This window comes from Arachis ipaensis, chromosome B9, assembly GCF_059453495.1.
Source record: "Arachis ipaensis isolate K30076 ecotype BB chromosome B9, ASM5945349v1, whole genome shotgun sequence".
In the NCBI taxonomy this organism is placed as follows: Eukaryota; Viridiplantae; Streptophyta; class Magnoliopsida; order Fabales; family Fabaceae; genus Arachis; species Arachis ipaensis.
The window spans coordinates 19,769,172-19,841,260 of NC_142444.1; the positions used below are offsets into that span (position 1 = coordinate 19,769,172).

A 72,089-nucleotide genomic window follows, 5' to 3' on the forward strand; every position below is an offset into this window, starting at 1 on the left:
AGGAAAAAAAAATTAAAGCTTATTTGTTGATTTTGTATATCTTCATTTAATTAAAACTTTGAAGCAAGACACATTCATGATTCATGGTATTTTATAACATTTTTTTTATGTTCAAGATTTTTACGATTTAGAATTTAAAAATTTTTAAGATTTAAGTTTAGTAGTTATGAAAAGTAATTTTCTCTTAATAAAAAAAAACTGTTGAATTCAGTTTTTTTTTATTAGAATGTCGAAACTTTTTGGACTTATTTAAGGGTAAAACTGGAAATTAGACTACTTTTATTTGATATATTACTATTAAAAATCACATAAATATAAAATATGAACTTAATTATAAATATTTTATTCATGAAAATAATTTTTAAAAAATAAAGTATATATATTTTTTAAATTTGTTAAAAATTTCAAAAATACTTCTAAATTTTATTTTGTTTTAATTTTGTTTTAAAAGCATTCGAATTGCATCAAATATACATGACAACTAATTTTTAAAAAATTTTTAAGACTAATTCAGCAACAATTTCACAAGAACAACCTTCAATGCAAACAAACCAGATATAATTCTCATACATTATTACTAAATTTGTCCTAGACTTTCTAAAAATTTAACAGAAGCATATTCTATATAAATCGAAAACTTTCGAAACAAAATTAAAACAAAATAAAACTTAAAAATATTTTTAAAACTTTTGACAAATTTTAAAAACAAAAAATATACTTTATCTATTTTTAAATGATAAATTGTGTAATTTTTACTCATTACCAATGAGTAATAGCTCAAATGACATAGTCTCCCCATACTCAATTAAAAGGTTGCGGGTTCGAGTCTCCTATCTTGGTATAAAAAAAAAAAATTGTGTAATTTTTCGTACCCTGCACAAAGCATATTTTGCATGGGTCATAACTACAAGTAGTCACAACCTGAAGATTCAATACGTAAATATTAGTGAAAGTCTTCCCCACATGGCATGTTTTTAATAATGCACATGGAGGCACATGGATAACAGATTACAACATAATTTTAATAAAGTTCCTCATTATTAGAAAAAAGTGAACCGTATCATTATATTATTATAGTACAAAGGAAAAAGCGTCACAGGAACTCGAAGATCTCGGGTGCAATCTAATTAATCTCGCAAGTACGTGCCAGCTGAAAATGCAACAAATCTGGAACTAAGATTCACTACAACGAATCTAAGACTTATATAGCTAATTTCACGAACAGAAGCACAACTGTAATTCTATCTTATTCAGTTATTATTCCGTCTTGTCTTCTTCTAAATCACCATTTGAAATTCCATTGTTCCCTTGCACTGATCTATCATCTGGCAAGCTTCGAACTTCTTTTGAAATTGGCGACGGTTTTATGAGCGTCAAAGTAGTCTCGTCCCTGTCAAACTCTTCACTCCCATCGTCACGGTAAGCATAACTGTCAATAACAGCAACAGTTAGAAACAAATGATGTATGCGCCAAAAACCTTAAGGAAAAGAAATGATTTTTTTACCGTGTTGAATTTTGGGATGGTGCCCAAAGAACACAGATAACACACAGGAGAGAAAATGATAGAACTTGCCAAAAGGCTGGGATAACCCACGCATTTTGCCAGTTCTCATTGTATATATCCTTTGATTTGAAATAGAGCTGAAAGAAAATGTTGAAAGATTAGTAACTAGAAATAACCGAATCTGATCAATGCATTAAAGAAAAAGAAAAAAAAAAGAAAGAAGCTAGCATATAGGTTCAGCATTTTCCTGTTCCAGGCCAAAGTTACACCTGATTTCAATTTTTCTACAACCTCTGAATCCACTGATTTCATAACCAGGCATGTAAACCTAGGTAACAGTAAAAGCAATTGAACTCAAGTTTCTTTATGTCTGTGGATTACCTCGTAGCATATCCATCCCACAGATACAATCACAGCGACTGCCAGGGCATTAGTGAACTTCCTGTAAATGTCCAGTTTTACCAACATCCTCCTGGCCTATCAAATTGCATAATTAGAGACGAGTCAATTCTAGATAATTACACGAAAAGTATGACAATTTATTGTTATTCATCACATCACGTTGTGCAGGTTCACACAAGAAAATCGAGATAATCATCCTACTTAAAAAAGCTAGAAAGCAGAATTGGATTCATAGAGTAACAAAATCCGGGCAAAATATCCAAAGCCAGTAAAGAAAATTCGCTTTGCTTACTTTTACCATCAAAAGGATTAACATAAATTGACCATCTCCTACATAGTTAATACTTTACTGAAGAAATGTTATTATAAACTGGGAATCAACAAACAAGAAAAGAATAAATAAAATAAAATAACACAAACTATTGGCCTACCATGAGAGCATTGTGTAGTACAAAACTGAATCCAAATATTGTCATGTTCTACATATTTCTATCACACCAAGTAAAGAGATAACGATACCCCTCTTGTCTGTTGCTTCCAAAAGTGATTTAACAAAAACCAACAGAATATGAATAACAACTACAACATGGCAATAGATAACTTTTCAGCTTTGTGCAGTCACATCCCATTTACAGGAAAACAGTGTATGAGACAGAACACAGAAAAAAAGGATCACGAGGTTTAATGAAATGACCAGTGAGGAAATATGCCATTGCAGTTGCAGATATATACCTGAAGCTTGTTTAAAGTTGCAGAGAGTGAAGTGAAAATCCAAAGAATGAAGAACACATCCAATACTGCAGAAGGAAGAACCAAAAACAGTCTTGCCTTTCCAGAAAGATCACTTACTGCTCCAACATTCTCTACCAATTCGAGAACTTCAGATGCGAGAAAGAAGGTTCCACCAAGCATAACCACCTTTGATGTGAGCCCACCAAGGGTTGGTCTCACAACACCATAGCCCATCGAAACCATCAAAATTACCATTCGTGCCACTGTGCGTTTAACAGTCCCAAAGGTGACTGCCCAGATGGTTGTCCCCATTGGTCTGACTCCAGTCTCATTGAATTCCGCATAGTCGAAGTACCACAGAGCCATCTCAAACATCCCCAACGTTATAACGACAGTAATACAATTCTGTAGCGGGAATACATCCTTCCAAGACCTAGCATACTGAGAGAACCAAAAGATCCCAAGGAAAACAAATGCAAAAGACATGAACTGGTAGAAAATCTTCATCGGTGCCATTCTTCCAGGCAAATAACCGGATGGATTTTTCCATACAGTTTTCCCTTCCACAACAATTTCTTTGAGCCTTGGATCACAATGGATGAAATATAAGTTATACATCCCAGTTTTTGTGATTTCTATAGATTTTAATGGCAGCGCCGCAACATCTTCATCCATTTCAAAAGAGACACCAAAGACTTTAGGCCAATCTGAATTCTCAGCAGAAGGACGGTGAATAACCTGTCCTTCAGTACATACACCAAGTTTTGCTAGATCACTGGTGCAACAGACAGCCCTTTGACCCCCATATGCTGAGCCGCCAATTGTTTCCCTATCTTCAACCTCAAAAACAACAGCTTGAATCGGCAATGAGCTAAAGTTAGTGAAGTCTTTGTTTCTGCGGAATGTTATCCTTTCAAACCTGTTTTTCAAATTATAACAGCCAATCAACAAACTAATATCAAATCAAGCATCAGTATAATTAGCAGAATAGCACAAATCCCATAAAAAAAATAACATGAAAAATCCTAGTGCTGGATGTGAGCGATATATCATGTTTTGGGAGTGTCAGTTACAAGAAAATTTAAGCGTTTATATATTGATCCCTATGGAACCTATGATGCACAGAAATGCCTATTTCCCTTCCATCCCCATTTCAGGGACGTACGGGAAACTATACTGGTACCAAAAATTCAGAAACTTCCAGTTTCCTTTCTTTCTTTTGATTAATGATTGGTTAGGCTAGCATGTCCACTAATAATACCAAACATGTTATATTTCAAATTTTTACACTACTCCTTTGATCATAAATCATCTGAAACTACTTTTCTTTTATTCTTCTCCTTCAAACTCTACTTAGCTTATATATGTATACTTGCATGAAGATGTCAAGCTGTTTAGTCAACCATGTCAAATCATCTAACCATTCTCAATTGTCACCTTCACCTGAAAGTGAGTAGTCACCTTTTAAAAAATTGTAGTCTAGTCGTAGTCGCACCGTTTCGGGAACTTGTACGCATCTTGGTGCAGCATAGCATGGAACCACCCGCATCCAGGTCCTAGTACCAAAATCCCAACTAACCCAGCACATTAACATATTAAGTCGATTGTGGACTTATTATGCTAAAGGTATTCCTTTTCTATTTCATTTTTAGAGGGGAAAAAATTTTGATTTTGTCAACAGTGAACACACAAATATAAACTTGGATTAATGTCTCTGCTTAATGCCGCTCGCCAATTCACACAAGATTACAACACACAGCTCCCAAACTTGAAAGTTACTTATTATTTATGCAATCAAGAGCGAATTCCTAAAATAGAAAGTGAAGCATAAAGAAGCAGCTGAAAAGTAAGAGATCATGCAAAATCTTAAATATCATATGATTTGAAGGTAAAAGGTGAAGGAAGGAAGGAAGGAAATGAAATGACCTAATGTAAGAGTCGCCATTTGCAGCGGAAGAAGTGTCATTGTGGTTAGGGGCAGAAGAGTAAATTCCTTCACTGCCTCCGTGTACAACAAAGGCGTTGCCTTTGTCGGCGAACTTGTCACCGCTGTAAGTGTGAACCGATGCGTCGGTGGCCACAGAAAGCAGCAGAAGAAGAAGCGCGAGAGCTGAGACCCGATGCATTGAACCGATCGAGAGAGCGCTCCGGATCTGTTCCGATGAAGAGTGAAGAGTGTGTCTTTAATTAATTTGTTTTTGGACAGAACATCGAAGAGAAGAGAGAGAAGAAAAGTCTATGAATTTGTTGAGAATTCGAGTGAGAGCTAATCCATCTTTAATTAAACTAATATTTTGACTAGAAATATCTTAAATTAGTTTCCCAAAATTTTTAATCAGACAAATTTAACAAATTATAATTATTGAATTAATCTCTAACATTTTATTTTGTAAAAATTAATTTGTCCGGGAAATAATTTTTTTTAATAGGCCTAATAATTAGATTTGTTTAAAACTAAAATGTTTTACAAAAAAATTTAGCTTGATTAAGAATATTACTCTATTTTGACCTAGATTAGACAAATATAACTCAAAAGAGTTAATAACCAAAAAAAATAGCCTATATTCTAAAAATAAGATTTTGATATTATTTTATATATATATATATATATATAAGTTATTGTTAAAATTTGATGATTTTATGGTAAATAAATATTCATAGTAACTATTTCATGCAAATGGCAAAAACATTTAAACAAAAACTGATATTGGGGTTTGGAAATTGGATTTGCGGGCCAAAATAATTTAGTCTTGTAATTTAAAATCTGTCATAAAATAGCTAAAATGTGTGAGAAAAGAGTGTTGGCTGATTAAGAAAGCTGATCAAGCTTTGGACCTTGTTAGCAACAGAATATATTAATTCTGATTTTAAGAAAGCTAATGTTATTTTTTCTCAAAATTGTTTTTGAGGTATTTAAACACCTTGAATAATAAAACATTAAAAAAAGGATAAAATTTAGAAGAGAATACATAATATTACATATTAGTTTATCCAAGATTTACTTATATCTAATCTTCAATTATACTTGAAATTCTTACTATAAAATAATATTTATAAGATATTATTTTTTCAAATATTTTTAAATTAAATTTTAATTCATATTACATTTTAAATATTTTTTATATTAGTCTTCTTGGATTAAGTACTAATTCTAAAGATTTCAATACTCTAGAGAATGAGTTTGAATTTATGACTTACTCTTTAGTTTGGTTAAATTTTAACTCTAAAAATAAATTTTTTTGTGTTTGCAATATAAATTATGTAGGAAATAATTTAATTTTGTCTCATAACGAATCAAACGAAAACAGAACAAAGAAAAAGGAAGTATACAATCATGTATCCTGCTCCAACCACCTTATACAATGTGGTCTACATTCAGTCTCTACCATAACTATGGTAGAATTTTTACTATCTTTATCGAATATAACAATCGTCAATTTCTTAGGATTATTTCTAATCTTATCCGGAACAAACCAAGGACGAGGTGGTGGCGAATGAAAGGTGGGAAACAAAGAAGCTTCCTAAGATGGTTAGAAAAAGAGGCAAAGTGGGAAGGGGATGGAAGTATGGAAGTGCAGAAGAGATATGGAGAGAGATGGCAAAAGTTATTGGAAGAACAACAAAAAAAAGTTTTGATGAATCTAGAGGGATATGACCAAGAGACAAAGAGTCCTGGTGATGGAATAAGAAAAGATAAAGACAAAAAGGAGTACTTTAAAGAGTGGTTTTTGTGCCGCAATGCAGATAATTGGAAAAAATATAAAGCGGCTAAGAAAGAGATAAAAGTGACTGTAAGTGAAGAAAGAACAAGAGCATATGAGAGTCTCTACTAGTCTTTAGGTATGAAAAAGGAGAAAAATGTATATATAGAAACGTAAAGAGCCGTGAAAAAAGAATGAAATACTTGGATCAAGTTAAGTGCATAAAGGATAAAGACGGAGAGGTTTTGGCTTAAGATGAGAAGATCAATGAAAGGTGAAAGAGCTACTTTTACGAGTTATTTAATGAAGGACAGAAGACTCTTCCAAGCCTTGGTCAGTTATGCACGAGGGGAGAAGATCAAAATTTCGACTACTATCAAAGAATTATCTTCGAGGTAAAAGAGGCTCTAAAGCGGATGAAAAATGGCAGGGTAGTAGGACCCGATAATATTCCGATTGAAGTTTGGAAGGCCTTAGACAGAAAGGTAACGTTTGATTAACCAAGCTTTTTAATGAGATTTTAAGGTAAAAAAAAAGATGCTAGATGAGTGGAAAAAGAGCACCTTAGTACCTATCTATAAGAATAAGGAGATATATAGAGTTGCGAAAATTATAGAAGGATTAAGTTCATGAGACATACCATGAAGTTATGGAAAATAGTGATAGAACGGAAGTTGAGACAAGAGACACAAGTAACAAAGAACTAATTTAGTTTTATGTCAGGAAGATCCACCACTGAAACTATATACCTGTTAAGAATGATGATAGAGAGATATCGTAGTAATAAGTAATAACATGGATCTACATATGGTGTTTATTGATTTGGAAAAAGCGTACGATAGAGTGCCAAGGGAAGGTCTTATGAAAGATTTTGGAAAGGAAGATAGTAAGGATTGTATATATTCGTACAATTAAAGATATGTATGATAGGTTGCAACTAGTGTGAATAATCAAGGTGATGTGACAGAGAAATTTTCTATTGGTATAGGTTTACACCAGAGATTATCTTTAAGTCCATACATTTTCACATTAGTCTTGGAAGTACTCGCAAAGCATATCTAAGAGCATGTGCCATGGTGCATGTTTTTTGCCAATGATATCGTCCTTATGGGAGAGTCAAGAGAAGACCTAAATAAGAAGTTTGATTTATGGAGAGAAGCTCTAGAAGTGTATGGTCTGCACATAAGGCGTAGAAAGACAGAATATATGGAATGTAAGTTCGGTCGTCGAAGGAAAAACCTTAATATAAAGGTGAAGGTTGGAGAAAACATCATACAAAAAGTTAAAAATTTTAAGTATCTTGAGTGCATCATACAGGATAATGAAGAGATTGAATATGATGTAAATCATAGGATTCAAGAAGGTTGGTCAAAATGGCGGAGTGCGTCTAGTTTTATATGTGACAAAAAAGTGCCTTTAAAATTTAAAGGTAAATTCTATCGCAGTGCTATCAGACCGCCTATGCTTTATGGTACAGAGTATTGGGCAACCAAAGAGGAGTATGAACATAAGTTAAGTATGGCAGAGATGAAGATGTTGAGATGAATGAGTGATCATATGCGATTGGATAGAATAAGGAACGAATATATAAGAAAGAGAGTTAGAATAGCACCTATTGTGAAAAAGATGGTAGAATCGTATCTAAGGTGGTTTGGACATTTGAGAAGAAAACCGATAGAGCACCCAATCAGGAGAGTGGATGAGATGGAAGATGGGCAATGGGTGAAAAGCAGAGGAAGACCTAGGAAAATCATCCATGAGGTGGTCAAACAAGATCTACATATAAATAGTCTCTCTGTAAACATGATAAAGCTCAATGGTGTCATTTGATTTATGTAGCCGACCCTATCTAGTGAGACAGGGCTTTGTTGTTGTTGTTATCCAAGACAAACCAAACTTCTAACCAAATTTGATTTAGCTAGGTTCACTTCATATTCTTTCAACACTAAGTACTCACCCAACTTAGCAAGAAAAAATTCTCAGGTTTAAGAAACAAAACAGAAAATTATTACAAAAGAGATTGATATAATTTTTTATTTTTTTCAAGCTAACTCTCTTTAATTTTTTTCTCAATGACTGTTTTCTAAATCTTCACATTTATGTCTTTTTTCATCGAATGAAATAAAGAAAGATACACTGAAGAACCAGAATATTCAATAAAAGAATCATGAAGGAGAAGAAATAAAACAGCTTGAACACTATAAGCATAACCTAATTTTAGAACTCTCAAATGTTGCCTTCCATCTTGGCGGAATGCTCCTTTTAGTGTAGGTACATTGCTTTCAAAACTTCAGACTTGAGTGGCAAAAGTACTGAGTTGATTCATATTTGTGAGTTCTCTCTTCTTACTTCAATCTTTGACTGATTACTTCCTTTTGTATGGGGTAATGCCTCCAAAGCTTTATTTTTGGCCATCAATTTAGTTATCAATGTTTAAAAGTATGAGATAAAGTATATTATTGGATTATTAGATTAAAGGAATTGAATTGATGACTAAGTAATGGTCAAAATAAAAAAATTTGATAATTTCTAATATTTTTTTAATGATGCTTATAAAAAATAATATCAAAATCTAATTTTTAAAATATTATTCAAAAATATATATTTAACGTTAAATATTCTTTTATCATATTTTAAGAATATTTTTATGATTAGTGAAAGTGAAAGAAATTTTTGTCATGATTGTGATCATTCTAGTGATTTATTGTTCCAAAGATATTAATCTCAAGTGAATAAAATTATTTTTTTAACTCATATCTTGGGAACCACCATTTATTCATATTCGCAAGTGATTGGTTTTGGATGTATAATTAGAGATTTTAATAGTTATTGGGTGATGGATTGTTTGAGTAGTATTTTTTTTTTTGTCTATTTTTAGATGTGAGTTATTCGTTATTTGAAGAAGACTTATTCTAACTTGGGAGTATGATATCAAATAAATTATCCGTAAAACTAACTATTTGAATATCTTACTTCTTTTGTATTATAGTGCTCATAGTGACATGTTTAATATCTTTGATCTAGTTGCTAAGATTAAAGAGCTCTTGGTCAGACCATGAGTCGTCCATTTTGAATGGGTTAGTTGTGAAGTGAACAAAGCTGCAGATTGAATAACGCGTTATGAAACTTTAGTTAATCAAAGTCATGTCATTTGAAATTTTTTAGTGAAGACTTTGAGCAAATTATTTACTCTAACTCAATTTAGTTAGTTTGTTTTATTTTTTTTATTTTGTTTAAACACCAAACAAAAAAAAAATTCATTCTCTCTTTCCAAGACCATCAAAAAGGTCAAAACAAAATAAATTTGTAACAAATAAAAATTTCATCTACACCATTTGTAAACTAATAAATAAAGAAAAAAGGGTAAAGTATATTTTTTTTTTCTTAAAGTTTGGCAAAAATTTTAAAAACATCTCTAAATTTTATTTTGTTTTAATTTTGTCCTAAAAGATTTCGATTTGCATCAAACATATCCTTGACAGATAAATTTTTTTAAAAAAGTAAGACTAATTCAATAATAATGCATAGAAATTATGCTTGATTTGCTTATTTTAAAGGTTGTTCTTTTGAAATTATTGTCGAATTGGTCCTAAGTTTTTTGAAAAATTAGCCTCCATGGGTATATTTGCTGAAAATCGAAAAACAAAATAAAATTTAAGAATATTCTTAAAACTTTTGTCAAACTTTAAGGATAAAAAATATATTTTACCCAAAAAAATATATATTATTATTGGTACAAAAGTTGACAGGTCAGGTAATTCGACTATGGTAAAGCAAAAAGCATCGACCGATCCATGAAAAAGTCGAAGTATGGTGCAGATCGCAATGATATGGCACAAGGGTTAATCTATATTGAAAGTTTTGACTTACTATGAAAACTCGACCATAAGGAAGTAGAATGTCAATTATAAGATGAGTTGAGTCGGAAGTCTCTAAAGTCGAAATGCGCTAATTGCACGTGACTTTATCTAGAAGTGTTATATAGAACATGAGATTTGGAGATCAAGGTAAGAGAGGACGTGAGATGTCAAACTTAGAAGTCAAGATTCTTCGTGGTCAAGACAAGATCGTAAATCACGAAAATCTTGAGAAAAAGGAAGAAGTTAGATCGTATCAAGAGAGGATCATTCTGCAATTCACTTCTTGTGGTCTATAAATAAGAAGAGTCTAGAAGAGTTTAAAGACTTCAATCGAAACACTTAATAATCACACTAAATTCTACAAACATCTAAGCCACACTAACATCAAAGAGAATCATGGAGTACCAATGTAAGTAAGTATCTGATGTCAATTTTTTTTTATTAATTTTTTTGTTCTTTTTATTTATTTCTTTTATTTTTTTTATTTTCAATTTATTTTATTGCTTTGATTTTCTTCTCAAGTATTTTTATTTCGAGTACTTTTATTTCCTTTTCATTTTAAACTCCATAAGTTATTTATTGTTTCATTTACAATTTTTTTATCCATCTATTTTCTGTTTTGTTATTTTTTTTTATAATTATTTATTTTTCGACGCATCTTATATATTTTATAATACAAAAACTAAATAATTTTCGAGTTGTGCCTACTCTTTTTTAAAAAAGTTGTATTTGCTTCTTAAACTAAGATATTAATACAAGCTTAATTCGACATTCTATCAAAATTATCAAAAATAAAGTGAAACAATTACATATAACAAAGAACACCAAATCTCACAAATTCGTGGCAACCTTAGAAAACTGTTGCGTTTCTCCCAATCTCAATAACAAATGTCCATACCCAACTCAATCAGTTAACTTCGACATGCGAAGAAAAAATATGAATTATTACACCATAACAAAGACCTTTATTATAAGGTAAAAAATCGGGTACCAAAATGAGTCTTATTTCAAAAATCAGTTGCAGCCTATGTTATTGAAATTAGACGAATGGCAGTGTAGGTGTTGTTCAATGCATACATACATATACACATGCAATCTTTACCCAAAACGAATTGACTATTTCGAAGTGTAACTATTAAAACGTGTTCAGTGACTATGGCAATATAATATAATGATAAAAAATGTTTGCTAAGAAAAAAAATCTCCTATTTAATATTTATTAATTTATTAATTTTAGTAATAATTAATAAATATTAAATAAAATAAATTTTGACTATTTTTTATTTCCCTAGTATTACTGTATATCAGGTCTATCTCGTATATACAAACATCAAGCTAAGTATTGTTTCATTCCCAAATCGTTACAACTTACAAGGACAATGATTATTTCAAAGTTTAACTAGTAAAGATGTTCAATGACTATAATTTGGCGATATAATCAGGTCTATCTTATAAATACAACAGCAAGTATTGTTCATTTCCAAATCTTGTTACAAGGACATGAGCAGCCACAAAAAAAAAAAAAAAGTGGAATAACAAATTGTGTGCCCAGTCTACAGAAGTGTAATTTAACCAGCAGCCACACCAGAAATCTATCATGATTTTCAGTAACATGAGTTGCTCCACATCAGGGAACAAAACCATGAAAAAGAAATAACGGAATGTACCGTTACCAAAAATAGAGATCGATACTACTATGTTTTGCACCCCACAATTCTTCTTGTAGATCCCAGATCATTTTTTTTTTTTTTGAAAAAAGGTGAGCTCCACTTTGTTATCAGGTATGCTTTTGTGATTTCTTTTTCTTACACTTTCTGTGTACTCATTACTTCATTAAAGTAGGATAAAATTCACCACATTCACTCCTTATAACGATGAAATGAAAATGAGTATATGATGATTACAAAAAGAAAAAAAAAATCATTTATCACTACTCTTTTTACTTTTCCCCGATCAACCCCCTCCCTTTGGTTTCCTCTCATTCTTCTTTTCTCTCATCAATGTCTTTATGTACTGTATCTTCGATTTCTTTAAATCTGCAACAAAAAAAATTGAATTCTAAGATAGATTTGATGAAATAGTAATATATTTTTTTAGCTTGTCACCATGTAAATAATTTAAAGCAGTTTAAAAAAATGTTGTCATTTTTTTATGAAAGTTTAACTTTAGTTAAAAACTCAGGTGCAGTCTACTTCATATGAAGTTAATAGTTGAGAGTCGTTAATTAATTTGAATTATTTGATTAAATTTTCATCTAATAACTCTCAATTATCAACACTTGAGTTTCCACCTTCTCTGCAATGAGATATAGCACAAGAAAGTAACTCACCTGAGCATATAATAACGTTGCAACTAAAAATAGAGCAAGATTTAAATCTCTAGAACAATATCTGCAAGAAGAAAAAAGATCTCATGAGTCCATGCCGTTTATGTCTAGGATTCTATTTTTCTACAATGATGTTGATGACTAAAATGAACTTAGCTTACATTCAGAATCTGTCTTGACCCATTTACAACCATCATCTTTCCTCTCTTCTGGTTCTTCCATATTCCTCTTCTTTGTTGCCGACTTCTTGTCCTGTATGCACTTCTTCATCACCGGCGACCGGGAAGAATTTTGGGTGCATATTTTCTTGTGAAGAATCGTCCTTAAAAGCTGTATAACAATAACAACACACCACTATTTACAATTTAGAGTCTAGAATTTAAGACAAACAAAATAATTTAAAAAAAATTAGTTCCCTAACATTATTAAATATATAAATATAGAGGCAAATTGGAATCCAAATCAAAGGTTACCTTCTCCATTCTTGACTCTTGAAGAGTATCCCTAAGACTAGGTGTTGGAGCAAATCCACTTCTACAAACAAAGATTTTCTTGAGCAGGAAAGAAAGTGATTTCTTCCCAATTGCTTTCTTGCTGTTATCTGCACAAATGTCTTTGCATTTACCGAGTATGACACTAAGTGTTTTCTCAATATCTTCCTCTTTATCACCGGAATCACTGCAAAGCGCGTTACTTATTCTCCTGTCCACCTCCAAGCTAGAAGGACAGTTCAGAAATCTATCCAGAGGAAGCTCGGAAATCTCCTTCTCCACACTCGGCTTTCGCCGCAGGAGCTTAGTTAGCTCCTTTTGTAGTTTACCGATTTCTTCTGGTGTAAAGTCTGCTATTTCCTCTGAAGAGGATGGTTCCTCTGAACATGTGTTTTGGTTTTCTTGGCTCTCTTTTATTTCGCTGTTGTTTCCGAACGTTCCGATTGCTAGTAAACCATGAGGCCAATCACTGAACTCCTCTCGAGGCTCTTGTTTTGCATGATCTGTGCATTACAAACAACAAATAATCAAGTCAGTTTTTAATTCTTGGATAGACCACCATTTTTGAACTGTATTTGTGTTTGAGAAAGTCTAAAGAGCCAGCATTTTTATAAAATATGACCAGCACTTAACTAGTAAAAAAAAAAAGTGAATAATTTCACATCATTAAATGTAATCTCATACTATTAAAAATATTAATAATAGTTAATTGATAACTATAAATTACAAAACCTGTTGACCCTTAACCCTCCTCTTTCTGTTTTTCTATTTTCTTATGTGCACTACAAGATACACAGTGACATCCACAACTTTCAACTTCTAGGATGTCAATTAGATTATTAGGAACGAAAATTGATTATGATTCAATACTAGGATACAAATCTTAGAGAACTTTAATATAATTTAGCAGTCTCTTGTTTAGTTGGCAGCTATAACAATAACATAAAGTTAAAAATCTAAATTTAAGAAAGAGAGAGATACTGGTCAAAACATAAAATAATATATGTAAGCAGTTATGCCTTCTCTCTGTCAAGTCACTAAATGTTTTCCATTTTTGTCATCGTTCCTTAAGAGAGAAGTTAGTATGTTTTGGTAAATCACACAATTTAAACCACAAAAATACTACGTGAACACAAAAAATAACTAGCAAAACCAGTCATGTATAAATAATGTAATATTTAATTTATTTTTAATATATTTTATATTTTAATATTTTATACCAATAATTAATTTAGTGGCAAATTTTGTGTGTATAGCTAACATGCTTGTTTAAACTATAGCATCCTATTGGCGTAGCATTAGCCCAAAGAAAAAAGAAAAGAGTATATGGATGAAGACTTACATGTAGTAGTAGTTGTACATGAGTTTTGTTTTGTGCTCCCTTGATTTCCACTAAATTTATTCTGCATCCAACTGAGGAACTGCAAAAATAATTCATACAACTCTATCATATCATTTTTACAATAGAATGAATTGAACCTCCAAAAGGAACTAAAACACTAACATTAATACTAACCTTCATTGTTTATGAGAGGACCAAGGGAAGCAAGGGGGAACGAAGGATTGAATGAATGAAAGAGCTTAAAAAAGGTTCCCAACCTGAAAGTGATAGCTGGCTAGCAATAAATATATATAAGGTAAGGGACTAAGAAGAAAAGGTTGCAATCATGGTAACACTAGTGGGGGAGAGTGCCAAGTGTCAATAACATACGGGATGATAATAAAGTCATTTTTTTTATAACAAAGTTTCCTTGAGACCAGATCTTAAAAGCCAATCAGGATGAGTCTTGAGATTAGAAAAGTAAGATGAGAGTTTGATGAATTTCATGGCCAAATTGAGCTACCTCTTGGACTCATTTCTTCTTTTTCTCTTTGGTTCAAGTCCCTAAGCAAGACTTAATTCACCTATTTTCTAAACCATTCTTTTCTTCACAATCATTCTTTGATTCTGGTAATTTGTTTCTTTACATCAATAAAATTTAAAGTCTACATTCAAGGTTCCGGAATTTTGTTAAATAATTGTGCTACAGCAAAAGAACTTTTTAAGTAAAGTTGGTTCAAGAGACAATAAATTTCTTTTGAACTAATTGCTATTACCCATATATCTCTAAGAAAAAAAAATATACTTAATTAACTGGCATAAAAGACATCCTCTTTCATATATGTATATTCTTGAACAACTTATTATATTTCAAATTGAGAATTTTTTAATGACAAATACTATAAGTTCAGTGCATTTGTTATATATTTATTAAAATAAAAGTTTAAAATTCTACTAATTAACATGTAGCTCAACTCTTACTTATATTAACTACTTTGTTAGCCTTTTATCTCTTTGTACGGGTGTCATTAATATTAATTAAAGTGCTTATTATAATTCTTTATAGAAGATATACTTCAATTATCGGTCAAACCGCGTTGGATCACAATAATATATTGAAGATTATATATACCAAATTTTACCCAAACAGAATATCAATAAGTACGTAATTCAAGAGATCTTGAATATGTATCCTTTGAATAAATATATTATAAATTGACTTTTATGTATATATATATATATAGTAAATGATTTTAAATTGATATGAATTTTTTAAAAGATGATTTAGAAGAGATTTTAATTCATCCAACAATTTTAAAAAATCATATGGATAAAAAAATTATTCAATGATGTATTCTGGATGAGGTTGGTTTTGGGTGTGAGGTTGGAGGCTTGTTTCTACGATTATATTTTGGGGTTAGGGTTTTGTTCGAGTTTTCAAATGATAAAGAAGGAAAATCTGGATATGATTTGAAAAAAAATTAAGGAGAAAAATAATGTGAAAATTTTTTTTATGATTACATTTTAAAAAACAACTTAACCGTTTAAGGAATGCATGGCGATATTTCATTTATTTAATTTGGGATGTACGTGTAAGCCTTTAAATTAACATATACCACTCACTAACAATATAATTAATTGTAAAGAAAAAATTATCATAAAATTATTTAGTTTAAATATTTAAGTTGATAAATAAAAATATATACATGAATAATTATATTTTTAACACGGGTCTCTTTTATATATGCGAGAGTTTCTTTATTTTCTTTGAGTTTTATATATATATATATATATATATATATATATATATATATATATATATATATATTATATTTATTTTATAACTAATTTTTTTAAATAAATAAAATTAAATTCTAAATCTTTAATTATGTTATAAAAATTTTATTTTATTTTATGTTAATTTTTTTAAATAATAAAAATTATATTTTAGACTCTTAAATTATAAAAATATGACTAAACTGTATATATAAGTATCATTAAAGAAGGTGGAGTGAATGAATTGCTGCATTTCTAACTAAAGCTCTTTTAAGAACATCCATAATTAACTTATAAAAAAAAAACCAGCAAAAAAGCATAAGGTTAGTTTAAGTGCTGCACGCTGTAACCTAAAGATTTTAAAAAATAAAAAAATGAATAAACACTCAGTTACTTTAATATACCTCTAATCATACAGTAATTACACTATATATGGAATTCCTAATAGCGTACGTTCATTACTTACTAAAATTATACGAAGTTCCTGTTCCACAAGACTAGAATATACTAATTTTCAAAACCATCTAGCTACAAATTCGCGAGTAGTCTAGTTTCTGTCGGTTACTTGCATATCACTAATAAAAATATAAACGTATATATTAAAATTAATCATTATATACTTATATATAAATATATGTAATTTAATTTATTTTTAAATAAAAAATATTAAAAATTATTATTTTTTTAATTATTAATCTAATTTTTTTAATTTAATAATTTAACAATATATTTTAATTTATTTTTAAGAGTAATTAATTAATAATTAAAAATAATAAATTATAATAATTTTTTAATATTTTTTTAAATATATATTATTTTATATTTTAGTACACTTAATATAATTTTATTACGAATCAGGGTACTATAGCAAACCTTGGAAATTTGCGCCAAAGCCATATCTTATAGCATGTGTATAGGAACTTGGAAGTTCAATCTAGAAGAGAAATGTGTAAACTAACGAAGCTTTTTGATTTAGCTATTTGTACGTAGCTGGTAAAGGGAAAGAAACAAAAGGAAAACGATCAAATTTTGGTTGATCAGATTGAAAAAGTTTGTGGCAACCCGGGTCGTATACATGGGCATTACTAAATTTATCGATAATTTTAGAGTGTGTGGATTTCTTTTTCTGTGATCCTTTTATTTTGAGCCACATATAAGTTTTGTGGTATGTTAAATAAAAAACAAAGAATGTAGAAATAAATAAATCTGGAAACTCTAGAAGACAAGTTAGCCTAGTAGCCTACAGAACTGATATGGGAATATATGATGAATATAATCGGAGCAAGAGAAACGTGTTGCATGGAAAAAAACAAAATACAAAGAGGAGGAGGAACCAATTTTTAGATTAAGCTAAGATTGCGAGACTTAGCTTAAAAGTAAATAGTATTATCCAAAAACTATTACAAGAATAATAACTTTGCAATAATCACTTAAATAGTTATTTAAAAATAAAAAATATTTATTAATAAAAAAATTAACTAAAAACAATTAAAATTTATCTTATTTTTTATTTATTAATTATTATAATTATTATAACAATTATAACAATTAATGAATACTATATAAAATAAAATTTAATTTTATTTTGTCTTTCTAATATTATCGTTAAAAATAAATTAAATTACACATATATTTTTATAAAAATATATAATAACTAATTTAATATACAAATAATATTTTTTAAAAATTATAAGACATAAATTTTCTGTAAACATACATATATAGTAATTGTTATTTAAATGATTAAGGTGTAATTAAATTTGCGTTAAAAATATAGTATAATAAATATTCATTTCAATTGTACATATTGAAAAAACTTATACCCCGCATATATTATATATTTATTAAAAATATTATTTATATATCAAAATTAACACTAAAATCAGTTATCGTGTATTTATATATAAATAATATATATATATTATTTAATTTATTTTTTATATATATTTTATATTTTAACATATATTTTAACATATATTTTAACATATATATATTATTTAATTTATTTTAATATACACGTATAATGATTAATTTGACAAACAATACTAGAATATCATGTGCTACAAACAAGTACATGTACTTATTTACAATACATATATAATACGCTAAGTATATATAAAAGATAGTCACTAATTAGTTACTAATCAATTATAAGGATAGAAGATATATTAATATAAAATACATATCGAAGATAAATTAAACAATACAGGGATTGGATTGGCGACTAGCTTTTCATGTGCATGCATGTAATATTTTTATACGTATTATGTTGGTGTAAGTTGTTAATGTCCAAAACAGCTGCGCACATTGAGATGGAAATCTAAACTAATTACATTGTGAACGCGGAAGTATGGGCAACCAAGAAGAAGTGAATGGGGTCCGGTCATTTGCTTAGTTAGAGTTATATAAGTACGTGTATGTGCGACACTTTCAACACACAATACAAACCACACCTCTCATGCCAGTGTCTCATTCTTACCGGACCAGTGATGCATGCAATTTCACCTGCTCCAACTCTTGCTGATTCCATATAATGTAACACTATCATTGCAAACTAGCTAGCTAAGCTAGTGCTTTATTAGAATCAAGCTTGGAACCAACGTACAAGAACAATAACTCCAAAGTATATATGGCCTGGCCGGTGGCAAATGTAGAAGGTGCTATTATCTTCGTTGAAACAATAATCTCATTACATGCATATGACAACTTTTACATATTAGCTAGCTAGCTAAAATCCAAATTAGGTTACCCCATGTAGTAAAGATTCAAAACATAGATGAGTAATGAGTTTTAGTCTTTCCTCACTTTTATGAGAATTTTTTAAGTAAATAATACATAAGTACCTCAATTAAAAAAAAAAACACTATTAATTAAAATTAGAGAAAATACAGACGACTAATTTTTAGTTAATTAATATTATTAATCAACTTTAAAATTTAATTTATAATTTAAAATTTATAATTAAAATTTTACGATTTAAAATCTAGAATTTAAAATAATATTAAAAAATTAATTGATATTAACTTAAAAAAAATTAGTTATATAGTATTACGCTTAAAATTTTTTGTTTTTGGGTACACCAAACAAAATCTCACATAATACATGGGGAGCCCTACATGTAATATATATACTATGTATGTGTAACCAAAACCTCTCTTCCACGGTTCTAGTTGGTTTCTGTTCTTTTATCTTTGTCTTTTAATATTTTCACTAGGACCAAAACAAAATAAGTGGGCAAATTACAACGAAGGAGAATCATATTGATTAAAATTTAAAAGTATACTCAAAATAATTAATTTGGGTTATTCAAGTGGTCAATTTACTAGTTTGTTTAAGCAAGTGTCAAATGTTAGAATTCCGCTTCGTACATATAGTAACTATTAACTAGCGACAAACCATAGAATTCAAATTCGCAACGGAATAATGTTTAACACAACGCATTGAGAGATATCGTAAAAAAAAGTACAATCAAAATAAAAAAAAAAAACTAAAAAGCACCTAAAATTTGCATTTCATACTTATAAAAAATAAGGATTCAAATTAATCTAGGAACTAGGGATGGCAACGGGTTCTCATGGGGCGAGGACATGTCCCCCGCCTCCTGCCCCCTGCCCCGCCTCCATTATCAGTCCCCGTTCCTGTCCCATCCCCGCGACGGGTAACGGAGACCTCGCATCTGTCGGGGACTCGGGTATCTACAGATTTAAAAAAAGAAAAAAATGAAAAAAAATAAAAATTACAGAATTGAAGGTAAATTACAGAGATAGTGAGTCACACATATGAGATATAATCGCAGAAATTGCAAAAAATCACAGATATGACAGAAATCAAATTAACAAATGATTCAAGGTAAATCACATAAATTATAGAAAATCACATGAATCACAGATCTTACAGAATCACAGAAATTACAGAATTTTTAAGTTAAATGGAAACTATAGGGGACGAAGAAGAACAATGCTCACTGAATGACAAAGAAGAAGAATGACGAAGGCAGTGACGCTCACTAAACGGCAACGGCGTGACACTCACTGAACGGTGACGGCGCAACGCTCTTACTGCGACGAAGACGGTGACGGCGCACGCACCTGTAATCCTGCTGCAACGTCTCTGACGCATGAAGACAGCAGCAACAGTAACAGGATTTTGGGAGAGTGCAACTGTGAAGGGGTTTGGGGGGTGGTAGCCAACGGTGAGATTTGGAAGAAGAGAGGTGGACTTCTGGAGAATAGGGAGGTTAGGGTTTCATCCCTTTCATGTGACTGAAGAAAAAAACGAATAGAAGAGGAAAGGATTACTGGGTTTCAGAAAATAATATATATAAATATGAAAGGCATTTTGGTCTTTTCCTATAACGGGATTATACGGATCCCCACGAGGCGGGGACCTCTATCCCCGCCCTGTCCCGTTTGTTATACGGGTTTTCGTCCCCATTTTCCGCAGGGAGATTTTGCTCCCCAAATCCGTTCCTCGACGGGTAATTTCCTGCGCATACCCACCCGTTAGGAGAAATTGCCATGCCTACTAGAAACTACATGTCCTCCTCCATGTGTAACATACTTTTACATCCTCGAAATGGCCTTAAATACCCGAAGTAGACCTTCCTCTATACACCATGGTAGACCATATCTTAGGACTGCAAAGTTTAAGTTGGTTGCCTTCAGCAGCTTAGGCAACGACATATTGGAAGATTTGTTGGCTTCTAAGAAAGCTGCACCAGGTTCGAATCATGGGTTAAACTCAGGAAATGGAATATAAAATTCACAGTAATATATGTAAGTGAGTGTGTGTTGTGTAAGACCAAAAAAAATTGGATGCATTTGAGAACAATTTCCTTGGAAGTGGATGACAAGTTTGTATATTTTGATGTTGCCAAGGCAATAAAAGATGCACTAAACGACTATTGGCTCTTCCGGTGTGACATATTAGACAGCCTTATTAATAAGATGAGTTGGCGTATGAAAGATGTGAGTCTCTATGAAATTTTTGAATGTTTGAAATTTTGAAGGAGTGGATTTTTATAAGCTTCATGAACCTATCTTTAATTGTTGAATATACTATATCCCCTAACCAGCATCGTGCAAAATGTAGCCATGGAATTGGAAACCACTTCTATAACATTTGAAATATGTTCTCCTAGGAGGGAACTCAAATTTTGGAAATAATTGCAAAGGAATCCTAAACCCTAAAACTTAAACTGCACTGGCTAATTGTTCGATAAAATGTTTAGGCTTAGTTTGTGTCCAATTTATCTAAATTTCTCCTTACTCATCTCGTATGTTGAATGTGATGAACTGGCAGTGTTATTTTGATAATAGGACTTGAACAATATACACAAACAGAATGTTCGATGAAATGCCTTATTGAACATTTCACAACCAACTTGCTATAATTTGAATATAGTTCTTCACATAATACTATTCGTCCTCATTTATCATCAATTTCAAGTTTTCAACCTTATTCTCGAAATTTTACTTGTTGACGCACTCTATTTTCATGAGAATTGAAGTTGCACAATTCTTGTACTCTTTGAAGGAATGGAATCTCAAAAACAACTCAACAAAGAAAAGGGTAAGGTGGTCGCCAAGTCATTTGCTTCTTCAAAATGTGACATCAATTTTGTTAAGAAATCAATCAATTCGCTCATTGAACCAATCAATTGAAGCCAATTGATTCGCTGACTCATCCAATTGATTCTCTAGTTTAAAATTTTCATATCAAATAAAACAGTTGGACAATTGTATATCTTCAATCAATTCTCTTACTCTGTTTTGACATTTTTTATGTTTCAAAAATCCTTAACTAATGTTTTTTGAACTCTTTGATTTTCAAGTGTTTTCTTACAAGTATTTATAAATGCTTTTGTAAAAAATATTTGAGTAATACCCCAAATAGGTCCCCAAGGATTTCATGATCGGACAGACTTGTCCCAACAAAATTTAACTAAGATTTTGACCCTGACGTTTTTAGTTATACACTATATACGTCCCCATGGCAGTTTGACCCAGTTAGGACTAACGGTGACATTCTACGTGGAGGTTAACGGGCTGACGTGCCAGGTTAACTGCGACGTGTCACCTCCAAGACAATTTGGTCCCCATCCAAGCTGGACAAAATGACGTCGTATTAGATCATGAGGCGAACGACGTCGTTTCGTGGAAGACAGATTCATCCCCACCATGGAAGGAAGAATTGTGAAACGGCGCCGTTTTAAATGGAGACCTATTTGCCTAATTATTGTGCTTCTATAGGGACCTATTTGCCTGATAAGCTTGATGCGTGGCAGAAGTTAGACCAATTAAGAGATTATAATATAATAGAACAGCGTTGCGAGTATAGCTCTTAACCAGCAAAAATCCGCCTCATCAATTTAGAAAGGTTATCACAAAAAGTTTAGAATAAAAATACTGGGAGTATGAGTCCCAGGTCGTCTCCCAACGAGTTGCTAGAAAGGGTGCTAAGTTATTAATCAGGAGTTTTCCGAGAATTTTGAGAGTTGAATGACAGAAAATAAATAATTGTAAATTAAAAGAGAAATATATATATTCTAATTAAAAAGTCTTGACAGGGGGAATGATTAATTGGAAGTTCTATCCTTGTTGGAATTTTCTCAAGTGTAGTATAAAGAGGTTGTTATTTTCACTTAGTTAACCCTTACTAAATAAAGAAAAGTCAAGTGATTGAGCTAACTTTTATTCGCAAATCCTAGTCCTCTCCCTTAGGAAGGTCTAGCGTTAGTAAATACAGAATTAGCCAACAACTTCCAATTTAACTAACCACTTGAGCATTTCAACTCAAGTGTCTCATCCTAATCAACCCCTATGTCAAGTAGAGAATCTACTCTATTGACATGGATACCATCTTTGTTATTGGGAGTTTGGAATAGAAAAGAGACATGATAGTTTAAATAAAATAGAGATTTAAATTAATTAAGAGTAAAAGTAATCCTTTGCATTAACAATCCATGAAAATAATCCAATTATCACTCTAAACAAGAATTAAGAATATGGAATAAATAAATAAAAGAGTAAGGAAACAAACTAGAATAGTATCTTCAACGGAGGTGATGACTTCTTCAATATCCAAAAGCAAAAGCATAAAACTAATAAACTATGAATGTAAAGAAAAACTAGAGGAAGAGTAATTCTCTTTCTAAATTCAGATCTAAAAACCTAAAACTATCCTAATGAGAATATGTGAATGTGTCTCTTGAGTCTCTGCATGTTTCCTGGTTTTATTCTGTGTTTCTGGGTCGAAAACTGGGTCAAAACTCGGCCCGAAATCGCTCCCAGCGTTTTCTGTTAATTCTGCAGATCGTGCAGGTCACGCGTACGCATCAGTCACGCGTGCGCGTTGGTGCACGAAATTGTGATCTCAGGCAACGGCGCCAAAAACTCTGTACGCACGTCTTAATAAATCGTTTTTCATTCACAACTTCGATACAACTAACCAGCAAGTGCACTGGGTCGTCCAAGTAATAAAACCTTACGTGAGTAAGGGTCGATCCCACGGAGATTGTTGGTATGAAGCAAGCTATGGTCATCTTGTAAATCTCAGTCAGGCGGATAATAATTGATTATGGAGTTTTCGAAAATAAATAATAAATAAACAGAGAATAAAGATAGAAATACTTATGTATATCATTGATGAGAATTTCAGATAAGTGTATGGAGATGCGTTCGTTCCTCTGAACTTCTGCTTTCCTGCTGTCTTCATCCAATCAGTCCTACTCCTTTCTATGGCTGGCTTTCTGTAAGGACATCACCATTGTCAATGGCTACTTTTCATCCTCTCTGGAAAATGGTCCGATGCGCTGTCACTGCATGGCTAATCATCTGGAGGCATCACCGTGGTCAATGGCTGCATCCTATCCTCTTGTGAAAATGGTCCAAATGCTCTGTCACAGCACGGCTAATCATCTGAGGTTCTCGATCATACTGGAATAGGATTCACCCTCCTTTTGCGTCTGTCACTACGCCCAGCACTCGCGAGTTTGAAGTTCGTCACAGTCATTCAATCCCAGAATCCTACTCGGAATATCACAGACAAGGTTTAGACTTTCCGGATTCTCATGAATGCCGCCATCAATCTAGCTTATACCACGAAGATTCTGATTAAGAGATCCAAGAGATACTCATTCAATCTAAGGTAGAACGGAAGTGGTTGTCAGACACGCGTTCATAGGGAATGATGATGATTGTCACGTTCATCACATTCATGTTGAAGTGCGAATGAATATCTTAGAAGCGGAATAAGTTGAATTGAATAGAAAAACAGTAGTACTTTGCATTAATTCATGAGGAACAGCAGAGCTCCACACCTTAATCTATGGAGTGTAGAAACTCTACCGTTTGAAAATACATAAGTGAAAGATTCAGGCATGGCCGAATGGCCAGCCCCCAAACGTGATCAATATGATCCAAAGATTAACTAAAAAATCATAAGATGTCAAATACACTAGTAAAAAGTCCTATTTATACTAAACTAGTTACTAGGGTTTACAGAAGTAAGTAATTGATGCATAAATCCACTTCCGGGGCCCACTTGGTGTGTGCTTGGGCTGAGCTTGAAGTTTACACGTGGAGAGGTCATTCTTGGAGTTGAACGCCAGTTTGTAACGTATTTCTGGCGTTTAACTCTGGCTTGTAACGTGTTTCTGGCGTTTAACTCCAGACAGCAGCGTAGAACTGGCGTTCAACGCCCTTTTACATCGTCTAAACTTGGCCAAAGTATGGACTATAATATATTGCTGGAAAGCCCTGAATGTCTACTTTCCAACGCAATTGGAAGCGCGCCATTTTGAGTTTTGTAGCTCCAGAAAATCTACTTTGAGTGCAGGGAGGTCAGAATCCAACAACATCAGCAGTCCTTCTTCAACCTCTGAATCTGATTTTTGCTCAAGTCCCTCAATTTCAGCCAGAAAATACCTGAAATCACAGAAAAACACACAAAGTCATAGTAAAGTCCAGAAATGTGAATTTAACATAAAAACTAATGAAAACATCCCTAAAAGTAACTAGATCCTACTAAAAACATACTAAAAACAATGCCAAAAAGCGTATAAATTATCCGCTCATCACGCGTCATTTGGGTTGAGAGTCCAACCATATTCTAGCTCTGTCTCTTACAGCAAAAGGGAAAAGCATGAGCCTGTAGACTTCAGGATCTACTCCATTAGTCTTAACAGTATCACAGATCTGCAAGAATTCAGTTAAGAACTGAAAAGGATCTTCAGATGGAAGTCCATGAAACTTGCAGTTTTGTTGCATCAGAGAAACTAATTGAGGTTTCAGCTCAAAATTGTTTGCTCCAATGGTAGGGATGGAGATGCTTCTTCCATGTAAATTGGAATTAGGTGCAGTAAAGTCACCAAGCATCCTCTTGCATTATCATTATTTTCGGCTGCCATATCCTCTTCTTGTTCGAAAATTTCTGTAAGGTTATCTCTGGATTGTTGTATTTTAGCTTCTCTTAGTTTCCTCTTCAGAGTCCTTTCAGGTTCAGGGTCTGCTTCAACAAGAATGTTCTTGTCCTTGCTCCTGCTCATATGAAAAAGAGGGAACAGAAAAATAATAATAGTAGGGATCCTTTTTACCCAGGTATAGAGGTTCCCCTGTGTGAGTGGAAGAAAAGAAGAGTAGAAGAAAAGAAGAAGAGAAAATCTGAACTCCGAGAGAGAGAGGGGGTTCGGATTTTTGGTGAGTGAGGATGAGATGTTAGTAAATAAATAAATAAATAGAAGAGGATGAGAGGGGGAGGTTTTCGAAAATAATTTTTGAAAAAGAGTTAGTGATTTTCAAAAATTAGAAGAAATAAATTAAAATTGAATTTTGAAACAATTAGTTAATTAAAAAGAATTTTTGAAAAAGAGGGAGATATTTTCGAAAATTAGAGAGAGAGGGTTAGTTAGGTAGTTTTTAAAAAGATAAGAAACAAACAAAAAGTTAGTTAGTTAGTTGAAACAAATTTGAAAATCAATTTTGAAAAGATAAGAAGATAAGAAGTTAGAAAAGATATTTTAAAATCAAATTTTTGAAAAAGATATGATTTTGAAAAAGATAAGATAAAAAGATATTTTTGAAAAGATATGATTGAAATTAGTTTTGAAAAAGATTTGATTTTTAAAATCATAATTAATGACTTGATTCACAAGAAATCACAAGATATGATTCTAGAACTTAAAGTTTGAATCTTTCTTAACAAGCAAGTAACAAGCTTGAAATTTTTGAATCAAAATATTAATTGATGATGTTATTTTCGAAAATTAGGAGATAAAGATAAGAAAAAGATTTTTGAAAAATATTTTAAAAAATTTCGAAAATAAATAAGAAAAGTGAAAAAGATATGATTTTTGAAAAAGATAAAATTTGAAAATTTGATTTGACTCATAGAAAACAACTGGATTTTAAAAATTTTTGAAAAAGTCAACTCAAATTTTCGAATTTTATGAGAGGAAAAAGGGAAAGATATTTTTTTTTTTGAATTTTTATGATGAGAGAGAAAAACATGAAAATGATGCAATGCATGAAAATTTTTAGATCAAAACAGTGAATGCATGCAAGAATGCTATGAATGTCAAGATGAACACCAAGAACACTTTGAAGATCATGATGAACATCAAGAACATATTTTTGAAAAATTTTTGATGCAAAGAAAACATGCAAGACACCAAACTTAGAAATCTTTGATGCTTAGACTCTATGGATGCAAAAATGCACATGAGAAACAAGAAAATACACAAAACAAGAAAACATTAAGATCAAACAAGAATTTTTACCAAGAACAACTTGAAGATCATGAAGAACACTATGAATGCATGAATTTTTCAAAAAATGCAAGATGAACATGCAATTGACACCAAACTTGAAATTGACTCAAGACTCAAACAAGAAACACAAAATATTTTTTATTTTTTTATGATTTTGTGATTTTTTTTGTATTTTTCGAAAATTATTTGTGAAAAAGAAAAATAAGGATTCCAAAATTTTTAATATGAATTCCAGGAATCTTGCATTCTTATTCTAAAGCTCCAATCTGAGGGTTAGACATGGCTTAATAGCCAGTCAAGCTTTAGAATGTAACTCAGATATACTGCTCATTAATTATCAAATTAACTTGCATCTATGCTGATGGTTGGAAGCCCCTATCCAAATGAATTTAGACATGGCTTTACAGCCAGTCAAGCTTCAATATGCTTCATGAAACACTAGAATTCATTCTTAAAAATTCTGAAGAATATAATAAAAATTTTTTGAAAAGAATTTTTAAAAATTTTTTTTTTTGAAAATAAAGGAGAAATTTTTTTGAAGATTTTTGAAAAATTTTTGAAAATAAAACAAAAAGAAAATTACCTAATCTGAGCAACAAGATGAACCGTCAGTTGTCCAAACTCGAACAATCCCCGGCAACGGCGCCAAAAACTTGGTGCACGAAATTTTGATCTCAGGCAACGGCGCCAAAAACTCTGTACGCACGTCTTAATAAATCGTTTTTCATTCACAACTTCGATACAACTAACCAGCAAGTGCACTGGGTCGTCCAAGTAATAAAACCTTACGTGAGTAAGGGTCGATCCCACGGAGATTGTTGGTATGAAGCAAGCTATGGTCATCTTGTAAATCTCAGTCAGGCGGATAATAATTGATTATGGAGTTTTCGAAAATAAATAATAAATAAACAAAGAATAAAGATAGAAATACTTATGTATATCATTGATGAGAATTTCAGATAAGTGTATGGAGATGCGTTCGTTCCTCTGAACTTCTGCTTTCCTGCTGTCTTCATCCAATCAGTCCTACTCCTTTCTATGGCTGGCTTTCTGTAAGGACATCACCATTGTCAATGGCTACTTTTCATCCTCTCTGGAAAATGGTCCGATGCGCTGTCACTGCATGGCTAATCATCTGGAGGCATCACCGTGGTCAATGGCTGCATCCTATCCTCTTGTGAAAATGGTCCAAATGCTCTGTCACAGCACGGCTAATCATCTGAGGTTCTCGATCATACTGGAATAGGATTCACCCTCCTTTTGCGTCTGTCACTACGCCCAGCACTCACGAGTTTGAAGTTCGTCACAGTCATTCAATCCCAGAATCCTACTCGGAATATCACAGACAAGGTTTAGACTTTCCGGATTCTCATGAATGCCGCCATCAATCTAGCTTATACCACGAAGATTCTGATTAAGAGATCCAAGAGATACTCATTCAATCTAAGGTAGAACGGAAGTGGTTGTCAGACACGCGTTCATAGGGAATGATGATGATTGTCACGTTCATCACATTCATGTTGAAGTGCGAATGAATATCTTAGAAGCGGAATAAGTTGAATTGAATAGAAAAACAGTAGTACTTTGCATTAATTCATGAGGAACAGCAGAGCTCCACACCTTAATCTATGGAGTGTAGAAACTCTACCGTTTGAAAATACATAAGTGAAAGGTTCAGGTATGGCCGAATGGCCAGCCCCCAAACGTGATCAATATGATCCAAAGATGAACTAAAAAATCATAAGATGTCAAATACACTAGTAAAAAGTCCTATTTATACTAAACTAGTTACTAGGGTTTACAGAAGTAAGTAATTGATGCATAAATCCACTTCCGGGGCCCACTTGGTGTGTGCTTGGGCTGAGCTTGAAGTTTACACATGGAGAGGTCATTCTTGGAGTTGAACGCCAGTTTGTAACGTATTTATGGCGTTCAACTCTGGCTTGTAACGTGTTTCTGGCGTTTAACTCCAGACAACAGCGTAGAACTGGCGTTCAACGCCCTTTTACGTCCTCTAAACTCAGCCAAAGTATGGACTATAATATATTGATGGAAAGCCCTGGATGTCTACTTTCCAACGCAATTGGAAGCACGCCATTTTGAGTTCTGTAGCTCCATAAAATCCACTTTAAGTGCAGGGAGGTCAGAATCCAACAGCATCAGCAGTCCTTCTTCAACCTCTGAATCTGATTTTTGCTCAAGTCCCTCAATTTCAGCCAGAAAATACCTGAAATCACAGAAAAATACACAAAGTCATAGTAAAGTCCAGAAATGTGAATTTAACATAAAAACTAATGAAAACATCCCTAAAAGTAACTAGATCCTACTAAAAACATACTAAAAACAATGCCAAAAAGCGTATAAATTATCCGCTCATCACGCGTCATTTGGCGAATTTTCTTGTCACGCGTACGCGTCATCCATGCATACGCGTCCTTTGTGCAGACTCCAATCCACGCGTACGCGTCAGGCACGCGCACACATCGTTGTGCAGATTCGCTTCCACGCGCACACATCGGGTACGCGCACGTGTCGCTATGCAGATCTCCAATTCGCGCGCACACGTGAGCCATGCGTGCGCGTAGCTTCTCGCTGGTTGTCTCCTTTATTTCTTGTGCTCCTTCTATTTTTGCAAGCTTCCTCTCCATCCTATAAGCCATTCCTTGTCCTGTAAAGCCTGAAAACACGTACACGCGGATCACGGCATCAAATGGTATGAGAAGACATTAAGAATACACAATTTAAAGGCTCAGGAAGCAGGTTTTCAATCATAGAGCATAATTAGGAAGGAATTGTAAAATCATGCAATTAGTATGAATAAGTGAGTAAAGGGTTGATAAAATCACTCAAATTAGCACAAGATAAACCATAAAATAGTGGTTTATCAAAGCTCATGTTTGGGGACCTATTTGTTTAGGGGTATAATAATTGGGGTATTGGTAGTTGTAGTTGTGTTTTGTATGTATGTGGTGGCTGTTTTGGCAAGTTTAAATATGTGTTGATTATCAAATTGTTGGATTGAAATGTCTCATTATATTTAGATGGATATGCATGAAATCAATGGTGGTGAAATAGTATAAAATAAACACATTGCTTTTGGTTTGTTTCATTCATTTATCAAAATGGTTACATAACTGATAATCAAAATATTGTAACCACACAAGTAGCTAAGTTTAGTAGCAACATAAACCAAATCACACAAAAGAAGGTTTATTTCTTTCAATATAGACTAAACCAAACAAACTAACCCAAATAATAAAAGGTCTATTTCCTCCAACATAACAAAATATGGTGTTGGAATCCTTAAAAGCATCATTTCTTCGCAGACTGCTTCAATCCCGGTGTTGGAATAAATTTGAACAATCTAGATGTTGTACCACTGGTTGCAGCTACCATGGTCTCAGCACTAACACTCCCCTGAATTTTGGGCCTGATTACTATTTGCTTTGGATGTCTAAAAGGTTGCTGAGCCTAGAATTAACAAAATTATTATGAGAATATTTCATACAGATTTTAACATACGCATTAAGTCATTCAAAATTAGCATACATTGGAATTGCCTGAACATTTTTTGTGACATATGAAGGAGAATCTTCAATTTGAGTGTCATGAGAGGGAGGATTAGAATTTCGCAAACTACCAGGTCCAGATACATCAACTTATGTTTTCAATGAAACCAAAAAAGGGCAATGAATATATTTGAGGGTAATGTCACCAATTATAGGTCAGATAGTTCCCTAACATTAACTTATCAGGCAAATAAGTCGCTATAGAAGCATAATCATCAGGCAGATAGGTCCCCATTTAAAACGGCGTCATTTCGCAACTCTACCTTCCATGGTGGGGACGAATCTGTCCTCCACAAAATAACGTCGTTCGCCTCATGATCCAATACGACGTCGTTTTGTTCACCTTGGATGGGGACCAAATTGTCCTGGAGATGACATGTCGCAGTTAACCTGACACGTCATCCCGTTAACCTCCACGTAGGACGTCACCGTTAGTCCTGACCGGGTCAAGTTGCCATGAAGACGTATCTGATGTATAACTAAAAACAAAAGGGCCAAAATCTTAGTTAAATTTTTTTGTAGACAAATCTGTCTGATCGTGAATTCCTTGGGGACCTATTTGGGGTATTACTCAAAATATTTTAAAATAACATATACAAAAGATACTAAGCTATGGTTCTCTAATAAAAATTAGGGTTAAGTACTTTTTTTGTCTTTGAGGAAGCATTTAGTTTATGTCTTTAAGTTAAAGACACACGGAGACATAAACATTAAAGATATGGACACAAATTATTAGTGTATATCTAGTGTGTTTGGTAAAATACTGAATAAGATAGAATAAAATTTAAAAAAGTTCATATTTTATAAAAATTAATAAGAAATAAAAGTATAAAAAATTGATAAAGGATAAAAATGTAAAAAAATTGATAAGGAATAAAAGTGTAACAATTAATAAGAGATAAAAGTGTAAAAAATTATTTCCAATTGATTATATCTTTATGTCTCAACAGTTTGGAGGAATAATAAATACATGTATTCTGTGTGCATTTGTGTACTAACGTGTTCATCCAAAATTTGTGTCTCAACAAACAAACAATTGACATATACTAGCGTGTCCATGTCTCTGTGTCTGTATCTTTGAAACCAAACATTGCCTAAGGTCTTGGGTTAAAATTAATATCGTCTCCAATTTTTTTCTTATTAAAATTATCCTCAACGTTACAAAACGTTATAAAATCGTCCTTTTGTCCATAAACGATATTTTTCGGACAATTCTGCTCTTAAACAAAAATTAAAAAAATCCTCTCCACCCTTACCACTAACCTCTGCATCATCATCACCATCGCTACGCACTTCTCTCTCTCTCTCTCTCTCTCTCTCTCTCTCTCTAAAATCATCACACCACTCTTCATCTATCAATCTGAATTCATCACAACATAAATCACCCTTCAGCCAAACAACAATGACAATGACAACATCAATTTAATTTTGAAGTGAGAAAAGAGAGAAACACCTTCTTTCATCCAACACATGTTTATGCCTATGAATTCTTCTTCTTCTTCTTCCATTAATACAATAGAACCTCACCATCACATTCTTCTTCTTCTTCAACAGAATAGAACCTTACCACATTCCGTCCCACCCACTACCCTCACCATTAACCACTCCATCACTATCTTCTTATCTCCATCACCAATATCACCACATCTTCTCACAATTTTTTCTTTGTATTATCACCATCACCATCATCCCACCCACTATTCTCAACCCTTTTAATTTAAACTCCATTACCCAACACAGATCCACAATCAAATCCCTTAAAAAAGAATACACGAAGCTGAGAAAAAAAAAGTAAAATAAAAAATAAAAAAAAATTTTTTAATTAGCTAGAACCATGTGAATCCCTAATTTGAGCATTACCTAACCCTAAAAATTCATATGAGTTCTTTATTTTTTAGGATTCAATTAGAGATTTTTGAAGGAATTTGGACTCAAAATCACTTCATTCATTGAACCAATCGGAATCACTTCATTCTCACTAGTATAGCATATAGGATTTGGAGGAGAGGAAAGGATGGCGCGGTGAACCTTCTCGAGAAGCACTTTCAATCCGTCGATAAATTCCACTGTGAAGCTCTCTTTGATGACCACCACATCTCCGGGCAGAATAAAGACCGCATCGGCTTCGCCATCGACGTCTTCCTCCTCCACCGCACCCTTTCATAGTGCCACCATCATCTGTTGCGGCTCCTTTATCGACGACAGTAATAACGGCCTCTACTTCTGGCTCATGAAGAAGTTTCCATCAGATGAAATCTTTTTGCTTTGTAGTTCTTTAATTTGTATGTGTGATTCAATCTTTGTTTTTGTGATAATACTTAATGGTAATGATGATGTGCAGAAGATGAGTTTAGGTTAGTGGTGAGAAAGGATAGAACCGTAGGAGTCTGAGAGAGTATTTTCTAAAATTTTTTATTAGAAGTATGTTGGACCAAAAATTAATATTTAAGTAAAAAATGATGATTTTAAAATAATTTCTAACCTTGAGGATAATTTTAATAAAAAAAAAAGGTTAAGAACAATTTTGATTTTGACTCAAAACCTTAGAAACAAAAAAAATACATAACCCTAAACATTACCTAAGTCTTATTATACTAATTTTTTTTTATATTCTTCAGACTTGAATCTTGTTTTGTTTATTGTTTTCTTTGTTATTGTTACATAATCTTTAAAATGTTTAGGTTCTCATTCATCAAAATTAAAGATTTGACTTTATGTATACACATATATATTTACATCTTTAATATTCTTTTAAAAAAATAGAAAAATTGGTTAATATCTTTTATTATTAAATATAAAATTCTTTTTCACAGAAAAATATTTTATTTTCAATTTAGGTTAGGAATACCTAAGAAAGAAAATGTGTAAGACATCTATACATATTATTTTTTGACATGGCAAAAGATGTTGAAAAATATTATTCATATACTAAATATTTTTTACATCTTCATAAAAATATAATTGTTATTAATTAATTACATATTTAAATTATTTTTTAATTAATAAAACTGGTTCGTCCGAACACTAGGGAGGCCGAGCTTAAGCGCTTCCGAGTGAGTCGCCACCGAGGAGGAAGAGCTTTACGTCGACCGAAGTCAAACACTGCGGCGGAAATACCTGCACAAGATACTCTGACGCTCAAGTCAGTAATGATTCTCAGTGAGTGAGTTAAAGTAAAGAGTAGAAGATTGAGAGTGATAGAACCTGACCCTTAACCGAGGATATTGGCTCGGTTTTATAGGAGTTGTTTTTACCCGTTAGTGGATAAGTCCTAGTTTCTAGGTTAGTTATATTATTCTGTTTTGGTGCTATAAACTAATTGAGCACGTTTCTTATTTTCAACTGGGTGATGCCGTTTCAGTCCTGCTCTCCTTCCGAGCTTTTCGGGCGATTGATACGGGACCGAGCTTTTTGGCTCACGTGCCGAGCTTATTGCGCAACCGAGGATAAGGGTGACGTATCATAGCCCCCAAGCTTGCCTTGGTGCGGACAGGGCTAAGGCGAGCTTTCGGACCAAGAGTGCTGAATCCTCGGTTGCTGACTTTGTTTGTCGTATATGGTCCTTGTAGCCCCCAAGCTCGGCTTAGTTCTGCTGAGAATGCAGAACGTTTTGAGTGGCTTCGTACTTTGCGCCAGTGTGAAGTGATTGATGTGAAAACCGCTCTGCTTCTCTAGGCGCCCCTGTCCATTAGTTTCTGTAGTGGTTTTAATGCTTCCTCTTTTTTGCCAATCTGAAGTAAATGCATAGGGTTAGTAACCGTTTCTTTTGTGGAACTTATGTTACTTGCACTTTCTTTTTCTTTCCAAACTGCTGTATTTTGGGATAAAGGTCATTTTCTTCTCCTTGTCTGAAAAAATGAGCAAGCAAGGTCAGTGCTGATTCTTTCCTTCTTTCTTCTTCATCTTCTTACTTTTTTCTTTCCTTGCTCTTGATGGAGAACTGTAATGTGGGTAGTTCATATGATTGGGTTGACGTTAGAGTGAGAGAGCGCAAGTCCCAGTTTGATGATGAAGAATCTGTGAAGCTATTGGGGTCGGGTATTTGGGTTACGCCTGGTAGTAATGTTAAGATTGAGTTGTTACCTTGTGGGAAGGAGGATCGTGTTTGTGATCGATTAGATGACTGGTCTTATTTTTATATGTATAGTTGTCTTTTTACAGAGGTGGGGGTAAGGCTTCCTTTTACCGATTTCGAGTGTGGTGTTTTGTACTGGTTGAACTGCGCCCCAACCCAATTGCATCCCAACTCATGGGGTTTTGTTCGAGCTTTTGAGGTTTTGATGAAATTTTTAGAGTATCCGCCGTCTCTTAGGTTGTTTTTCTCCTTATTTCAAGCGAAGGGGGTGAATAGGGGTTTGTGGGTGAATCTTAGTAGCTATCCTCGTCGGGCAGTATTTGGTCTGTACAAGTCTTCATTTAAGGATTTCAAATCGATGTTTGTTAAGGTTAGGAGTATTCCCGAGGACTTTCCCTTTTACTTGAACGAGCATTTGGTTGAAAAGTTTCCTTTGTTTTGGTGTGCCGAGCCTTACCAGGCATTGGATGTAGATGATAGGTCACTGGATGATGATATTATCATGAATTTCTTGTTTAAGTCTTTGGGTCCGAAGGGTTTGTTGTCAGTTGCCGAGATGTTGAAATAGGATACCGATAGGCAGGCTGTGTATGATCATATAGGTAATTGTGTTTTGTTATGTTTGTTTCGTATTTCTGCTTCACTCTGTCGTTTCTGATTTGGTTGTTTGCAATTTTCAGCCGAGAAAGCTCCTGCAATTACTACTGCAGGGTTGAAGTCCTACTTCAACCAACGTAAGAAAAGTGAGAAGGAAGTTTCTTCCAATGTGGGGAAGGGGCCTGCTGCTATGATAGCCCAGTATGGTCCTGGGCCGAGGTCTAAACGAAAGAGAGGCCAGGCCAAAGGTAGCCTTGCCAAGGTGCTGGATGTTAAGGGGGAATCATCGCTGATACTACAAATGGTTGAATCAGCTTATGAATCGCAAAAGAGACTTCATGGATATGACGAGTTATGGGCAAAGCTTTATCCTTTTGGCGTTATGGCTGACGAGCTTTGCTGTTTCCCGGATGACATGAAGATGATTGACGAGGTTGGCCGAGCTGGTGTCAGCCGATTTCTTTAGGTATAAGTTCTTTTATTGTTCTTGTGACTTTTGGTTGATGTCACTTATTTACTTGTTTTACTTACTTGTAGGTGATTGGTGCTCGGATCGTTGCTATTGGCCGGGCACAGGAGCTTGCCTTGGACCGGGAGGAGAAGGAAGCTTCTCGGGTTGAAGAATTGTCTGGGATCATCCAGGAAAAAGATCAAAGGATTGCCGAGCTCTCTGCTTCCATGGAGAAGAAAGATTTGGAATTGGCAGATGAGCGGAAGCTCCAGAAGGCTTCGTCTGAAAAGTTGAAGGTCGTGGAATCCGAGAATGAGCAACTCTCTGCTCGGATCAAAGAATTGGAAGGTGGGATTTATGAGGCCTTTGCTCAAAGGTTTGACCGCGCTGTTTCCCAGGTCAAGGTGTTGTATCCGGAAGCTGATCCTTCAAAACTTGACGTTATGAAGGTAATCGTGAACAGTGAACTTGTGGAAGATGAGGGTGTTGCTGGAAGTGAGAGTTAGGGATCCAGCATAGGTGATAAGGCAGAGTAGGCTTTAGCATTTGTTCTGTTTATTTTGTATATTGTAAACCCCGGTTAAATTAGTAGATAATTAGTTAATAAATTATTTTTTTATAAGGAGGATTAGAAATGCGAATATTATATCAAAATAGGGTAGAGCTCATCGAAACGAGAATTTTGACACTAATTTTGAAGAAAACGGTCCAAGAATGGACCGAAAGGACCGAACCGGTCGAACCGGGCCCAAACCGGGCCCGTGGGCCCAACCAGCCCAACACGTTTAAGTGAATTGTGGTTTCTTCCTCCCCATTTCAGCAAATGATACGCTGAAGCCATAGCAGGGGAGAGAAGAGAAAACTTTCCCTAACCTTACGTTACTTTCCAACGCACGTAACTCCTCCGTTCGAGCTCCGATCGCCGCACCGTTTGCGGCCACGCGTCCACCGCGTCGAGCTCTACATTTCTACCGGAACAATTTCACTGGTAACTTGTTTAATCACTCTCAGCCCTCTTTTCTCCCAATTTTCGAATTTTAAGTGGGAATGTTGAATTTCTTTGATTTCTGATGTTTTAGGATCCAATTAGCTTGAGAGAAACGTTCACTCTTGCTTATGTGAAGCTTGGGTAAGGTGAGGATATGATAATTCTATTTTAATTTCATTAAATTTGAGCTTTGAGTATTAAATTGGGTATACATGTATTATGAATGTGTATTAGGTTGAAAATAAATAATTGGAGCTTGAAATTGTGAATACTGGAACTTGGAGGAAGCGGATTAGTTGAGTTTTGAGGGGCTGTTTTGGTTTTGAATAAATAGCTTTGGTCGTTACGTGGAAATCGGCTAAGGTATGGTTTAGGTTTCTTGCATTTAATATATAATGTTCTGTGAAAACTTAGGCTAGATGACCATAGGATAAGTTGGAATGCAGGTGTATGCTTAATGTTTAGTAATTTATCGATGAATATATATATTTGGTTGAAGTTTATTGGATAATTAGCTATTAACTAACGATTTGGTGAATTATTGATTTGAGGTATTTGTGTTAAAAGCCTAGGATTTGTGAACTATGATTCTTAGTTGAATTTTGGTTGTTGGATTTGAATATTGTATGAGTTTAATTGTTGATTTGAAGTAGATTTATTGTGGTGATTGTTATGATGATGAGGAAGGGTATGTTGAATTGAAAAGAAAGCAGGTTTGGACCCGAAAAGGGTGGCAAAGTCCGAGTTTTAGAGGAGATGCTGCCGAAATTTTATAAAAAATTAGAGATTTTATTTAGATGATTATTTAAAAGAGATTTAGATTTAAAGGTTATATGGTTTGATTTTGAGTTATTAAGATAGTGAGTATGTTTTAAGTTTGAAGTTTGATTCTTAGAAAAGGATGAATTATGTTTTGAATTGAAACTATTGATGGATGGAATGGGAGGTGATATAATGAAGGATAAGGATTGAATATGTTTAATGTATGATGATGAATGAGATGCAATTGGGAATGATGTGGATGTTGATGAATTATAATTGAATTATTTATATGGCTTATGAATTTGAATAATCTGAGATACGAGATTCCCTGGATTAAGTGCCGTGGCTTGCCACCACGTGTACCAGGTTGAAAACTCGATACTCTGTTGACCCTACGACGTAAGTGTGACCGGGCACTACATAAATTCCCGGGAATGTTACCCCCATTGAGCAATATTGATTATTTGAGAAAAATCTATGCATAGACTCTTGGGGATGCACGTCGGGGGACAGTCTAAGGACAATTCAGACTTGTCGGGTTGGCTGGATAACCGACAGATGAGCCTCATCAGCCATAGGACAGGCATGCATCATATGCATATTACCTGAATTACTTGCTTGTGCTCTAATTGGGTGTGCCTATCTGTATTTGCCATGCTAAATGTGTATTTGTTACCTGCAGTAGTTGTAACTTTCTTGTGTTTGCCTTTATCTGTTTATTTGTCTGTGAAAATGCATGATGGAATTGGAGGTATGGAGAAATGGCAGTATAGGACTTAGATTTAAGGTTAAGTTAAGTTAGGATTAAATATTTCTAGGAAACCACCTTTTATGGCTTCTGTTTAATACTTTAAGCTCTACAATCTGAGTGTCGGCGTTCTAGGATTGCCTCTGGCATTCCCAGGACCTTATATATTATGTGTGTGGCACCTTTACCATACTGAGAACCTCCGGTTCTCATTCCATACTATGTTGTTAATTTTCAGATGCAGGTCGAGAGGCATCTCGTTAGGCGTCTGGACTCTTGAAGCGGAGTGGTTACTGGGATATTTTGTTATGCTATGATGTATATATATGTACTTAGTTTTCTCTCCGCATGACTTATTCTTTTTGATCCTCTTAGAGGTTTATGGAGAGGCAGGATTGTGTATATGTACTTTTGGGTTTTGGATATGTATGTATATATATGTGTAAATATTCTCCGGCCAGTCTTGACTTCGCAGGCTGAGTTAGGAGCTTGATATTTTGTATCTTTGGCACTCTATTCCTACTTCTGTTATCTTATGTTTGACAGTTACAGTTTTCTTAGCATGCAAGTTAACTCGTTCCTTGAGCGTTGCGCTTTTATCTCGCGATTTTTATTTTCCCTATCCTTCAAGGCTCCTAGCATATTATAACTCTTCTGCTATTATATGTACTTATTTTATTTTAGAGGTCGTAATACCACATCACCTTTGTTTTACGACTTAAGCGTAAAGCTTTGTGTGGTAGGGTGTTACAATTATGGTATCAGAGCAGTTCGTTCTTATAGAGCCTGAAAGACGGACTGATTGTGCTTCTGTGCATTCTCTGTATATGTGTTTATGTGCTATTAGGATATCTGATTGATATATATGGCATAAACGTTTGTGAGCATGCATTTGGAACTTAAAGCATTAGACCTGCGATATTGAGACTGATCAACTTAATATCACTTGTTTGGTGTGTATAGGGACCAGATGTCGACTCGCGGACGCGGTCGCGGGCGAGGTAGAGGTAGGACAGGCACCGTTACTCCTGTACCCACAGGGACTGATCCAGTAGACTTTATGGCTGCCTTGGGAAATATGGCTGCAGCTATGCAGGCGACAGCTGAGGCACTGGGTAATCAAATAAATCAGGGTAATCATGGGAACAATAATGATGAGGACGGTCCTATGACACTTGCTACATTTCTGAAAGTTCGCCCTCCGACTTTTAGGGGAACCTCAAATCCAACTGATGCAGATAATTGGATTCAGGCTATGGAAAGGGCGTTACAGGCACAACAGGTTCCTGAAGAGCAATGGATTGAATTTGGGACTTATCAGTTGCAAGGTGAAGCTCAGTATTGGTGGCAGGGAACACGACGTATCCTGCAGCCTGATGGTGCTGCGATTCCTTGGGAGGTTTTTCGGACAGAGTTCTATAAGAAATACTTTCCTAATTCAGCTAGAAATGCCAAGGAACTTGAATTAATGCAGTTAAAGCAGGGACAAATGACTGTTGCTGAGTATACCAGCAAATTTGAGGAGTTATGTCGCTTTTCTCGTATCTGTCAAGGTGCGCCTGAAGATTTTGCTGAATGGAAGTGTATTAAATATGAGGGAGGTCTTCGGAGCGATATTCTGAGCTTCGTTGCCCCAATGGAGATCAGGGTATTTTCTGAATTGGTGAATAAGAGTAGGGTGGCTGAGGATTGTGTGAAGAAGGCGGCAGCAGAGAAAGGGAGTTTGAGGATTCCTTTTCAGAGGCCTTCAGGGAGGAACTTTGCTCCGAGAGGTAGGAATTTCAAACATGGAGGCTTTGTTTCACAGCAGACTCAGGGTCAAGGTAATTACAGAAGGCCGAATACCAATGCTAGTCAAGGAAAAAGGTTTGGGAAGCAGCCACAGCAAGATCTGAATTGTCAGAAGTGCGGAAAGTATCATCCTGGAGTTCCGTGCAGACTAGGACTTGGAGTGTGCTATTCCTGTGGACAGCCCGGGCATATAGCCAGTAATTGCCCTGAGAAGAAGAAGTATGAGACTGGTAGGGTGCAACAGCCGGGGAGAGTATACACCACTTCTACCATTGGTGCTGAGAGATCTGAGACACTGATTAGAGGTAATTGTGAAATGGCTGGTAAAATCTTAAATGCTTTATTTGATTCAGGAGCAAGTCATTCATTTATTGCATTTGAAAAGGCCCATGAATTAGGATTGAGAATGGTGGTTCTAGGTTATGATTTGAAAGTATATAATGCTACTCATGAAGCTATGGTGACTAGGATAGAATGTCCACAAGTTCCTTTTCGAGTGCAACAGCGTGAATTTGTGCATGATTTGATTTGTTTGCCTATGACTGGTCTTGATCTCATTTTGGGATTGGATTGGTTATCCAAGAATCATGTTTTGCTTGATTGTTCTGAGAAGTCAGTACAGTTTATGCCAGAAGGGTCAGAAGCACCGGTTGTGGTGAATAGTTACTATTTGAACTCTATGATAGTAAACTGTTCTGGAACCGAATGTCAGGGTATTATGTTATTAACTGCGGGAGTATCAGGTGATGATCAGAGTTTAGAGCAAATTCCGGTTGTATGTGAATTTCCAGATGTGTTTCCGGATGATATTAATGAATTCCCACCTAACCGAGAGGTTGAATTTGCAATTGAGTTGGTACCTGGATCCGGTCCAATTTCAATTACTCCTTATAGGATGTCGCCTTTAGAAATGGCTGAACTGAAAGCTCAGCTGGAAGATCTGTTGGGTAAGCATTTTATCCGACCAAGTGTTTCTCCGTGGGGAGCGCCAGTGTTACTGGTAAAGAAGAAGGATGGGAGTATGCGGCTGTGTGTCGATTATCGGCAATTGAATAAGATCACTGTGAAGAATAAATATCCGTTGCCTAGAATCGATGATCTAATGGATCAGTTACAGGGTGCCGGTGTATTTTCTAAGATTGATTTGCGATCCGGATATCATCAGATAAGGGTTAGAGACGAGGATATTCCGAAAACTGCTTTCAGAACCCGTTATGGTCATTATGAGTATACAGTGATGTCTTTCGGGTTAACTAATGCCCCGGCAGTATTTATGGATTATATGAACAGGATTTTTCGACCGTATCTGGACAAGTTTGTTATTGTCTTCATTGATGACATTCTTGTTTATTCTAAGACTGAAGAGGAACATACTGATCATTTGCGAACTGTGCTGCAAATTCTGAGAGACAGGAAGTTATATGCTAAGCTATCTAAATGTGAGTTCTGGAAGAGTGAAGTGAAGTTTCTCGGCCACGTGGTGAGTAAGCAGGGGATAGCTGTGGATCCTGCTAAGGTGGAAGCAGTGATGAATTGGGAGCGACCAACTTCAGTGACAGAGATCAGGAGTTTCTTAGGTTTGGCAGGGTATTATCGCAGATTCATTAAGGGATTTTCACAGCTCGCCTTACCTTTAACTAAGTTGACTAGGAAGGATACACCTTTTATCTGGACTCCGGAATGTGAAGAGAGTTTCCAGGCATTGAAGCACAGGTTGACTACTGCACCTGTATTGGTATTACCTGAACCAAGTGAATCGTTTGAAGTGTATTGTGATGCATCTCTGAAAGGGTTGGGGTGTGTTTTGATGCAGCACCAGAATGTTGTAGCATACGCCTCACGGCAGTTAAGGCCGCATGAGATGAACTACCCGACACATGATTTAGAACTTGCTGCTGTTGTGTTTGCTTTAAAGATTTGGAGGCACTACCTCTATGGCGTTAAGTTTCATGTTTTCTCAGACCATAAGAGTTTGAAGTATCTTTTTGAGCAGAAAGAGTTGAATATGCGTCAGAGGAGGTGGATGGAGCTTCTGAAAGATTATGATTTTGAATTGAATTATCATCCAGGAAAAGCGAATGTTGTAGCGGACGCTTTGAGTCGGAAGTCTTTATATGCAGCTTGGATGATGCTACGGGAGGAAGAGTTACTGAAGGCATTCCAAGGTTTGAATTTGGGAATTAGAGAAGAATTTGGAATTTTGTGTTTGAGTCAGTTACAGATTTCAAGTGATTTTAAATCAGAACTTCTGAAGGCTCATCAAGATAGTGAAGCGTTACGTAAGGTATTACCAGTAGTTGAACAGGGAAAACAGTGGAGAATGTCAGAAGGTCATGATGGTTTATGGAGGTTCAAGAACCGGATTATTGTGCCTGATGTTGGAGACCTACGACAAAGTATCTTGAAGGAAGCTCACAAGAGCAGGTTTTCAATTCACCCAGGGAGCACTAAAATGTATCAAGATCTGAAAGCGATGTTCTGGTGGCCAGGTATGAAGAATCATGTGGCATTGTATGTATCTAAATGTTTAACGTGTCAGAAGGTTAAGATTGAGCATCAGAGACCATCAGGGACCCTTCAGCCTTTGGAGATTCCACAATGGAAATGGGAGAGTATTGCAATGGATTTTGTGATAGGTTTGCCTAGAACCCGATCTGGTTGTGACGCTATTTGGGTGGTTGTAGATCGACTAACAAAATCAGCTCACTTTCTTCCTATCCGAATAAGTTGCACAATGGAGGAATTGGCTCGAATGTATATCAAAGAGATTGTCAGGTTACATGGTGTGCCCTCTACTATTATATCTGATAGAGATCCCCGTTTTACATCAAGGTTCTGGGGAGCTTTTCAGCGTGCATTTGGGACTCAGTTAAGCTTGAGTACTGCATATCACCCTCAGACAGATGGTCAGTCAGAAAGAACTATTCAGACCTTGGAAGATATGCTAAGAGCTTGTGTTTTGGACCAACCGGCGAGCTGGGACCGGTATATGCCATTAGTAGAGTTTGCTTATAATAATAGCTATCATGCGAGCATCGGAATGGCTCCATATGAGGCTCTGTATGGCAGGAAATGTCAATCTCCATTGTGTTGGTATGAAACTGGAGAAAGGAGTTTATTAGGGCCTGAGATGATAGCCGAAACGACTGAGCAGATAAAGAAGATTCGTAGTCGAATGCTTATAGCCCAAAGCCGCCAAAAGAGCTATGCTGACCAGAGGCGAAAGCCTTTGGAGTTCGAAGAAGGAGAACATGTCTTTTTGAAAGTTACACCAACTACTGGAGTGGGAAGAGCTATTAAGACTAAGAAACTGAATCCCCGTTATATTGGACCGTTTGAGATCCTGAAGAGAATTGGGCCAGTGGCTTATAGAATTGCCTTACCGCCGTATCTTTCGAATTTGCACGATGTGTTCCATGTGTCACAGCTTCGGAAGTATAATCCTGACGCAAGTCATGTTCTAGAACCAGAACCAATCCAAGTGAGAGAAGATCTAACACTCCCAGTAATTCCGGTGAGGATTGATGCCACCAGTGTTAAACGATTACGAGGAAGGGAAGTATCATTGGTAAAAGTAGCTTGGAGACGAGCTGGTATCGAGGAACATACCTGGGAACTCGAATCAGATATGCGAAAGGACTATCCACATCTCTTTTCAGGTAACTATATTTGAATTTTGAGGGCAAAATTCTTTATTAGGTGGGTAGAATGTAAACCCCGGTTAAATTAGTAGATAATTAGTTAATAAATTATTTTTTTATAAGGAGGATTAGAAATGCGAATATTATATCAAAATAGGGTAGAGCTCATCGAAACGAGAATTTTGACACTAATTTTGAAGAAAACGGTCCAAGAATGGACCGAAAGGACCGAACCGGTCGAACCGGGCCCAAACCGGGCCCGTGGGCCCAACCAGCCCAACACGTTTAAGTGAATTGTGGTTTCTTCCTCCCCATTTCAGCAAATGATACGCTGAAGCCATAGCAGGGGAGAGAAGAGAAAACTTTCCCTAACCTTACGTTACTTTCCAACGCACGTAACTCCTCCGTTCGAGCTCCGATCGCCGCACCGTTTGCGGCCACGCGTCCACCGCGTCGAGCTCTACATTTCTACCGGAACAATTTCACTGGTAACTTGTTTAATCACTCTCAGCCCTCTTTTCTCCCAATTTTCGAATTTTAAGTGGGAATGTTGAATTTCTTTGATTTCTGATGTTTTAGGATCCAATTAGCTTGAGAGAAACGTTCACTCTTGCTTATGTGAAGCTTGGGTAAGGTGAGGATATGATAATTCTATTTTAATTTCATTAAATTTGAGCTTTGAGTATTAAATTGGGTATACATGTATTATGAATGTGTATTAGGTTGAAAATAAATAATTGGAGCTTGAAATTGTGAATACTGGAACTTGGAGGAAGCGGATTAGTTGAGTTTTGAGGGGCTGTTTTGGTTTTGAATAAATAGCTTTGGTCGTTACGTGGAAATCGGCTAAGGTATGGTTTAGGTTTCTTGCATTTAATATATAATGTTCTGTGAAAACTTAGGCTAGATGACCATAGGATAAGTTGGAATGCAGGTGTATGCTTAATGTTTAGTAATTTATCAATGAATATATATATTTGGTTGAAGTTTATTGGATAATTAGCTATTAACTAACGATTTGGTGAATTATTGATTTGAGGTATTTGTGTTAAAAGCCTAGGATTTGTGAACTATGATTCTTAGTTGAATTTTGGTTGTTGGATTTGAATATTGTATGAGTTTAATTGTTGATTTGAAGTAGATTTATTGTGGTGATTGTTATGATGATGAGGAAGGGTATGTTGAATTGAAAAGAAAGCAGGTTTGGACCCGAAAAGGGTGGCAAAGTCCGAGTTTTAGAGGAGATGCTGCCGAAATTTTATAAAAAATTAGAGATTTTATTTAGATGATTATTTAAAAGAGATTTAGATTTAAAGGTTATATGGTTTGATTTTGAGTTATTAAGATAGTGAGTATGTTTTAAGTTTGAAGTTTGATTCTTAGAAAAGGATGAATTATGTTTTGAATTGAAACTATTGATGGATGGAATGGGAGGTGATATAATGAAGGATAAGGATTGAATATGTTTAATGTATGATGATGAATGAGATGCAATTGGGAATGATGTGGATGTTGATGAATTATAATTGAATTATTTATATGGCTTATGAATTTGAATAATCTGAGATACGAGATTCCCTGGATTAAGTGCCGTGGCTTGCCACCACGTGTACCAGGTTGAAAACTCGATACTCTGTTGACCCTACGACGTAAGTGTGACCGGGCACTACATAAATTCCCGGGAATGTTACCCCCATTGAGCAATATTGATTATTTGAGAAAAATCTATGCATAGACTCTTGGGGATGCACGTCGGGGGACAGTCTAAGGACAATTCAGACTTGTCGGGTTGGCTGGATAACCGACAGATGAGCCTCATCAGCCATAGGACAGGCATGCATCATATGCATATTACCTGAATTACTTGCTTGTGCTCTAATTGGGTGTGCCTATCTGTATTTGCCATGCTAAATGTGTATTTGTTACCTGCAGTAGTTGTAACTTTCTTGTGTTTGCCTTTATCTGTTTATTTGTCTGTGAAAATGCATGATGGAATTGGAGGTATGGAGGAATGGCAGTATAGGACTTAGATTTAAGGTTAAGTTAAGTTAGGATTAAATATTTCTAGGAAACCACCTTTTATGGCTTCTGTTTAATACTTTAAGCTCTACAATCTGAGTGTCGGCGTTCTAGGATTGCCTCTGGCATTCCCAGGACCTTATATATTATGTGTGTGGCACCTTTACCATACTGAGAACCTCCGGTTCTCATTCCATACTATGTTGTTAATTTTCAGATGCAGGTCGAGAGGCATCTCGTTAGGCGTCTGGACTCTTGAAGCGGAGTGGTTACTGGGATATTTTGTTATGCTATGATGTATATATATGTACTTAGTTTTCTCTCCGCATGACTTATTCTTTTTGATCCTCTTAGAGGTTTATGGAGAGGCAGGATTGTGTATATGTACTTTTGGGTTTTGGATATGTATGTATATATATGTGTAAATATTCTCCGGCCAGTCTTGACTTCGCAGGCTGAGTTAGGAGCTTGATATTTTGTATCTTTGGCACTCTATTCCTACTTCTGTTATCTTATGTTTGACAGTTACAGTTTTCTTAGCATGCAAGTTAACTCGTTCCTTGAGCGTTGCGCTTTTATCTCGCGATTTTTATTTTCCCTATCCTTCAAGGCTCCTAGCATATTATAACTCTTCTGCTATTATATGTACTTATTTTATTTTAGAGGTCGTAATACCACATCACCTTTGTTTTACGACTTAAGCGTAAAGCTTTGTGTGGTAGGGTGTTACATATATGGTGTAGTAGGATTGCAACTTGTGGCTGTTTTGCCTTTTGTTGAACGGTTTCGAGTACTGTATTTGGTAATGATATTTTGGGTTCCTAGTATATAGCTCGGTTTGAAAATGAGTTATGTTGTTTAAGGAAATTTGATATTTTGATAAGTTATAAATTAAGGGTGTCCGCGGATCGGATCAGATTGGATATGGCCAAAATTTCGATCCGATCCGCACTACAATCATCAGATCGGATCAGATCCAATATCCGCAGTTTTTAAGGTTGGATCCGATCCGATCCGATCCGCACATTTGCGGATCGGATCAGATCGGATATCGGATATATCCGCAAAACACAAAAATATTTTTAAAAGCTTATTTTTATTAAAAAATATCAATAAAATTTATTTTTTCTATTCTTTTAAATATATTTACTCTTAAAATAATATTAAACATACTTTTCTTGAATAATAAATTAAAATAATTTAACATATATGATAATTATTAGTTAAAATAAAACATAAAAAGAATATTTTACTTATTTATTTCTTTATTTTGCGGATACGCGGATATGCGGATCGGATATGCGGATACCAACACAAAATCCGCAATCCGATCCGATTAGTGTGTGGATCCGATCCGATCCGATCCGAAAGCCTTGCGGATCGGATCCATATCCGCAATTTTCGGATCGGATTCGGATAAACATCGCGGATATGCGGATCGGATCCGATCCATGGACACCCATAGTTATAATGGTATGTCGTTATTGAAAAACGATTGCATGTGTATATTGAAGGTGGCGGAAGCTACCCTTTGTCTGATTAAATTGTCAATAAGGAGAGATGAGGCTCTAATATAGGGCTTGTGTTTAAATGAGCCTTTAAGATTTCACGTAAATAATTTGGTGATTGCTCGTGTTTGTTTGCATTTCTCTGAGTATTATGCTTGGGATGCGCATGTTGATTTCCGAGTATGAAGCTCGGAATAATTTTTGAATGTTCATGTATGGCAATGGCCAATGTAAAAATGTCTTGATTTGTAATACAAGGTACATCGGCATGAAGATTTGTGGCGTCCGGCCTCGTTAAAACCCTCTCCGAGTAAAACCCATGTGTTTTGGGAGAAAACCTTCAGAGGGGAAAAAGAGTACCATCATTCGCGAACTTGCAAACTACATCATGACTGATATTCCCTTAGGGAGGAGACGTTCCATGTTCCCGGAAGTTGATCTCCTTTAAGGGTTTCTAGTTTGTAAGCTCCCTTTCCGAGGTTTTGAAGAACTCGGAAAGGTCCTTCCTAATTTGCTGCTAATTTGCCATGTGTTGGAGGTTTCCGAGCTTCTTCTATTCGTCTGAGTACGAGGTCTCCATTGTTGAAAGACCTGTGAACTACTCTTTTGTTGTGTCTTCGCTCTAGGTATTGTTTTCTGGCTCGCTGCTTTATGGCGGAAATGTCTCTTTCTTCCTCTACAAGATCCAACTCGGCTGTACGAGCTTGTAGGTTATTCGATTGATTATAGAGCTCGGTCCTTAGTGTTGAGACGCTGACCTCTACTGGGATAAGTGCTTCTACGCCATATACCAGCTTGAAAGGAGATTCTCCCGTGGCAGATTGAATGCTGGTATTGTAACTCCATAGAATTTCTGGGATGAGGTCGGCCCATTCTCCTTTAGCTTCGCCGAGCTTTTTCTTTAACCCCTGCAAGATAATTTTGTTAGCTGATTCAACTTGTCTGTTAGTTTGCGGGTGCTCTACTGAGCTGAAGTGATGTTTGATGTTAAAATTTGTTAGAAAAGCAGCGAGCTTATGATCTGTAAATTGTCTCCCGTTATCCGAGATTATCTCTCTTGGGATACCGAATCTGCATATGATATTTTTTCATAAAAAAGATCGCACTTTTTCTGCTGTTATATGCGCTAGCGGTTGTGCTTCTATCCACTTAGAGAAACAGTCTATTGACACTAAGAGGAACTTTACCTGGCCTGGCGCTTTCGGGAAAGGTCCAAGGATGTCTAATCCCCACCTATCGAAAGGCCAGCTTACCTCTATGGTATGGAGTTCCTCGGCCGGGGTCTCCGAGAGGGTGGCATGCTTTTGACAATTATCACATGCCTTGACTTTTGAGATGCAGTCCTGTTTTATCGTCGGCCAGTAGTATCCTATTCGCAGAGTCTTTGCTGCTAATGCTCGGCCGCCGATATGGTTGCCGCAGACTCCTTCGTGTGTTTCAGCCATGACATCCTTAGCCTCCTCGTTGCTGATGCATTTTAGAAGTGGTTGGGAGTGTCCTCGTCTGTATAGAGTGTTTCCGAGTTTTGTGTAAAAACTTGCTCTCCTTTGGAAGAGCGGTAAGTTCGGTTCATCATCTGGTACTGCCCTAGTGGTGATGTAATTGAGGAAAGGTGTTTGCCAATCTGGGACCTCTATGATACTCAGAATTGTATCCTGCTCGAAACTCGGTTTGTCAAGTGTTAGCTGGGACAGTGCCGATGTGTTTTCGGCTTGCCGAGTTGTGGCTAACTTAGATAACACATCGGCCCTGGTGTTTTGTTCTCGATTTACATGGATAATGTCAAATTTGTTAAATTTTGAAATTAGATCCTTTGTTATGAGCCAATATTTTTCTAACAAAGGATCTTTTACCTGGAATTCGCCCTTTATTTGATGTACCACTAATGAAGAGTCGCAGTAGGCTGTTAATTGAGGTATTTGTAGTTGTAGGGCGAGCTTCAGTCCAGCGAGTAGGGCCTCATATTCCGCCTGATTGTTGCTTGCGTTGAAGCGGAACTGCAGTGACTGCTCGGCCACCACTTTGTCTCCTTCCTTCAGTAGTATCCCTGCTCCACTGCCTTCTTTGTTTGACGCTCCATCCACATGTATGCTCCAACTGACCTCTGTATTTTGTGTGTCATTAGTCATCTCCGATATAAAGTCGGCTAGCACCTGTGACTTCAGTGTTTTTCTTGGTTCGTACTGAATATCAAACTCGGAGAGCTTGATCGCCCATTTTATTAATCTGCCGGCGAGCTCGGGTCTGGTTAATATCTGCCTTAGCGGTTGGTCTGTTCGTACTATGATTATGTGGCCCTGGAAGTAGTGCTGCAGTCTTCTTGCCGTGGTGATTAGTGCTAGTGCCAATTGTTCTATCTTCGGGTACCTTGTTTCTGTTGGTTGTAGCACCCTACTGATGAAGTATACTGGGTTTTGATTTCTTCCTGTTTCTGTTACTAATACCGAGCTTATGGCATGGTTAGATACTGATAGGTATAAACACAATGGCTTACCTGTCTCTGGTCTTTGGAGGATTGGTGGTGATGTTAGGAGCTGTTTGAGTTCGGTAAAGGAGTTCTCACATTCGTCTGTCCAGGTGAACTTCTTGCCTTTAGAGAATGTCTGGAAAAAATGATAAGATCGGTTTGCCACTGCAGGTAGGAAGCGTGATAAGGCAGCTATTCGTCCTGCTAGTTGCTGGACTTCTTTTACCGTCTTTGGGCTTGTCATGTTCAGTACGACTTTGCATTTTTCTGGGTTGGCTTCGATGCCTCAAGACGTTTACATGAACCCAAGGAACTTCCCTCCTTGTACTCCGAATGCACATTTGTCCGGATTGAGTCTCATGTTATATGCTCGGAGTTGTTTGAAGATTTCTACTAAGTCGTCACAGTGTGACCCCTGCATAGGTGTTTTTGCTACCATATCGTCTACATAGACCTCCATATTGCGGCCTATTTGCTGTTGGAATACTTTGTCCATTAGCCTTTGATATGTCGCACCTGCATTCTTTAGGCCAAAGGGCATTACCTTGTAACAAAAGTTTCCATGTTCTGTTATAAAAGCTGTTTTGCTTTGGTCTTCTGGGTGCATTAGAATCTGGTTATAACCAGAGTATGCATCCATAAAACTCAAAGCTTTGAAACCAGAGGCGTTATCAACTAATTTATCAATGCAAGGCAATGGATATGCATCTTTGGGGCAAGCTTTGTTTAAGTTTGTAAAGTCGACGCACATGCGCCATTTACCTGAGTTCTTCCTTACCATTACCACGTTGGATAACCATGTGGTGAAGCGAATTTCTCTGATGAAACCTGCGTTGAGGAGCTTCTGGGTTTCTTCGAGTGCTGCTTGTTTTTTCTCCTCTCTGAGGTTCCTTTTCTTCTGTGCAACTGGTCGAACTGTTTTATCAATTGCTAACTTGTGGCAGATGACTTCTGGGTTTATGCCAGGCATGTCGTCTGGTGTCCACGCGAAAAGGTCGACGTTTTTACGCAGTATGTGTATGAGTCTTGCTCGGTCTTCCCCCTCTAATGCTTCTCCGATATATGTGTATTGTTTGTCATCTGCTGTTAGTGTTATTTGTTGAAGGTTGTCCATCAGCCGAGGTCTTTTGCCGAGATCTTCCCTTGGGTCTAGGTCAGCTAGTGTCGCTGTGTTGGCAGAAGTGTGGATTGCTTGAACCTGGGGCCGAGCTTCTTGTTTTGTTTGGATTACTTTTAGGCTAGCGTTGTAGCACTGCCGAGCTTCTTGATGATCGGCATATACCGTAGCTATCTTGTTTCCCTGCACTGGAAACTTTACACACAGGTGTAATGTGGATACTACCGCTCTGAATATATTCAGGGCGGGTCTCCCAATTATAATATTGTAAGGGCTATAGCAGTTTACTATTAGGTATTGAATATCAATTGACTTTGACATAGGGATTTCTCCCATTGTGGTCTTTAGCCATATGTGTCCCATGATGGGGACTCTCTCTCCGGAGAACCCAATTAGCTCTCCCGAGGAGGGCTGTATCAGTTTTTCTGATAATTTCATTTTTGTAAAAGTGGAATAAAATAAAACATCAGCACTACTACCTGGGTCGAGCAACGTTTTTCTTACCAATAGTTCTCCGACCTAGATGGAAATTACCACGGGGTCGTCGAGGTTAGGGCTTGCCGATCTGAAGTCTGCTTGGTTGAAGGATATTGTGACGCCTGGGTCTTTGTCCTTCTTTGGCTGTATGGTTCCCTCGATTGCTAGCATCGTTCTGTAGCTTCACTTCCTGGCCGAGCTTGTTTCTCCTCCGCCTGCGAATCCCCCTGATATGTGGCTAATGACTCCTCTTGGTGGATCAGGAGTCGTCCTTTCTTTTTTGTTATCATCGGCCACTGCTTGCTTGTGCTCTACCCTGTCCGAGTTTCCTCTTCTGCCTTTTCGGCTCTCGATGTATTTGTCCAAGAGCCCTTGGCGTGCCAGCCTTTCCAGGAGGTCCTTCGCGACTATGCAGTCGTCCGTGGTGTGACCGAACTTCCGGTGGAAGGCACAATGTTTTGTCCTATCCACGAATCTTTGATCCTGGTAGTTTCCTGCTCGAGCCGGTGGCTTTATGATTTTGGCGTTGAGAATTTTTCTGATGATGTTTTCTCTTCTGGTATTGAATCTGGTGTATGTGTTGTATTTTGATGTGGGCTTGGAAGGTCTCTTAGTGTCTCTGCTGCCTGGTGATCTGAAAGTTTTTTCTTCATCTCTCCGATGTGGTTGTTTATCTGATTTTTGGGCTTCTCGGAGTTCTTCGATCTCCATTTGACCTGCCGCCCTTTCTCGGAATTCCTCTAGCATCTTTGGCTTTGTTATGGCAATGGTCTCCCGGAATTTTCCGGGCCTGAGGCCGGCCTTGAGGGCGTGCAGGTGAACGGCCGGGTCTAAGTCCTGGATATCCATAGTGGCGTCAGCGAATCTGGTCATGTAGTCCTTCAGGCTCTCGTGCTGACCTTGCTTGATGGTGTCGAGGTAGTCCGATCCATGTACGTAGATTCTTGACGCGGCAAAATAATCAATGAATGATCTGGCGAGATCTTCAAAGGAGGAAATTGAACCTGCAGAAAGTTTAGAAAACCAGAGTAATGCAGCACCGTCGAGGTAGGTAGGGAATGCTCGGTAGAGGACGGGCTCATTGTTAGGGCCGTTGAAGAACATCATTGATTGGAACTTCTTCACGTGGGCTCGGGGATCGCCGAATCCCTTGTATGGCTCTAGTGCGGTGGGCAGCGTAAAGTTTTTCGGCATCTGGTAATTTGTGATCTCCTCGGAGAAGGGGTTGTCGAGAGTGAGCTTCTCCTTTGGCGGAACAATGTTTAAAGGGTCTGTAGCGCCTTGAGCCGAGCCTTTGGAGCTTTCTCCATTGTTCTGTGTTGACGGCTCGGCTATTCTTCGTACTTCTGCCTGAAGCTCGGCGATTCGAGCCAGGAGGTCGTCCTGTGAGAGTTGTGGACTTTCCTTGTCAGCCATGTTCGAGGATCAGGAATCCTGCAAAACAGAGTAGAAGACTAGACAAAGGAAAAAAGTGGGGTTAGATGTATTCCGGCCCCACGGTGGGCGCCAAGTGGTTCGTTCGAACACTAGGGAGGCCGAGCTTAAGCACTTTCGAGTGAGTCGCCACCGAGGAGGAAGAGCTTTACGTCGGCCGAAGTCAAACACCGCGGCGAAAATATCTGCACAAGATACTCCGACGCTCAAGTTAGTAATGATTCTCAGTGAGTGAGTTAAAGTAAAGAGTAGAAGATTGAGAGTGATAGAACCTGACCCTTAACCGAGGATATTGGCTCGGTTTTATAGGAGTTGTTTTTACCCGTTAGTGGATAAGTCCTAGTTTCTAGGTTGGTTACATTATTCTGTTTTGGTGCTATAAACTAATTGAGCACGTTTCTTATTTTCAACTGGGTGATGCCGTTTCAGTCCTGCTCTCCTTCCGAGCTTTTTGGGCGATTGATACGGGACCGAACTTTTTGGCTCACGTGCCGAGCTTATTGCGCAACCGAGGATAAGGGTGACGTATCAAAAACAAAAAAAAAAAATCTGTGTATAGTTAAAAAAATAATGATATAAAAACAGTATTTATTATAAAGAGTACACACGTAGCGAAATTGAAAGATATTAACAACAATTATTTCCATCTTCTCATGTCAAATAAGCATGTGTAACTCAGTAAAAGGCACATACAGATTCATTACTTGACTTATATGTATTCTTAACAATTGTATCAGGTGTCTATCAAAATTAGTTATTAATATAAAATATATATTAAAATACAAAATATACATTAAAATTAAATTAAATAATATATATTTATATACATGTACATAATGACTAATTTTAATGATTGATTTTAATGTATATATAATATTTTTTAATTCTTAAATATTATTTGCTACTGTTGTCAAATCAAACACGACAATAAAAAATCATCAAATATCCTACTTATGTTAGAAATTCTTAAAATTCTTTAATTTCAAGACCATCTATGTTAAATCATTAAAAAATACTTAAATGCAGAAGTATACATGAATTTATATGTATGATTGAAAGAGTTTGTTTTTTTTTATTTTCCTCAACTAAAGCCTTATATATCCCTAATAGGGTTGAATCACAATGTAATAATGACTTATTTAATTTAGAATTTATGACAATAAATAAAATCACAGTTATATAAATCATTTAATGTAAAATAGCTTAATTTGCGATTATAATTAATATATATGTTGCCAATAAATATATTAGGAAATAATAATTTTCTAACAATCTTCTACTTAATTGAGCTATACACATATATTTTTCTGAGATAATCACATCTTATAAATTTTGAAAAATGTTATTTGTACACTAAAATCAGCCACTAAAACCAGCCACCAATATATTTGTGTATAAATATATGTGTAGTTTAATTTATTTTCAATGTGTATTTATATTTCAACATGTATTTTATACTGGTAGCTGACTTTGGTGGTTGATTTTAGTGTACACGTAGCATAACCCATAAATTTTATGCACGCATTTGAACGATATTTCCTTGATTACTTTAACAATCTGGTATGTCTCATATATTAGTTATGAAATTACCGCAACTTTTATCACATTAGTGTCATGACAAAACCATGATGATTACTATACTAATATACTCAATAATGTAGATCAAATTTGGATGAGAAAATTTAGAAATTACATGCGAAAATAATCTCATGCATGCCTATTTTCAACTGGTCCAACTTTAATAAACTTTATGAGATCACAAGTCAAAGTGAAAACGAAATCGAATATTTTATTTCTACAGAAACATCTATATTCGTAAATTTGTCTAAACCATATGTGCATTCAAATGCATACTTTCACTGAAATAATATATCATAAAATGATACATATGACACACATATGAATAGTATCCATACAAAATACTTTAGGTGTTTGTTTCTTATAAATCAATTATGCATGTATTTATGGAATTTGTGATAGTTTGCTCATTAGACAGTTAAACATTCTGAACTCTCTTGTTTAATAATAATTTAAAATATTAAACTACTAACACATTATCACAAAATAACTCAAGTAGTCTTTTAAATATATATCCATAATTTGTAACACATGTTTGTAGTCACATAATTAGATGCCATTAAAAGGTATTTTATATTCAAGTGCTTTAGTGAAAAGAGTAATAAGTATCTTATTAACATTTTTTCAAAGAACTCTTTTAATGACATATGAATATACTTGCAATTGATCAAAATTACCTTGACATCTAATAAAGTCAGAATCTAAACACCAAATGATCTCCAATTTTAGCTTCTAAATTCATATGTGTGAGCATGTAATGCTTTGCTATAACAAAATTTGTTTGTCTACTATTTAGTAATCCATTCTTATTTGACTCAAGTATCTGCCAAAGATACTAATAAAGTACATAATAACTGTAAGTATATAAATTTATTATCCATCAAACTACTGTTGAAACATAATAAATCTTATGCACTTTGAGCTTTAAAACTTTTTTGAGGCACCTAATAAGACTATACTTGTCTCCCTTGAAGTTTAGTATATAATCTTGTTTACAATTCTGCATGCCATTAACATATAAGAATAATAAAAATATACTTATTTCCATTAAACTAATATAATTCATCAACCACATTTATCTCAAAAAGTCATATGAAATAATAATTTGATGAAATATGAGTTATTAATAAAAAAATCTCGCTTTTTTTTAATTATAAAAAAATTCTGTTTAAAAAATAGATTAACATTGACTGATATAACTTTAAAGTAAAATAATATATTCACAGAAACCACATATCATATGAATAAATTTATATAATAGTGATTCCATCACAAATATCTAGCACAACATTAATATTTAGTCTTTAGATAGAAATATTAATTTGTAAACAGTAGTCAAACATTAATAAATCATGTCAAATAACAAGTTTATCTTTGGATCGACTCATTGTTCAAATGGAACCAAATAATTATCGCACATTTACTACCACAAATATGCATATAATTTGGCCAAGTACAGAACTTCCTTTGAGTCGATTCATACTTGCATAAACTATGTACACATAAGTTCATTTAATGCGATTTAAATATTCTCAACAAAATTCTGTTAAACAATAAGCCTATACTTGGATTGACTCGTTGTTTACATAAAAACTTGAGAACTATACCTATTTATTACTGCATATATTTTCTATTAATTGGTCAAACACCAACCTTCCTTTGGGTCGATTAGTGGTTGCATAATTAAATAAAAAATAAACACAATGTTCAATGTTTATTATTTGCTCAAACAATAAACTTTCTTTAGATCGTTTATTGTATGCATAAAAATAAGCATTGATTTAAGTTTAACTAATTACCTAAGCATATAGATATCATCAATATATGTATGTAATTCGGCCAAATATAGACTTTCTTTTAAGCTTACCAATATTCACATGAATTATATATCACCATATTTCTAATGTTTCAAAATAAATCAATTTTTACAAAAGAGGCTACTTTTAATAACATAATGTTCAACTAATTTATTCTAAAACTAAATTTTATAAAATAGATGAGTACAATAATTTAAATTATTACTTATTTTTTTACGTAAAAAATCCAAAACACATACATAACACAAGAAATTAATAAATAAATGATAAGTCACAATATATAAGAACCACATCATTTCAAGTGTCCTTATTAATCAATTGTTCGTTTCTTTGTTTAACACAAAATTGAATTCACCACAAAAATAATTCAAATAACAAAGAAGATACAACAATTCTCTTGTACAATAAAATTAATCATGAATATAATATTCATGTTATGTCTCTAGTGCTGATGTGGCACTGACTTGGCAGACAGTGAGACCCTTTCTAAGATTTTTTTGTGAGTTCTTTCTAACTCTGCCATCTGTTTTTTCGTTTTCGACCTCGAATTTGTAGTTTTTCTCTCCTCTCTTTGATCTTTGTCTCTTCTATTATAGAAAAGTTAGATGTTTTTGCTGCCACAGATAGAAAGGGTAAATTCTGTCGAAACTGTAACCGTTCTGGGCACCTCTTCTCAGACTGTCCTTCTGTTGAATGTCACGAATATCAGCAGAAATGTCACATTAGCTACAATTGTCCACAAGTATTCTGCCAATACTGCAAGCTCTCGGGACATTTTATTACTGTATGTCCTACTCGCCCACCACGTCTTGGTCACCTCGAGTATCATTCTCATCCTAGTTTCTCCAAGAATGTGTATGCTTCTGCTGTTGCTGCTACTACTGAATCTATCACCTCTGTCCCTCTCAACCCGTCTTCTGTCTCTCTCTCTGATATTGTGTCTCTTCTTAAGCATCTTCTCTCCCTTTCTGGTAATACTCCTGCTGCTTTTTTTACTCTTACAGGTAATTCTAAATGGTATTTTGACTCTGGTTGCTTTAATCACATGTCTCCTTTGCGTAATCTTTTCTCATCTTTGTATACCACTACAAATACACCTTCTATCAATACTGATAATGGTTTCCTCTTGCAAGCAACACATAAGAGTTCTATCTCTCAGTCAACTCTTAATCTCCCTAATATTTATTATATTCCCAAATTGAACTTCAATCTTATTTCTGTTGGTCAACTTGTTGATCTCGGTTTTGATGTCACTTTTTTCCTTTCTGGTTGTCGTGTATAGGACCGTCGGACGGAATAAATCATCGAGACTGGACGTAAGGTTAGAAGGTTGTTTGAACTCAAGACTCTTCATATTCCCCAGTGCCAAATCTCTGTGCTGCTTCTTCTCCATCTACCCTTCACTTGTAGCATCACCGTCTTGCCCACAGTTTCTTAGGAAAATTACGTCCTCTCATGTCTCATGGTGTTTTAGGTCAGGTTAAAAATGAGTCTTTTGATTGCATTTCTTGTCAAACTGCTGAACAAACTACTTTATCTTTTCACAATAATTCATCTCTTGCTCTCCTTTTAATCTTATCTACTCTGATGTTTAGGGTCCCGCTCCCACTGCTTCTATGGGAAGAACTCGATACTTTGTCATTTTCATTGATGATTGTTCACATTTTACTTGGGTTTATTTGATGACTAATCACCATGAGCTACCTCAGATTTATATTAACTTTGCCACTATGATTAAAACTCAATTTTCCAATGTTATTAAGGTTTTTTGACGCGATAATGCTATGGATTACCATGATTCCAAACTTTTAAACTTTCTTGCAGAACATGGTACTTTGTCTGAGTTTTCTTGCCCTGGTACGTCACAACAAAATGAATGAGCTGAACGCAAACACCGTCACATTCTTGACTCTGTTCGTGAAATGCTTCTTTCTTCTTCGTGTCCTGAGTGTACTTGGGGTGAAGCTGTTCATGTTATCAATAGACTTCTTTTTTCTACCCTTGGTAACATTACTCCCTTTGAGCATCTTTATCATACCTCCTCTCCAGATTACAGTTCTCTTCGAGTTTTCGATTGTGCTTGTTTTGTTCTTCTTCAGCCTCATGAACATAGTAAACTTGAACTTCGGACTCGCATGTGTTGTTTTCTTGGTTATGGAACTGAACACAAGGGTTATCGTTGTTAGGAACCTCTCTCTAGACGTATTCGTATATCTAATCATGTTGTCTTCTAGGAGCATCACATGTTTTCTCGGTTCTCCTCCTTTGAGTCCATTCCTCCTACTTAATCATCCTTTTTAACTAACCTCAATATTGATCTTTTTCCCAATGATGATTCTATAGGTTCTATCTTGAGTCAATCTCTACAGCCTCCTGCTCTTCCGCCTTCTCCATCTCCCGATGATTCCAGACCGAACAATGATCCTACTCCTGTTGTCGTGCCTTCTCCTTCCACTCGCTCGTCTAGGGTAAGGAATCCACCTCCTCATCTTCTTGATTATCATTGTTTTTCTACTATTCTTCATCAACATGAACCTAAGTCATTCAAAGAAGCCTCCATAGATCTAAACTGGCAGTAAGCAATGTAGGAAGAAATCCAGGCACTTGAAAAAAAACACATTTGGGATTTGGTTGATCCTCTTTTTGATCAGGACGTTGTGGATAGTAGATGGGTATACAAGATCAAGACTCGATCTGATGGTTCTATTGACCGTTATAAAGCACGATTGGTTTTTCAAGGTTGTACACAAGAGTATGGTATTGACTATGAAAAGACTTTTGCTCCTGTTTCTCGTCTCACATCTGTTCGAGCTCTTCTTGCCATTGCTGCAGTAAAAAAATGATCTCTCAGTCAAATGGATGTAAAGAATGCATTTTTTAATGGGAATTTGAAAAAGAAGGTCTATATGAAACCACCTTCGGGTTATCCTTGTCCTTCTAGCAAAGTCTATCTCCTTCGCAAGGCACTTTATGGTCTTAAGCAAGCTCCTCGTGAATGGTTTGACAAGTTTAGCACCACTATATGCAATCTCGGTTTCACTTGCAGCCCTCATAAGAATGCTCTTTTTAGTCGTAAAAGTGAACATGGAGTTGTTCTTCTGCTTTTGTATGTTGATAACATGATCATTGTCAGAGATGATGTTGATGGTATCTCTGATCTCAGAGCTTTCCTTCACCATACTTTTGAGATGAAAGATCTTGCTTCTCTCCGTTATTTTCTTGGTCTCGAGGTCATATCCACAGATGATGATATTTATCTCTCTCAATCTAAGTATGCTTCGTACCAAATAACAATATAATGCGACACTTCACGTACCTCTGAATACTATTTTCGTCAATCAACGGTAAACGTTCTTTTAAATCCTGAAGCTACGTTAATTTTATGTAGTTTCCTCTACAGTCTGACTTTCTCGGTGCAACCCCAAATTGGTGCAAACACTCAACCTCTAAGGCTTCAAAACTACTCATAGTCATTCCTGTCACTAGAAGACCGTTCGTTGGAAGATCAAGAATAACAACCATATCTTCCAGTGTCAGAACACACTTACCAACCGAAAGGTGAAATGTGTGTGTGTCTGGGTGCCACCTTTCGACTAGAGCATTAACTATCACTTTCTGACATTGAACTATTCCAATATGGAAAACATGATAAAAATAAGTAACTTCATACTATGATTGTACCGATCCGGAGGCAATAGGTGGTTACATGTCAAATTTTGTGAACTCTACTAAAATTTAGCAAACTATTAGTCAAATTATTAATAATTACTAATTTACTACTAAAAGTTGATATTTTTTAATTAGAGTAACTAATTTATTAAATTAATGCTAAATTTACTATTAATTAACTAATTTAGTAACTACCATGTATATATAAATACAACTAACCTACTAATTAATTAACTACACAAAATATATTACTTAAATACCTAACAGCTATCATTAAATATTGAAAATACCAAAAAATAAATAATTTTACTAAATTCAATTTACTAGACTCCAGAATAATAATAATAATTTAACTTCTAAATTTAATTAATAATCCTAGAAATTATTTCGAATACTTTTTAATTTTTAATGATATTATTATACATATTAAATATTTTTGTCATATTGTTTCTAAAGTGAGCATTGAATTGTTTCTTACATAATTATTTATTTATTTAGTCATAGATAATTTACCGGGTAATAATTCCTATATTACTAACAACAAATACTAACTTACTATTAATAATAATTAATAAATAAATTCAATTCTTATTTAACTAATAATATTTTACTTTAAAAAAATCTCAACTACAATAATATATTTATGTTAATTAAAAATTTAACAGAAAACAAATAATTATTACTGGAATAAAAATATATTATATTTTACAAAACTTAATTATTAATCATAATTCTCAAAATTATTACAAAAAATTATACAACAATTAACGTAATTCTAAAGTTAATTAATTATAATTTTTAAAATTATTACAAAAATTTCTTAACATATATTTTTTATTAATTTATCACATTAGTCTAATTCAAATATTATCATTAATTAAAATGTTCACTAACTACATCTAAACATATATTCTTAAATTTCTAACAATAATAATAATTCTGTAACATATATATTTCTAAATTCAATTTCTAACCATAATAATAATAATTATGCAACATATATCATTTAAACATATATTCTTAAATTTTTAATAATAATAATAATAATTTTGAAATATAAAAAAATTTAAAAAATAAACTTACATAATGAGAATAGTAGAGATAATTTATAATATAAAATTCAGAACGATCAACATCTTTACATTTTTGTTTCTTTGACAATGTAATTTTTTTTTAATTGAAGTAGAAGAAGTTGTAAGAAGGAGAGAATGAATAAAGAAAAAAGATATATTGATATAAGAGACACTGTTATGAAAAATACGACATGTGCAACACGTGACAAAGAAAACACAAATCTAACGATCCAATTTATACCCCTTAAATCGAACAATCTGATTACCTAGATTAAAATCGATCCGTCCGATTTATTATTTTCTAACACCACATTCAAATAAAACATAGATACACTTCATAATATCATCCAACTCCCTTCTTCTCTCCATATCAAAATTAAAATGTGTTAATTAGCTCGGTCCGTTTAATCTAAGATTTAACGGACCTAATTTTAAAAACAAAAATGTACCTGTTTGATCGGATAAAGAATTTAGTCATTCTGACGCCTAATTAGTTGAAAGTAAAAGTTAATCAAAGTGAAACTATGTTGCCTGGACGATACGTGTCCACGACTATCAACAGCACTGTACATCTCTCTTCAATTATTATTTTGTAAAGATGTACAGACAGCATAGGTTTCCAGAATTGGCAAGCCGTCTTGTGAATCGCACTATTTTCCTTTACATAGTAACCATCCCCGAATTCTATGCATCTAGTGGATTCAATATTCCCACATGCCCTCTTTGTAGTTTGTAGTGGTGGCTACTAGAAGCTATACCTTGGTTAAAGCTATTTTTCTACAGGGTTCGTAAAAGTGATTAAACATGTTAATCTCTTTCCAATGCATTTCCAGGATATCTTCAATTACGATCATAGAACGGTTATTTTAAGTCCATGTTGACGCCCTCCGTGACATATTCATGTCTTTTGTTTAATCATGTTTCGCATACATAAAACAATTATATAATATAGACGCAAAATATCAATCATTAATTTAAAGTTATATTTATAGTCAAAATATAACTATATATAATTAAAAAAATAGTGATAGACTGATCTTTTGTGTATATAAAAATTTTATTATATTATTATAAAACAGTTGATTATTTTATTATGAAATTTTGATTATTTTAATAATTGACTATTTTATTAAAAAATTTGTTAAAAATATATATAAATATATAATTAATTTTTAGTATTTATAGAATACTTTTATTGTATTTCAAATACAATAGTTAGTCAAAATGACACCATTTTTAAAATAATTTTATCTCCAATTTGCTAAATTATTAGATATATATATATAAAACAAGTAGCACTCAATTTTTAGTATGATCTAGACATACTGAAAATTAGACTATTACAATAATTTTTTTTTTATATAACCAAATATTTTTAAATTACATACTAAAAATTGGGCTATTACAATAACTTTCTTTTTATATAACCAAATATTTTTAAATTATCTATATAAATAAGGTAAATAACATGAAGAATGAAGAATAATAACAAATAAATTTTAATCATAATAGCATTTAAAAGATTAGTTTTAAATTTAATTTAGATAAAAGAAAAATAACAATTTTATATATAGCAGGATAAAATTAAATATTTTATAAATTATATAAAGAATAACAAAAATATAAAACAAAATAAAAAGGCGAAATATTAAAGAAGAAAAAAGTATTATTATTATCTTTTAATCAAAAGGAATAAAGGACCCACAAAGCCTACAAAATAAAAATACTAAATATAGTTTAGCAGAATGAATAAAATATTAAAAGACATAAGTTAAGCATATTAATATAATTAGGTTCACTATATTAAACTAAATGAATTGGAAAAAATTATTACATACGACATGTTATTAATATGGTAATATAATAGATTATTTACAATTGATTATAATTGATTTAGTTTAATCAATCAAAGAAAATAAAATTAAAAAATATCTTCAAGAAAAATTATATCAATTCATAATTAATTGGTTGAAATTTAATTTAGTATTTATGAATTAATTAAATCAATTAGTGTGATACTTAAGTATTTAATTAAATTAATTAGTTAACATAATTAATTCATCACAATAAATTATATTTAATGAGTTAAAAAAATAAATTAAAAAATATTTTAGAAAAGAGTGAATATCCCACCCGACCCTGACAATTACCTCGAAAGGACAATGAGACCCCCAAGAAAAAAAACACTCAATCCGACTCCTGATCTTTTTTTTTGGGGACCGATTAGCCCCTGTGCCAAAAAAAAAAACATTGACTTTTTTTTTGTACAGGGATCTCGTTGTCCTTTTGAAGCAATTGTCAGGCGCCGAGTTAGATTTTTTTTATCAAAGACCTCGTTGTCTTTCAAGATAATTGTTAGGGATTATTTTGGATTTTTTTTTCTTTTAAAAAATATGTCACATTAGTTCTATCATCAAATATAAAAAATTAATTTTATATAATATAATAAATAATAAAATAATAGATAATAAATTTTAAAATATAAAACCAAACCAAATCTTAATTAGCATCACGGAGATCACAACCAATAACGGTATTTATTATCAGTGTATGCAATACAAATCTCTTTATTTCAGCTATCATTTTGAACCTAAGTTTAACTTTTCATAGTTTTTACTTTTTAGTCATTCCATTAAATATAGTTGATAACTATATTGAAATGTCTTGATTAACATATATAGGAGAAAAATATATTATTAACATGAATATATTTTATTATTAAATAAATAAAGTTAACTTAAAATAAAATTACATATAAAAAACAAAAAAAATTAAAATAATTAAAGTAATAAAAAAATTATTTTTATAATTTTGTTATGTTATTTTTATATATAGAAGATTAGAAAATAATAAAATTTTAACTAAATTAAGTTATATTTATTATATTTAATTTAAATAAGTAATAAATTATTTTATTTTAATTTATTCTTTAAATTTATATATCATAAAAATTAAATCAATTAATTAATATATATAATTTTAAATTGTGTGATATTTAAATATTTAATTAAATTAATTAGTTGATATAATTAATTTATCGTAATAAATTATATTTAATAAATTAAAAAAAATAAATAAAAAATATTCTAAAAACTATGTCATATTAATTTTATCGTTAAATATAAAAATCGAATTTTTATATAATAGAATAGGCGAATAGATTAAGTGAATTTATTAGCGCATCAGGACTTAAATTATGAGTCTGATTAAAAAAAAATCGGAAAATCAAATCTACCTAAAAAAGTTGATCTGGTTTCTATAAATCAGCACGTGTCAGTTATAATTCGATGAAATAGTCTTATAGTCAAACGAATCTTATATAATGTTTAGAAAATAATAAAAAAATCAGTTTAAATAATTTAAATTTATCTCATTTATATTTATTAATTATTGTTAAAATAATTTTCCAATATTTTTTTTAGTGTTACCGTACAACTTTGCACAGTAGTTTCGTAATAGAAGTTGTGTTCGCCAATGAGAAGAGATTTAATTAACTAATCGCTAGACAATTTTCTCAATATATTATATGTGATCCTGCAATGTAAGATTGACAAAACAGAACATTTAACCGAGAAAACTGTGCTTTATGCTCAAGTGAATATAATAATCATGCTTTGCCAAGATAATTGCATGCATTAACAATAGTTTATTCTTTTCCCAACAAAAGTAGTAGTGATCTCGAAGCGTTTTTGATATTTGCAACCCATGTTTAGTAATTTAAAATTAATTTAGATTGATTTTTAAAAAAATATTTATTTTTTTATTTTTTTTTGGAAAACTTTTTTTGATAAATAAAATTATCTCATTTTTAAATAGTTTTTTAAAAAAAATTAAATATTAAAAATAATTTTTATTTCTATTTTTTTAAAGTAATGTATTATTAGTTTTTAAAAAAATAAATAATTTATTTTTTCTAATAAAAATATTTTTTTTAAAAGATATATCTAAATAAATTTTAAATTAAATAAAAGTATTTTATTAAAAAAAGTACTTTATTTCACTAAAAATCCATTCAAACTGACACTTAATAATACTTGATTAACGTATTAACTAAAACAAAAATATTTCATTTTTCAGTACATGATTACTTAAAAAATAACCTGTCTAAAATTATGTAATTTGCAGAAGACTTACCTTGTAAATAACTTTGATTCAGCCTTTAATCAATGACTTGTGTGTGGTTTAATAAAATACTAACAGCTACATACATACTTAGTACTGTATTTGTTTATAGGCATAAAATATTGAAACATAAAATTATATTTGATAAATAAGATATAAAAAAATATTATATTTAAAATTATTGAATTTGTTTCTTTTATGTTTATTTTAATAAAAAAAATACAGAACATTAATAAGAGATAACTTTTTTTTTATTATTTTTATTAATTTTTTATAATTATTAAAAATAAATTAAACTTTAATAATTTATTTTAATTTATTATTAAACAAAATATAAAAATATTAATTTTTATATTTCTGTATTTTGTAATTTGTTATTCTCAATATCTTGTTTTGTCTTATTCTCAAAACTAAACACATATCACCTAGCTTATCAATAATCCACACATTTATTAATTGAAGTGTGTAGTAATAAATGCGAAATTTGTTTAGTCATATAAAAATAACAATTTTTTATAGACATTTTTAAAAAAACAAAGAGTAAAATGACAAATAAACTCGTGAGAATTTATATTTCGAATAAATTAATTTTTTAAAAAATACTAATAAAATCTTTTAGAATTTATATTCATGTCATTTGAGTATTTTGTGAGTTCAAGTCTGTTTATGTGATTTTAATGAGACAAATTTTGTTTTTATAAATAAGTTTAATTGTTAATTAGTAAGTCAAATTAAGAGATAAACTCAATTTTTGTGAGTCATATATAAATTTGGTCTAACTCAACACAACTTGTTTCACTTGCAATCCTACTCATATAAATATGAAATTCTTAATCTTTAATTTTCTAACCTTTATTTTTTTTTCCAAGGTATATATTGAAGAAATAGAAAATTAAAGATTTTTTTAAATAAATAAAATAAATATTTTAATTACTAAAATAAATAATTTGGAGATTTTTACCGATTTTCATAACATGGCTTATCTATTTACAGTGTAAACGTGATACGGCTATACTTATCTCGTTTACACTGTAAACGAGATAAGGGCCGTGTCATAACACGTGTGCACACGTGATACGTGGACTTGGGTTTGTGCCTCTTTGTTTACAATGTAAACGAGATACAGCTATACTTATCTCGTTTACAAGGATGGATGCGCCTATAAAAACAACTTGTTGTTCATAGCGCCTCCTGACCCACTTTCCATCCACATTAACCTTTATTTCTCCCTTTCTCGGATGTTTTCTTAATATTTTTTAGTTGTCCAAATGTTATGACGCGCGCCGACAAACGGAATCCTGACATCAACTGCCTAAATGATAGTAGGGTACTTTTATAGATTTAGTGTTTTACATGTGACTAAAATGACTTATCTTTAGGTTACATAAAATAGGTTAATAGACAACTTATAAACATTTGTTTAGGTGTCGAATTCACTTATAGTAAAAGTTAATTTACTAATTAACTTAATTTAATTTATTTATTAACTATTTATAATTTTTTCATAAATAAAATAAATATATTAATTACTGTTTATCCCTATTTATTACGTTATATTATTTCTCTGAGTCGAATTTTATATTTTTTAATTTTAAATTTGGATACAGGAGAGTACTTACTTTAAAATCCAAGTTTTTTAAAAAGTTATATTTTTAAACAGAGGTGTCACCTACTACTATCTAGGTGGGTGAGTCACACTATTGCACCCCCGGATGTCATTGTCCCTTACTTGAGGGAGGTTGGGTTAAGTGACACAGTACAACTTAGGGGCTTCGTGTTTGACAACTTTCTAATCACTGCATTTGTGGAGCGCTAGTGTTTGAAGACCTATATTTTCCACCTGCCATGGGGTGAGTGCACCATCATCCTACAGGACGTTGCGCACCACCTCGGGTTATGCACAAACAGAGAGCTAGTAGGTGGGTGCTTGCATGAATTCCAGACTTGGTACCAACGTCTGACATGAGAGTACATACAAGAGCTCCTAGGTGCTAAACCCCCTCAGGTCAACAGCAGAGTACCCAGAGGAAGGAGTCGTTTAGCATCAAATGATATGGCTTCGAGACCAAGTCTGGCACATGCCAACTGCAGCCGATCCAGCCACCCTCTGACAATACACTAGGTGTTACATCATGCTACAGATCGGTGGTTACCTGATGACCAATAAGTCAAACAATCAGATGTATATCAGATGGGTGCCACTGTTAGACGACTTCGGGAGGTGTAGCAGTCTGTCATGGGGATCTACAGTGCTTGCATGGACGTACCACTCTTTATGCCTTGAAGTACATCATGATACCACGGACATAACTGGATGCACTCTGCTCCTAGTGTCATGGATATACCACAGGTTTTTTGAGTGGTGTCCACCTGAGAGGCAGATCCCGACTTTTTCTCTAGTAGTGAGGTAACTATTTTTATTTACGTTTTTTTCCTTTCTATTTGTGTAACTAAAATTTTTCTTCCATAGAGTATGATAACATGATTGGTTGTGTACGTGAACAGGTTGATAGGTATGTTCCAGCAGAGTAGGGACCACTATGCACAGAGAGTCCTCTAATGGCGTACGGCGTTAGATCGGTTGCCTTTGAATGAGGTACGCCAATTTTTTTTTATTTAGTTGACTATAAACGTTTGCCTCTCATACGTAATAAATTATTTCTGATGAGTCTATTACACTTTGATATGTAGTTCCTGTGGACGTCGTACCACGACCCCACATTGCAGGCCATTACTACGGATTGGTTGAGGATTGAGGCAGAGTGGGGGATATAGATGTCTGTTGTCCCTATTATCTGTTTTAATATTGTGGAGTTTTACCACACTGATTGGGTGAAACGCCAGTTCGGAGGGGAGTAATCAGTGCCTGGAGACCCGGTGAATGTCGATAGGTTTCTGACCAGCACAGTGTGGGAGAAGATGTGTGGCGGCCAACTCATCTTTAGAAGTGGTATGATGGATTTAGGGTCCAGTTTAAGGAGAGCCACAAGATCACTATTCAGCCATCTAGAGACGACAGGCCTACACAGGAGTATTGGAGCTGGTACCAGTAGGTCTGCCAGGTTAGATATTTGTCTGTAGAGGACGTGCTAGATGATCCCAAACTTTCGACCCTCCCCAATGATGTGCAACCCACCCCCAGTCAGCCTAGGGTCATCCACCCCCATATTGAAAATTGTAGTTACCTCGTGCATCGCGTCCAAATCCAAAAGTATGGTAGTAGTTGGGTACAGTTGATAACTCCGGAATCGATTGTAAAGCAGGCAAAAGGTATTGAACTGATCCACCAACGGGAGCCTCTAGTATGAACTCATCCTTGTCATCAAAGGAACCACTTTCGTGGCTATCGACAACGTACTCTTTATCCGACTCTTCACCATCAACGTCCATGTCTATCACTGGACTAGCACAGTGCAAGGTCGATGTAAACAAATAACATTAGCAAAGGCGTGTAAATTGGTTGCATGTGTTATGGCTAAGTTGTTAGAACATTATTATTTTCTAATCTATTTATGAGTAATACATATATTAATTATAATCACAAATTAAACAATTTCACATTAAATGACTTATATAACGGTGATTTTATTTATTGTTATAAATGTTGAATTAAATAAGTCATTATTACTTTTGATTTGGAAATAAATGAGAATAAAATCAAATATACTATTTTATTTGGGCTTTAGAGTTTAATGAGTGTCACACTCAAATATAAAAAGTGACTTCAGAATTTTGGTCCCTAACATATCAAAGCTGCCTCCGCAGCCTTTTTTCCATCAAAAGAGTTGTAATTTAGCCCTATTATGGATACATAAGGCTTTGGTTGAGGAAGATCAAAGAACCAAACTCTTTCAATCATGCATATAAATTCAGGTATGCTTCTGCATTCAAGTATTTCTTTCTTAATGATTTAATATGGATAGTCTTATGATTAAAAAATTTTAAGAATTTTCCACAAGTGGTATCAGAGCCTTCCATGCTTGAATCGTTAAAAAGATCAATTTGATTATTGAATTGTTCTTTTGTTTAAAATTATTAAAAAAAAATTTGACTTTTTGTACAATGATCTTCTGTGTACTATTATTAATAATGCACATTTATTTATTTTTATTTTGGCTTTACAAATTCACTGTGAATTTATTTTTTGGTGAAAAAAATTTATTTATTCTTTTCTCTTATTTGGGTTTAATTTGTTTAAAAAAATTAATGGGATTAATTTTTTTTATTAGTGTTAGAAATAAGAGAGTAGTTTGAAGGAAGTGTTTTGTATATTATTCAGTTGTAAAGAAAAGTACAATGTATAAGGGATATATATAGGTGCTAGAAGAATCGAAGCAATAAAAACATAGAATCCTACAATTAATATACAGATATGCTATATAAATATAAATGATACTAATTAATCTAAATTGATTCTAATTATTTTCTAACATCCCCCTCAAACTCAAGTGGGAGTTAAGGATACCATCTTGAGTTTGGATAATAGAGTTCGTAACCGAGTTGGATGATGAACTTTCGTGAAGATATCAACAGTCTGATCCAGTGTTCCACCAGCGATGAGACGAACAGCATCAATAAGGATACACTGCTGAACAAAGTGACAATCAATATCTATGTGTTTGGTGTGTTCGTGAAACACATCATTATGGGCAATCTGAATAGCACTGCGACTGTCACAAAAAATATCAATTGGGAATGACTGAGGAGCACCCAAGTCTTCAAGAAGCCAACGAATCGAGACAACCTTAGCAGTGATATCAGCAAGAGCACGGTATTCAGCTTCTGTGCTTGAACGAGCAGTGAATGTTTGCTTCTTAGCTCGCCAATAAATGAGAATGTACCCCTATGGATAGCACTGTTTTGGATAATCCTACTCTTTATCGATAGTTAGTTGGAGGTCTTGTCTACTTGACTATCACCCGACCAGACATCGCCTATCCAGTTCATGTTCTTTGCCAGTTCTTGTCAGCTCCTCCTACTACTCACTATGCAGCAGTTCTTTGCATTCTTCGCTACATCAAGGGCACCTTATTTCATGGCCTTTATTTTTCTGTCCATTCATCTTTATCCCTTCAGCCGTACTCAGATGCTGATTGGGCTGGTGATCCCACTGATCGTCGTTCTACTATTGGTTATTGTTTCTTTCTTAGCTTGGAAACAAGTCTGGGGAATCTGTGTACTGAAAGTTTCTGCCTTTGCTTCGTGATTTTGGCAGTATCGGACAATATAGTTGGGGATCGGTATGCCTTGCACACCTGTACAGGGCGTTATGCAAGGAACCTCGTTTTGAGTGTAAGGAAATTGATGGTCCACTAATACTTCTGCTAACTTGGGCTTGGATTCGTCAACCATATCTTGTGCCGGTTCCTAGGGAACCTCGCAGTTTTTTTCTTGTAAACAGGTAACATTATCGACTTATTACATTGTATCTTTATATTTAGAATCCAATTGTGTTAATGAAATAAATTATATTAGGTGGCGTAACTAGGAGCGTGGAGACCAACACTATAGATATCTTAGTCTTGCTCACTTTAGAAAGTTATTGGATGATCTTCAGGAAGGCCAGATGTGTTTTCATTAAAGAAGTATTTGTTTCGGGTTTAGTCTTATTATTATTTGGCATATAATCATTTGCTCCTTTTATTGTGTGCAGTTTGTATGGGTTGCTTATGGTGTTGAGTGCATTAATTCAGACATAATTTCTGCAGACATCTACATGCACTCAGTTGTGTGGAGCGCTACGATGCCATTGGTATCATTTGAATGCATTGAGTGACATGCAATCGATAGGTTTAGGCGACATTTTGGTTTTGTTCAGGGAGTTCCACATCAGGAATGCGGAGAAGTCCTGACTGGTCCTAAGAATCTTGACTGGGCCACAACCACGACTCATTTATTTTGGGTGATGCAGTGGACAAACAGGTATAATCACATTCTTACTGAGCTTCCCGTGCCTCCACAACATCTCTTAGATATTTACATGTACTAGTACCATACAAAATATGGCAACCACTTGAACTTGTCGGATTTTGTGGTTCAAGAGAATGATGAGCGTAATCCAGTTATGGATGATGACAATCAAGAGTAGGAGTCACAGTCACCGCCACCTCCACCTCCACCTCCAACTCCTCAAGAACAACCACAGTCCTCGATTCCATACGTACCTCAAACACAGTTTATCCTTTCATACCCAATACATCAGCAGTATTAGAGTACTCCACAGTTTGACACATGAGACGAAAATTCTTTTAGCCAGTTACTTGGGTTCATAGTTGCAGACCCAGACTAATCACAATCTAGCCATAAGCCTGATTTCATGACGGGTAAGTATTCCTTGGACGTGAGGCATCCATGCCGTACTTCCTCGGATACTTCTGGAGGGTTGGTATCTGGAAACTCTAGTAAGAGTGACGGTGGTTGAGAAATTCTTAATAGTCAAAACTCACGCCGTGTTTCAATGGGTCTAATTGAAGAAAATGCTAAGGCAATTGAGCAAGAGACTAATGAGTATCTAGTAGATGAATTAGATGACGAGGATGACGAGGAGGATGAAGATGAGGACATAGATGAGGATGAAGAGTCCCACAATGATGCTTCTGATGATGGTGATCATGCAGGTCCTATTATAGGTTTACTTTTTTGTCAATTGATTATATTATATTCATATTTGAATCTTCTATTGTTTGATTATATTATATAAATATTTGGTGGAGTTTCTGTTATTTGATTATACTATATTCATATTTGGATGGTCTGTTTAATTAAATTATATACAGGTGAGGCATGTACTTCAGATGAGATAGGCAAAGGCTACAATCTTAGGGTTGATCCGCCACGTCGTAGCGCTAGTATATCAGTTACCAAGTCATCATCTTATTATGCAGGCATAGTCTCAAAATGGACGACTGCTGATGGCTCCTTATGACACATGGCCTTAAACTATATGGGCAAAACTTTGTACGATACTTTCCAACCTCCAAATATTTTTTCCATTGAATTTTTCTTAGCCAACGATGCTTTTCGATAGCTGATGGTGTAATTGAACTTTGACTGCACTTCCGCAATAACTGATTTCACCTTTATCGAGGGGTCAACCTCAACCAACGGTTTTATTATTTCTGCAATTGTGTTCGAATCCAGCTTTGAATGATCCTGAGAAATGGTGGCTCTAGTACACGTGTGACTACCATTATACCTCCTTATAACCCAATAGTAATTTCTGCTGATCATGCTAACCCTGGTCAACCAATCACAACCTGACCCGTACTGTGTACACTTGGCATAAAATGTCAAAGGCTCCGACT

General features: G+C 34.3%; 6 protein-coding genes across 6 annotated transcripts; 1 reads left to right on the forward strand and 5 right to left on the reverse strand.

Moving 5' to 3' along the window:
- Nucleotides 1-1,019: 1,019 nt before the first annotated feature.
- On the reverse strand, nucleotides 1,020-4,922 carry LOC107618342 (Lung seven transmembrane receptor family protein). Its single transcript, XM_016320374.3, has 5 exons — nucleotides 4,566-4,922; nucleotides 2,640-3,558; nucleotides 1,887-1,982; nucleotides 1,506-1,642; nucleotides 1,020-1,429 (listed from the first exon to the last, which is right to left on the reverse strand). The coding sequence occupies exons 1-5, from the start codon at nucleotides 4,763-4,765 to the stop codon at nucleotides 1,258-1,260; spliced, it is 1,524 nt and encodes a 507-aa protein (XP_016175860.1). The 5' UTR covers nucleotides 4,766-4,922; the 3' UTR covers nucleotides 1,020-1,257.
- Nucleotides 4,923-11,520: 6,598 nt separating this feature from the next.
- On the reverse strand, nucleotides 11,521-14,628 carry LOC107616953 (protein NEGATIVE GRAVITROPIC RESPONSE OF ROOTS). The gene is made up of 6 exons (XM_016318814.3): nucleotides 14,534-14,628; nucleotides 14,360-14,438; nucleotides 13,000-13,520; nucleotides 12,688-12,856; nucleotides 12,530-12,590; nucleotides 11,521-12,236 (listed from the first exon to the last, which is right to left on the reverse strand). Exons 1-5 carry the CDS (start codon nucleotides 14,537-14,539, stop codon nucleotides 12,571-12,573), a joined length of 795 nt encoding a protein of 264 aa, XP_016174300.1. The 5' UTR covers nucleotides 14,540-14,628; the 3' UTR covers nucleotides 11,521-12,236; nucleotides 12,530-12,570.
- A 24,414-nt stretch (nucleotides 14,629-39,042) lies between these two features.
- On the forward strand, nucleotides 39,043-46,065 carry LOC148543944 (uncharacterized). The gene is made up of 2 exons (XM_088500467.1): nucleotides 39,043-40,168; nucleotides 45,741-46,065. Exons 1-2 carry the CDS (start codon nucleotides 39,043-39,045, stop codon nucleotides 45,764-45,766), a joined length of 1,152 nt encoding a protein of 383 aa, XP_088356593.1. The 3' UTR covers nucleotides 45,767-46,065.
- Nucleotides 46,066-47,537: 1,472 nt separating this feature from the next.
- On the reverse strand, nucleotides 47,538-49,742 carry LOC148543945 (uncharacterized). The gene is made up of 2 exons (XM_088498792.1): nucleotides 48,285-49,742; nucleotides 47,538-47,939 (listed from the first exon to the last, which is right to left on the reverse strand). Exons 1-2 carry the CDS (start codon nucleotides 49,740-49,742, stop codon nucleotides 47,538-47,540), a joined length of 1,860 nt encoding a protein of 619 aa, XP_088354918.1.
- Nucleotides 49,743-49,793: 51 nt separating this feature from the next.
- LOC148543946 (uncharacterized) lies at nucleotides 49,794-51,263 on the reverse strand. Its single transcript, XM_088498793.1, has 3 exons — nucleotides 51,150-51,263; nucleotides 50,277-51,026; nucleotides 49,794-50,111 (listed from the first exon to the last, which is right to left on the reverse strand). The coding sequence occupies exons 1-3, from the start codon at nucleotides 51,261-51,263 to the stop codon at nucleotides 49,794-49,796; spliced, it is 1,182 nt and encodes a 393-aa protein (XP_088354919.1).
- Nucleotides 51,264-51,275: 12 nt separating this feature from the next.
- Nucleotides 51,276-52,508, reverse strand: LOC107615189 (uncharacterized). Its single transcript, XM_016317290.1, has one exon. The coding sequence runs from the start codon at nucleotides 52,506-52,508 to the stop codon at nucleotides 51,276-51,278; it is 1,233 nt and encodes a 410-aa protein (XP_016172776.1).
- Between the last annotated feature and the right edge of the window lie 19,581 nt (nucleotides 52,509-72,089).

Bases quoted from the DNA above. Each gene is read 5' to 3' on its own strand.
- LOC148543946 (XM_088498793.1), bottom strand. From the start codon at position 51,263: ATGCTAGCAATCGAGGGAACCATACAGCCAAAGAAGGACAAAGACCCA. The intron at 51,027-51,149 runs GTAATTTCCATC...AAACTGATACAG, and splicing joins CTAACCTCGACGACCCCGTG to CCCTCCTCGGGAGAGCTAAT. The intron at 50,112-50,276 runs GTAAGGAAGAAC...GGTTATAACCAG, and splicing joins GGTTATCCAACGTGGTAATG to ATTCTAATGCACCCAGAAGA.
- LOC148543944 (XM_088500467.1), top strand. From the start codon at position 39,043: ATGTCGACTCGCGGACGCGGTCGCGGGCGAGGTAGAGGTAGGACAGGC. The intron at 40,169-45,740 runs GTAATTGTGAAA...GTTAATTTTCAG, and splicing joins ATCTGAGACACTGATTAGAG to ATGCAGGTCGAGAGGCATCT.
- LOC107615189 (XM_016317290.1), bottom strand. From the start codon at position 52,508: ATGGCTGACAAGGAAAGTCCACAACTCTCACAGGACGACCTCCTGGCT.
- LOC107618342 (XM_016320374.3), bottom strand. From the start codon at position 4,765: ATGCATCGGGTCTCAGCTCTCGCGCTTCTTCTTCTGCTGCTTTCTGTG. The intron at 1,983-2,639 runs GTATATATCTGC...GCAATTTGATAG, and splicing joins CAACTTTAAACAAGCTTCAG to GCCAGGAGGATGTTGGTAAA. The intron at 1,430-1,505 runs GTAAAAAAATCA...TGTTATTGACAG, and splicing joins CCATCCCAAAATTCAACACG to TTATGCTTACCGTGACGATG.
- LOC148543945 (XM_088498792.1), bottom strand. From the start codon at position 49,742: ATGACAAGCCCAAAGACGGTAAAAGAAGTCCAGCAACTAGCAGGACGA. The intron at 47,940-48,284 runs GTAAGCTGGCCT...ATTATCTTGCAG, and splicing joins AGGAACTCCATACCATAGAG to GGGTTAAAGAAAAAGCTCGG.
- LOC107616953 (XM_016318814.3), bottom strand. The intron at 13,521-14,359 runs GTAAGTCTTCAT...TGTAATGCACAG, and splicing joins ATGTACAACTACTACTACAT to ATCATGCAAAACAAGAGCCT. The intron at 12,591-12,687 runs GTAAGCTAAGTT...TTCTTCTTGCAG, and splicing joins GGTCAAGACAGATTCTGAAT to ATATTGTTCTAGAGATTTAA.